The sequence below is a fragment of the Netta rufina genome, assembly GCF_964035555.1.
Source record: "Netta rufina genome assembly, chromosome: Z".
Classification (NCBI taxonomy): domain Eukaryota; kingdom Metazoa; phylum Chordata; class Aves; order Anseriformes; family Anatidae; genus Netta; species Netta rufina.
Genome location: NC_140126.1, coordinates 39,203,834 through 39,275,922, shown reverse-complemented (window position 1 = coordinate 39,275,922; position 72,089 = coordinate 39,203,834). Strand labels below are relative to the sequence as shown.

At 38.7% G+C, this 72,089-nt stretch overlaps 1 protein-coding gene across 1 annotated transcript; it reads left to right on the top strand.

Annotated features, from left to right (window-relative positions):
• Positions 1–18,651: 18,651 nt before the first annotated feature.
• SLC28A3 (solute carrier family 28 member 3) lies at positions 18,652–61,539 on the top strand (the record flags this gene model as incomplete). The annotated part of the gene is made up of 19 exons (XM_084305569.1): positions 18,652–18,708; positions 24,778–24,927; positions 25,760–25,861; positions 30,071–30,153; positions 34,506–34,597; positions 35,706–35,895; positions 37,816–37,960; positions 39,640–39,753; positions 41,290–41,367; positions 46,683–46,763; positions 47,807–47,887; positions 48,964–49,089; positions 50,460–50,590; positions 51,914–52,082; positions 53,857–54,054; positions 56,767–56,848; positions 57,681–57,779; positions 59,533–59,656; positions 61,425–61,539. 19 exons carry the CDS (start codon positions 18,652–18,654, stop codon positions 61,537–61,539), a joined length of 2,217 nt encoding a protein of 738 aa, XP_084161695.1.
• Positions 61,540–72,089: the final 10,550 nt, after the last annotated feature.

Sequence of the window (72,089 nt, the reverse complement as noted above, 5' to 3'; positions counted from 1 at the left end):
TTGGGCAATTTTCCAGTCAGATACATCTACAGTCTTCATTGCTGAAGTTCAGTGGTATCTAAAAATTTACACCATGTTCAGAGAATATAAAATGACTGTAGGAAATCTCATGCTGAAGAAAATAAAAATGGGGCTACCTGACTAGGATTGTTTGCAGAGCCTTGTGTCACTTATTTTATCCAAGCTTACAGCTGAATGATATCATGTGCTTGCTATAAACAACGTTGTTCCTTATATTTTGGTGTATTTTGGTGGCACAAAGCACCTGCTAATATCCCACTTAGAGCCATTACAAAATAATCAGAGGGGCAAATAGGATATTGCCTGTAGCACTGCCTGGCATTGTGCAATGGCCCAGGTAATGGGGTTGTGTTCTTCTGTGTTCTCCCAGCTCTTACCTTCAATATTCATGTGAAGAGGGTAAGCCACCTCACCTGGTTGCTCCCATCCCTCTTCCCCACACTAGCCTTCTTGTTTTCATCCCAGCTCTGCCTGTTGTGCTCTTCCAGCACAAGCAACTGTGTGGCAAACCAGATCAGGCAATCAACTTGACAGAAAAATAACTTCTTATTCTAACAGAGTTAATTTTTAGTTTACCACACCACCAAACACTACACTGAGATGGCAACAAGCAGCCAAGTAAACATAGAATCATAGACTCATTAAGGTTGGAAAAGACCTCTAAGATCATCTGGTCCAACCATTGCCCTACTACCAATGTTACCCACTAAACCATGTCCCTAAGCACCACATCCAACCTTTCCTTAAACAACCCCAGCAATGGTGATGCCCCCAAGCCCCTTGCCAACCCCTTCCAATGCCTGACTACGCTTTCTGAGAAGAAATGTCTCCTAATTTCCAACCTAAACCTCCCCTGGAGCAACTTGAGGCCATTCCCTCTAGTCCTATGACTAGTTATCTGTGAGAAGAGGCCAACCCCCAGCTTCCCACAACCTCCTTTCAGGTAGCTGTAGAGAGGAATAAGGTCTCCTCCGAGCTTCCTCTTCTCCAGACCTGACCCAGCCCTGAGTTATTCAGCCACTGCCGCAAGAGAAGCTGCATACAACCACTTTCCTCAGCCCCTGAGGTGCCAGCTGGGAAGGACATAGGTTGCCAGAAACTTTCCATACAACTGTTGCAGGCTGTTCAGTGAGCTATCCATTAGACCACCTCCTTCTTGGAAATTCTGTTGTTAATGCTTCAGGAAGCACAACACGTGATTTAATACTCACATGCACCAGTAGGGAAGTTCACCACTAGTACATATTTCTTATCTTTGACATGTCAGAGCAATCAAAGACAGCCGGTATTACACAAACCTATACAAAGAAAGAAACTAATTTGTTCAGAAAATCCACTCTATTTTCCATAAACAATAACATCTCATGCTCTGCACAACTCACTTCCAAGCTCCCATTGCTCTGTCATGTGTAACTTTTATCCTGCAGTCATGTTTATGCCAAAACTGTCATCATTTCTACTGTCATCACACAACACACAGGTACACCAAGCATTTACAGAGGTGACATATCTTCATCATAACTTCATCTTCACCCCAGCTGAATACATTCCCATACAGTGTATGTATTCAGCTATCAGCTTATAGGCTGGTATTACCTTGTAAGGTGAAATCTGTGTCATCTTGACTTGACCCCAAAAAAAAGAAAAGGGTGTGTGTGTGTGTGGAATTAATCTGAGGTGGTTTGGGATTTCTTTTTTGTTAAGGTCACACAAACCAGTGAATGAAAACAATTCAGAAACTCACAGTCAGTTTATCTGTTTGGTTAGAAGAATATGGTGCTATAGTCTCTGAGCTTGCAAGTGTTTTTACTTCCATGTTTTATGTTTGCTCTCCTGAGCCTCCATAAATACGACTCTAGAAGCCCATTTGCTTCATTTGAGACATTTTAACAGAATATTGAACAAAGCATTAGCTCCTCAAAGAGAACTACTACATAATACATTTATGGATTTAAAAACTGGTATATGCTCAGATTGTAAAGATTTATGTGCTTGAGGAAAGAAGGATCTAATGGATGTAATTTATATTAAGCATGTGAGATTGATACCCTTGTTTATTGATGGCAATAATCTATTAATAATTGAAATACAGTTCCATCCCTATTATTTATACATACTCTATGACATTATTCATATTTATTTTGCAGTGGTTTATCAGTATCATCTGAACATTTCTAGTAATTACGTTTTTGTAAAGATATATTTTTAGGGCTGTAATGAATTTGCCTCCAACTTTGAAAACTAATGGCTAACATAAATTTAGAAGTTTAAGGCAATGTTGTTGTTTTTTTCTGAAGAGACCAGAAATGGTGTAGATATGGACACTATACAATTATAAAAAATACAAATAAATATAAACCAGTGGACGAAAAATCAAACCAGAGAGGCCCATGTGAAGACAAAAAAAAAAAAAAAGCAAGTCTATCTTTGGGACAAGATACCCACACACTAGAATAAGGTGACATTAAACTCCTTGCTGGGCTATCTGTCTTATAGATATGCTTAAGCACGATTTGTATCCAGGATCTGGAGTGAATATATTCAGCTTGGAGATGGCAAAAATGAGATGAAGAAAGGTATATCAACCAGTCATCTCCTGTTTGACCTGAGACTTTGCAAAACACCAGAAGTTCTGTTTCTGAACATGATCAGAAATATTTAGACTGAATAGACAGGTGTTTAATTCCCCTAAAGGGATAGAAGAAGTGGAGCAATGTTTAAGTTCTTTTACGATCCCCACCCAATAGGATCTAGCTGCTTTCTTCCAAAATGCAACCAAAAGAGGCCCCTTCATATTATGTAATATTCCAGTAAATAAAGCAGTCACATAGGTGGGACAGCCTGAGTTTCTAGCTCTCCTTAGTCTGAGAAGGTTCAAACCACAAAAACACTAACCACCACGTCAGCAGAAAACATAGAAGCCTAAAAGCTAAAAGACCCTTCTACTATTTTAACAAGTTGTCTCTTTCTGACCCAAGAAATTTTATACTTTTCTACTCAGTCACAAACTGTGATCAGGGGACAAGAACTCCTTGCATGTAGACAGCCATGTAGTCTAGGTACACATGCTAAGGACCTATGCAACACAAGCTTTCCATGTTGAAGAGTCTTTAAACAGTACTGGGTAAAGTCTAAGTAAGGTGGCTTTCAGCAATTCCTCCAACAACAGGAAAAAAAGATTGCAGCACACTCCTGTTTTTAGGTATTTCCTATCGGCTACTAGGTATACAAACTTTCTGGAGCACAGCTCTGAAGCACAAATTGTCCTTATGGACTACAAAAGAAAACGGGAGCTTCAGCTCTGGGTTTGATATTCCACTCGTGCACTATGACTTCCAGGTGTTTATGTTTATTGATTTGAATTCTCAGTCTTAAGAGGCATCAGATCAGCTCTTCAACATACTCCTATATACTACGCCAAGAAGAGCACTAAAAAAAAAATGTTCTTCAAGAACAATTTGATGTGAACATTGCAGTAATTACTCTACTACCTCATTTCAGACTTAACTCAGTTTTAGCTCACTTACAACATGATTTTAATGAGGTGCTAAGTCTTTCAATTAAAGACAATGGCTGTGGGGAGACCTTTGCTCTTCACAGATGTGCTACTTGAATATTTCCCCTTCTCTACTCCCCAGCTGTTAGCAACTGCTTGTCTGCTGGAGGTTGCCACCCTGGCAGAAAAATGTGTGTGTGACTGATGCTTAATCCACTCCCCACAAACCCAGCTGCACTAATTTAAACAGTTCATACAATGGTTTGAATTAACTTAGTTTATTTTGCATGATACGCATTAGGGGGTGTTCCAGCATCCCTTTAACTAACCACGACTGTGGGAGGTGGAAATTTCAAACCAGCCAAGACACCCAGAGAGAGCAAGCAATATCTTCAGCTGATGCTGATGCACACAAAAGTGATCATCTCTTCATAAAATCAAATGAAGTTTCAGAGGCAGTAAAACCGAAGATTTTCACTACTGAATTACCAGATATTATGAATTTGATTTGAATCAGGTGTGAACATGTAATCACGTTTTTATCAGATTAATGATGATAAGCAATCTTTGATCCAACAGAAAGTTAGAGAAGTATGACAAATTATACTTGATCCAAAATAAAATTGGTCCTTAGCACCCCAGACAAAACACGTTAAAATCACTTTGTACAAGGTAAGTGAATTTATACTGTTTAAGTGCTTTGTATTAAAAAAAAAAAAAAAAAAAAAAAAAAAAAAAGCATTTTTTTTAACATGTGTATAAGAATTCAAAGTCTTATTTTCCAGTTTATGGAACCACAGCTGGACAGAAGCTTATTCTGGGGGTATTGTTATTTTTTCACAATTTGTTGTAGAAGAATCCATGCTTCTTATGTTTTTGAAGAGTTCAGAGAACCTCTTCTACAAGAACAAGGGCAACTCCGTAGAACCAACAGGGATGAAACAGCCCCTCTTTTACAGTGAAGCTATGGAAACAGTAAAGCAGATTATGGCCCCAACTGCAGGCAAATCTGGAACAATCTTGCTTGTATGAAACAGCCTTACCTAATAAGTAAACCCATGATAACTAAACACGTTAAGATCACTGAGACCTCAACTGGAATAAGAAGCACCTCATATTAGGCAAAGGAACCGAAACCTGACACAACACTCATATTTCAATACAATTAGCAATTTACCCTGTATAGAAAGACTTTAACATTTATTTGATTTTAATATCTGAAATATTCTGTTTTACTATCTGTAGCTCCTCCCCCTCAAGTCTAAGCCAAGAGTAAACATTTTTATTGTTGATGTCTTTATGAGCTCCATTATTGATCATATGTATATATAAACTGGTGGATTGAGTACAGATTCAATAACCTGTTTTTAAAATTACTTATTGAAGATTAAAAATTTCAAATCTTTCGTCATCAAAAATAATGCTGCTTGGGGCAGATGATGGCAGGGAAGACTTGAATTTACCTTAAGTATTGCTTACCTTAACTATTACCATTGGACTAAAATACACAACCAGAGCCAAAAAACAACTTACAGAGCCAATCATTCTTGACCTGGAATAGAAATAAAATCCATATCCAAATTTTAAAATGATCACTGTAAAGTTCAAAAAAGCAAACAAAAAACAAAAGAAAAAAAAAAACATCTGGTAAGGAAGTCTCTTGAACTATGTAGGATTCATCTTTAGTCCTGTTTCAGATCCAAATTTTACAGTTTAGAAACATCTTTTAGGAACATTTTGGGGCAGACTTTCAACCACACTACAGCTCTTTTAAACACCTAATATTAAAGAAAATCTACAAAACTCAAATTTATAGTATTATTTGTGTATTTCTTTGAGGTACTACAGAGAAACTGAGCATAAATCAAGTTATTCAAATACACAGGAAGACACAACCCCATCCCCCCAAATATTTGAAAAGTTGCAGTCAACGAGCTTCCCTTTTGATGCCTGAGTTTTGCAGCTTTAGATTAAATTAACAGGAACTCCATATCATGAACATCTTTGCAACTCAAATCATCATCTTTGTACTCGGAAGATAATGGGACGCTCCCTCTAAGAATCTATTCCTAATATGTAAAAGTGAAAGATCGTTCTGCTCTAGCAAGCTGAAAATATCTTTGCATACTTTGGAGCACCACCTACTGGTCTGTCCTCTAGCTACTAGAACAGTGCTTTTTTTCTTCATTGAGGAGGTTTGGATTTTCTTTGATCAGAATTTTTTTTTATTTATTTATTTATTTATTTATTTATTTATTTGTTAGTTAGTTAGTTAAATAAACAGATTGATGCTTTAAGAGAAATGAAAAAGTTGAATAAATTTTTTAAATTACTAAAATATTCACAGAATTTATAGCCACCCTCAACATACACATTATCCAGCTATCCCTATCACCCCTTCCCTCCCCCCCTTTTTTTTCTCAGATCCATACAATGTACCTGTATCTCAGGATCTGCAGGACAGCTCAGAAGTTGTAGTAGCACACAACTGAGCTTTAAACATAGCCTACTACAACAGAAGTTTGGTTTATCACTTGGAAGGATAGCAAGAAAAGATTGAATGAGATACCAAAGAATAAATGTGGAATGGGTTCTTAGTAAACTACAGAGATTTGTCTCGCAATGACCACTGTCATTAAAGCTCCAGTATGAAGCAATAATCCACTCTCCAAAAACAGTGTGCAGGGAAACAATGGGGGCTGCTGTTATTATATTGTCCTTCCAGTGCCTCCAATATTTGATGTGCCTATTGAACACAGTTGTTTAGAAGCTTCTATTTGAAATGGATCTTCATAAAATATTTTAAAATGTAACTTGTGAAAACTGAAATATTCCATGATCACAATCCAACAAAAGAGACAGGGTTTTATACTTCCCAGGCTATTGCCACCTAGATCAGGGGACAGCCTGATATGCTGGAGCTGCCATGAGCTGCAGTTCTGGGGTTGCATACCATTATTTTTCTAGGTAATGGGAGATAGACAATCACAGGTTTTGAGAAGAACAGCTAACCTTATTCCTGGTAGAGACATAGACAAGCCGAGAGCTTCAGAACTTAGATTCCAAAGGGAAAATAAAAATTAAAGAAACAAAGGAAGGAAGGAAAGAAGGAAGAAAGAGAGAAGGAAAGCAGAAAAGAAGGAAAGAAAGTAAACTATATCCTAAATAAATTACTTCTCTTCTAAATAAAGGTCCTCAAATTCTTTATCCCAGTGGAAATGCTGGAAAGTCTATGTACCTTTTCCAAGCACAGAGAACAGTGTTAGACATTTCCTTGGAGGAGAATTTCAATTTCCAAAGGGTTCTGCTGCAGTCCAAGACTACTCTGTGCATTGTTGTCTTCCTAAATCCTGTCATTGCTAGTCACTCCTTTGGGAAAGTAAAAGGGGCTAAAGCTCTTCTCTCTCTCCCCAAACACACACACATGCACGCACATCTTAATATCTCCTGGAGCCATAGTGATTTCAGAAAATGTTTTCAATAGGGCCCACAACTTCTGAATTTTGATTAGTTCAACTCTAAACTCCCAGGAGTATTACTTCACTTAGCATAAATTATTAATTTATTACAGACCATTTCAAGGGAACGGAGGAATAACTCAGCTGGATAAAGGCATCAACTGCAACAAGGAGAGGGAGCCTCCCACAGAGTGAAAGAGGGAAAGCTCTGTTCTCAGCTTTTCAAATGAAAACAGTTGGAAAGATGGATCGACTGGACATGAATGATCCTTAGCTTCATTCTTACAGTAAGTACTCAGTGGATCAGACCACAGTCACTAAAAATAAGCAATGTCACAGCTACACTGATTTACACTATTTTAGGAACTCTTTTAGCATTTGACTTGGATTAAGCTTTTTCTTGTGTGATTTTACTCCAGTTTCTAACTATTTTAGGAAAAAAAAAAATAATAATTATGAGCAACATGAGGGAAGCCATGCTATAACATGATACCATTGCACACTTAAGGCTGTGAAAATGATCTCATGAAACCAAAGAATGAGTTTCAACAAAACAAACAGGACAGAAGCAAAATTTTGAGGAAAAATAAAACATGACCATGATTGTTGTTCCTATCCTAACTCACTGAAGCAAAGTTGCATTAAGAAAGCAAATATTTTCCCCAAATAAATTCTTGGCATTGCACATTTTTACCAGACCACCAAAATGTGTATTTTGCTATTTGCACCACAAACATTTGCATCTGCTGCTCAAATTTATTTAAAATATACATATTATATATATACATTTATAAGTAAAGTAATTCCACCAGTCTTATTTGATATTAGGGTAGGACTGAAAATATGCCACAGCCTACAGGTTTCAGAACATAGAAGGGATTGAATATAGATATTGTTATATGTATGCTATAATGTACATAGTCTTCATGGTCTCAGTCCTTAGTTCTGAGCCAGGGTGCATCTGCAACCCTTCAAATGGCTCATTGCCACATTTATATCTCTGCCATGTGCAGTATTAGCAAGGGATTATTTCAATCATCTGAACAGGCCTGGCATCCCCAGGAAACCATCTCCAAAGGTATCACCAGCAGCAGGTCAGCTGTACAGGAGGCTGCCCCTCACTGCACTTGGGGGCCACTCCCACCTATTCATCTGCTCAGAGATATTTTGCAGCACCAGCAAGCAGCCAAACATTCCAGATGCTGCTGAAGCACTGTACCACCTGGAAGGCAATCATTATTGGAGGATAATGCTGTCAAAAGAACCCTATGTTATTTCATAATCAATATAACCCCAAACAATATTATCAGCTGCACTATGACAGATTTCAAATAACAGTTCGCATAATTTATGTCTTGAGATTTAGCAGAAAGGGTCAATAAGAGTTCCTGAGACAGCAAGTCAACAAAAGGAACCAAAAAAAAAAAAAAAAAAAAAAAAAAAGACTATTTAAAATAAATGTGTGTATGAAGACAATGGCAGTAGGAAAAATAATAAATTATATCTACTGTCCTTCCCCTCCTTTTCTGTAATTCTCTCCTTTCCTTCCCTTTCCCTCACTCACTCAAAAATGCCCACAGCTCTTCCGAGGCTGCAGTGGAAACTGAATGGCTAATGGAGTTACTGGCGCAAGAACCAAATGCAAATACTGCCACCAAGTGCCCATATCCGTTCGCAGTGCGGACTCCTGTCTGCAGCTGCAAGCAGAGATGTGCACATTAATGTACATCAGTCATAGATGCTCACATACGAGTCTCTCTGGCACAGTGTCAAAATGTTAAAGAATCTGAGTGCACAGGCAAATGCAGCTATCCTCCCGGTAATATCAGAGCTGCATGAGATATAAACAAGTACCCCCAGGATGGGAGTAGCATCCTCCTCATGCTGTTGCTTGTGTGACTGTAAGGCCTATTCCATTTCCTGGCATGCCCCAAAATTAAATCCAAACCCTCTCTCTTTATTCAGCACTTAGTTGTGCTGGCAAGGGCTTCAGGAGAAAGCACATTTAAATGTGTGGGGACATTTCCAGTAGCCCACGAGGGCTGGCATTAATTTGGATAATGCTCCGACTACAGTGCAACATGGTCCTACAACACGTGGAGTGTGGAGGAGCTCCCTATTTGCCAGCGACCACTCTAAGGCAGGACCATCTCCCGGTGCTTAGGACTTCCTTCCTCTGTGCTTGCCATGGGAGTGAGACTCTGCTGCTTGCCTGGCCCTCCAGCTCACTGGCACCAAACACCTTTCCCCTCAGCTTTTGGGCTCACAGGCCAGTTTCAACTAGCTCTAACTGAACCCATATTTTTTACTCAAAAATCTGTGATTTTCAGTGAAGAAAATCCTTCAATCAGACAGCTGGCTTTTTTATTTTTATTTTTTCTGCTACCCTTCTGACCTGACCTATCTGATACATAATAAGGACCCAGAATGGATGTCTTCTCATTTTCAGTATTTCTACTTGCATTTTCACTGTGTTATATTAAGCAGTTAAAGAAGAGTAAGTAAAAATAAAATAAAATAAAAAGTAAAATAATAAAATAAAATAAAATAAAATAAAATAAAATAAAATAAAATAAAATAAAATAAAATAAAATAAAATAAAATAAAATAAAATAAAATAAAATAAAATAAAATAAAATAAAATAAAATAAAATAAAATAAAATAGGCGCATCCTCTAGCTATGTTAAATGTTATACTGTAAATGACTGTATCAGCAGCATAAATAAATATCATGAGAGAACTGAGGGCAAATGATTGTCAGCAAGAAAAAAAGGTGCAGGAAAGTTTTCTGTCCAAACAGTCAAAGACTCATCAGAGAGATTTGAAGGGAAATGCTTGTGGAGAGAAACAGTGTGATTTTTGGAAGCTTAGAAGGTATCAGGGCAGGTTATAGGAAGTTGAGAGGCAGAGGAAGAGATGAAAGAAAGGACTAAAGAAAAGCATTAGTAAAACCAAAGGAATGTAGGGGAAAATTATACTAAATTAAATTGGAGATTAAAGAAGACACTCAGACATAGTAAAGATGAGTTCATAAAATAAAGAGCTTGAATACTATGTGAGGCTTAAAGGTGAAAACTAAAAGCCTCGGTATAGTGTAGAAGTTAATGAATGAGTGATTGAAGACACTAAACAAGGAGATAATTTTATAGGTTGGTGTGGGTTAGATTATTCAGTGTGTGTAAAATACTAGTATTACAGCAATTGGCATTACTGGCCTTGGTTGAGCTTGCTGGTCCTTATACTGCCAAAGACAGAAAATCCTTACTTGGGAAGACTAGACATATAAACAAGCTAAGGAGTAGTTTATTATAAGTGCTGGGAAGGGGACAATTACAGTTATCCCAACTAGGAGATGCCAGGACCTCGCAGCAGGGGCATTTCAGTGCCAGCAATACAGGAGGTGGTCAGGGAGTTGGCTCCTACTGTGTCTTGGCAGAGGCATCAGGACCAGGGATGACCTCTCCATCTGGGTGCCCTCCTAGGCAGCAGAAAAAGCCAGCACTGTCAAAGCCAGCAAGTCAGATTTTGATTCTTGGCAGGAAAGCTGATTTAAATGTGCACTAACCATTATATCTATTCGTATGCATGGACAAGATATTTTTGTTCTGTTACTTCGTTAGAGTGATGGCATATGTATGAGTAATGGCATACAAGTAATAGTAAGGATAATGCTTATATTCATTTTTCAAACCCCAAAGACAGCTCGAAAGATCAGTGCTTACTAACAATGTCACTTTAGGATAAACTATCAGAGGCTTCCTGCTCTGATAGTCTCTGGTGTGTGGCCTCTCTGGTGTGCACCAAACATATACTGTATTTCTGCTACCAGCAAATGTTACTCCACTTCTTAGAATGAGATAATTTATTGGAGTTTTTTTTCCCTTCCAAGAAAGAAAAGGGGACAGAAGGGACACCTGACCTTTCATAGTTCTTTACATCAGTCACTGCAGGGACTGTAATACAATTCCCACACACTGTGGTCTGGTGCTGCCTAACAATTAATCTCGTGTACAGCTGGTGCAGGGCAGCTCTGAAAGGTAATTTGCTTCCAGTGGAATTTTCAAATATGCTTTAAAGTACTTAAGTGTAAAGCTTTGTAAAATGAATAATCCATCACAAATAATTAGAGCTGCCCCTAGAGGAGTTAGACAGAAAGTCAGAAACAGATGTGTCATGCATTTAGCTTACTGGTTATGTGTGGCCAGAATAGTTAGCTTTTCCGATGAAGGCATTGACTTAGATAGTAGTTAGCTATGCCAGAGGGTGTCAATTGGCAATTAGCTCATGTGAAGAAAGGCCAAAAATGAAAGAAAGTATTGAAAAGAAATCAACAAGTACTTTTACAGTATTTCTAGCGTGGAGCCAGGACTTGGTGATCCTTGTGGGTCTCTTCCAACTCAGGATATAATGTGATTCTGTGATTTTCTTCATGATTTTTGTTGTTGTTGTTGTTGTTGCATGCAATATCCAAGTATAATTTGATACTCTTTTGGCACAAAATATATTTTATTTCATTATGTTCTACACCCAATTCCATAAGAGCATTTTGAGAGCACCCACCACAAGAGCATTTTGCTCAGCTGCATGGTTATAATTCCTTCACACTTTTAAATTATTCCTTTATTTTTAGTCCAATGGAAAATAATTCCATTTTTCCCTCAATACTTATTTTAAGCACCATGTTACTCCAAAATATTCCCCCAACCTTCTCCTCTGTGGTATGATTGGATACAAGATTCAGGCTTGGAAATAGTGCATGCAAGGATTTGAGCCTGACTTTCTTTCCAGTACTCTCCTTCCTCTCTCAATTCTTCAAAATCATCAGTAATCCTCAAGGATACCAGTAGATTTATACAGCCCAAAACACTGAATTTAAAGACATGCAAAGAAACTGCAAGGAGACATGCCAATGTTAAAAGTAACTATATGAGGATGTGGGATCAGAAGACTAAAACAAACAGGAGATTTTTCTATCTAGAGGTTTTGTGCAACATGTATCAGCAAATTACAAAAGTGCTTCCTGTGTTAAGTCAGATCAGAAAGGACTAGCTAATTCTTGTGCAGTAATAGTGTCATGCACCATCAATCCTTGAATCTAGGTAGCATAAATCAGCTAGAGGGAGCTCTGTGGTTGAAAAAGCTGGCAGAAAAATCACGTAATATGGTGAAGTGGAAGAGATGATGGTTTTGTCTGTCAGGACCATAAGGAAAAGTTGTCAGGCTATGTTGTGTCCATTTTATGAAATAGATTTCTTAAATATACTGCTAGCAAAAGCAATTCAAAAAAATCACTAGGTTAGCAAATATTTAGTTGAAGGGGTACTAATGGACCATCAGTACATACACCCTGCAGTATTGAAACATTACAATAAACATGGAAGGCAAAAGCTTTGGATATTTTTTGAAACAGAGTAAAACAAAATCTGAAAATAAAAGGGACTTCAAATCTAAAATACCCATGAACAGATTAGCTGTGGTAACACAGGATCTGTTGCCAGAAAGAGGAATCCTCTGGGTGATTGTCCAAATGCACTTATGTTCTGCTAAATCCTTTGCCTTGACAGGCAAGCTGTAGTTTTGTGTCTCTTGGAGCTTAAAGATATATATCCTGAAATACTTAACAGAGAGGTGGTTTCAACTCCTTATAGTAAGCTATGCTTGGAATAGATACACTTTTATTCTTAGGCTTAATTCCAGATTTGGTGTCTTGGAAGACAGGCTTATCTATTTCCCAGACAAAAAGGGGAGATAGGTGAAAGTGTCCTGCAGGGATAATGTAGGGCATGCACAGCCTCCAGTCTCCAACAAAAGTTTCATCTCAGCTGGCAGAACTGGTCTAGGCAGCAGTGCTGTGACTCTAGGGCAACCTGCAGCTGCCCAAACTGTGCTCTAGGCCAAACCCTTCCCAAAAAGCTGAACCCATCCTATTATCTGGTTGATAACAGCTTCAGCTGTGTTAACAGCAGTATGTTAACAGTGGTGTTTAGCTGGTCTTTTTATCTCAGATATGGCAAAGGTCTGAACTTCAAAATATCCATTAAAAATTCAAAAGAACATTTTAAGTGGTGCCTCTCTCCCCCTAGCCTAGTTTTTTAAAAAATATTCCCTGGAGTTCAAACTGAGTGCGCATGTTGCCCTTGGCCGGTGTAGTTATTCCACAACCCAGGGAATTATTTTCTTTCTAAAAGATATTTCACTTCATGCTCTGCATCTGGTCAAAAAAAAAAAAAATAAAAAAAAAATAAAAGTAAAATATACAGATATAGAAAATACTAAAGGATGTTTAATCATATGTAATAACTTCAGTGAATCAACTTCCTGACATTCAAAGGGGAGGGTTCTTTCTTTTAAAAGGTTTTGATTTTTTCTGTTCCTTTAAAGTTGCCTTCAGCATTCAGGAGATGACGTTGAATAGAATCACACTTTGTGATTCCATTGCATCAAGCAGAGAGACACTACATCATCCCTGGTTCGCAACATGGGGCACAGATTTAGACCAGTCACTTCAAGCAAATAGGTGATATTCAACACCATTTGTCTTCAAGACTTGATGTCCACACAAGGCTCATTTTTGAAGTTTTGTTCTTGCTGTAGACCTACAGAATATTTATTCAAAACCACAGCATATGCTTGTTCTGTTTCAAAGTAATTCATTCCACCAAGTCTGGTACATAATTAAAGCAGAATTGCTTAATGAAAATCTATGGGGAGGAAAATAAAAACCAAAACAACAACAAAAAACCCTCAACAACAACAAAACAACACACACAGCTAGTGGGTAATTTGCCCCAAAAGAGCTTGCATTATTGTGGCCCCTCAGCCTGATTATGCCCAAAGTCTTTCTCTACTTGCTCTTGAAAGCACACACGCACCATTCCTGTCCTTGTATAGGCCTAGTTATATGCACTAGATGAAAATTATTTATCATAGCAGTACAGTAGATTAAAAATACTTAGGGTATAATGCATCCCAACCCCCTTTTCCTACCACATTTGTTATGCTAGAAAGGAGGCTCTGAGGCTGGAGGAATGGAGGCTGGGCATCCTGGTCTGAGCAGCAAATTAGGGCACAATCCAGAGCTTTGATGTTTTGAAAACGTAAGCCTGTTGAACTGAGAGTAAGAAACAATAGGCGGACCAATACATGGATAAAAAAAGCTTCACCAACAGAGTGCTAATTAAAAATACATATATCAGAATCTTTTACATAGTATATTGCTCATGTGGGGATCTAAATCTCTCAAAAAGGGCTGTCAGTAACTGTACAGATGATGCAGGACTCTACACTGCAAGTGTTGCAATAACATTGTCACTGGATCAGATGAGAGTGCCCATAAGGTAGCTCAGGTGGGATCTTACAGCTCTAGTAATCCTTCTAGGATTGTAAGTGTCATGCTAGGGCCTGCTAACAGGATGACTACTTCAGCAAGTGCATGATCCTTTAGTATTAGTTACTTTAAACTATCTACAAAGCATAGCCTATCTTAATCGTGCACAAAATACTATCTTACATTACCATTCCTGTAGTTACCATTCCTGCAAATGCAAGTACAGTTTCTACTGATTTAACATTCTTTTATCTATGCAAATTTCAGTCAGCTCCTTCCTCTGCAGCAGGAACTGCCTGGGGGAAGCCCACAGAATCACTCAGTTTCTCCAGTCAGAGGGTTGGCTAATGCACTCCAACAGACTGATAGTGCTTATCCACTGGTCTCTGCCCAACAGGATCTGCCAGAAGTCCTGACCCAAATGGGAACCCAGCATATGGATAGCAGCAGGACCAATTAGGCAGGTGCTTTGTAAGAAATCAAAGTAGGAGTTCAGTCAAGTAATTTGTTGCAAACAATTCACCATCTGTTTTATCCAAAGACAATCTGGGGAGTTCCCCTGACTAAGCATGCCAGGTATGCAAAAAGGCACAGCCCTTGCATTCACAGCCCTTGCACATCCCAGCTACATCACAACTGTTACTACGAGAAAAAAAAAAAAAACTTCCTTATATCACAATTATAAATTATTTCCATGGGTTTTGCCACTCCTACCTTCACAAAGAGTGCAACATGCTTGCATTACTTGCCTTTAATACACTTTCTGCCTCAGAGGTCTAATTTTCATAACAGCAGTGACTGCCCCATTCATCAATTCTCTGCAGCGTTTTATTTCACTGAACACAAAACCTAAATTATTACAAAGCAAATATAGACCAGTGAGTCTGCACACATGCCTATTTGAAAATATAGTGTTTCTTATTTAAGTGCACAGATTTTTCTTTTCCTCTCCTCTCCTCTCCTCTCCTCTCCTCTCCTCTCCTCTCCTCTCCTCTCCTCTCCTCTCCTCTCCTCTCCTCTCCTCTCCTCTCCTCTCCTCTCCTCTCCTCTCCTCTCCTCTCCTCTCCTCTCCTCTCCTCTCCTCTCCCCTTTTTTCTTTTCTTTGCCTTTTGTAATGGGGAGTTTTAGGACAAATAGGAAACATGAAGATGTCGCATTTCTACTTTTAGGGTTTTAGAAACCCTAAACCTAGGAATTAAATCATTTTCTCAATAGTTATTCTGCCCAAGTATTCACACCATTCAAAAATATCTCAAAGGGAGAGGTGAGAGATGGACCTGGAGTGGAGAATTATATGCCATGAGGCTGTGACTAGTGTGGGCCAAAGGCTGATCTCTCAGCACAACCTGGGAGAGGAGAAGGTGTCACCTGGCCACCCAGCCACTTTGCAACTGTGGGAGTAGCATATTTTCATAAAGTCCATCCAACAAAAAGTTAAAATTATTCTGAAAAAGCTGGTGATTTTACCCTCCCATTTATCTACCAAGCAAACACATTCAAAGTATTGCAGACAGTCTAGGTGTCATGTTTCAGAAGTTAGACACTCAGAACTGTCCAGTCTTTGTCTTGTGTTTTTCCTCATTCTTCTGTTTTCCAGGACAGAACGGTAAATTTGATACTTTTCCTGGGTCAAAAAGTTCACAGTCTCTAGATCAAAAATTCACTTTTCCCCACCTAAATTCAGATTTCAGAAATATGTTCTGTCATTTTCCAAAAAGTTTAGTAATTTCTTTTCTTCTTTAGCAAAAGATACATTTCCATCAATACCAATTCTTTCTAAGGTATGTATAATGTACACTTATACAGAATTGGCTGCAAAAAAAATCCAGTGTTTTTTTCAATACCACGTATTGCCACTTCGTGTAGATGTAAAAGATATTTTTTTTTAAATGCCTTTTCTTTAGTGTAAACACTTCAATAAACTTGACACTGTTCTGATTTTTTGAAAGCTATCTTTATATTGGAAAATGCTTTTTACTTTCTAACTTTCCCCAAAGAATGCAGGACCACTAGCTGGTAATTTTTAAAGGAATGCTCCCCTTAAAGGAATGTCCCAAAGTCAGATGGTCCAGGAAAAGAGAAATAGAGTGTTGAATGGAAACTATGTTAGAATGTATTTCTGTTGACTGTAATCTACAAAGAAGTATGGGGTCTGAACTTGAAGGTTCTTAGTGCTGGTTTTAAAAAGCAGTTCCTCAGATGTAAATGTTTCTATTACTAGTGGGTATAATTTTGGCAACATGCATTACAAAGATAGTGCTGTTAATCTAATGTTGTATAACACCCTACAATTTAAGAATTCAGGTCTTCAATGCCATCTTTTATGTGTAGGAATCATGAGTTTGGAAAACAGATGTTCAATCTTGTTATCTGTTGAAATGGCAGGATGTGACAGTTCTTCAGACAGTTCTTGTAAATCCCTATCTTCATTTAAGTATTTAAACTAACCAGAAATGGGAAAAAGGTTGCTATAAACTTAATATTTAGTAGACTGCATGCTGATCTTGACAAAAAGTGCCCATCAGTTCCCACCTTGTATTTAAGACACAGTCCTTTGTCTACAGGAACACTGCTTTCAGTATCCTGTGAGTCCGCTAATATAAAATATATTTCAGAGGAGGAAACTTTGCACTGAAATGATCAAGTCAGTTTTATTCTGGGATTCTTTCAATGGTAAAAAACAGTTACAGACAGTTGAATGTGTTGTCAGAAGAAGAGGAACAACAGCAGAAAGCACTTGTTCCTTGGTATAGATACTTCTGTAGAACTTTCTTCCAATCATGCAAGTGCAGAATAAAAATTCTAGGACTGAAGGGTCTGGATCTGAAAATGACTCAATGTCATGTTTCCTCCGGCATTTTCCCTCTGACAGTAAAAGCACTTCCAAAACTGGCAGGAAGATCGAAGGCAGAAAGGAAGAGAGAAACAGCTGAGGTACACAGTAATCAGCAAGCAATTATACCAAACTTGTTAAAGATATTTGCAGCTATTTTTGCTGGCAGATAGTGTGCAAACAGAGAGGCAATTAGTTACAGAAATTGCTGTATTCACAGAGTAAATACAAATAGGAACAAACATGATGATTTCAAAATCTGAGACATCAGAAAAAAATCTTAATTATATATTCTGTTTTTCAGTGTTCAAAGTTATGCATTTCATAGTGAAGCACAGGAAAAAAAAAAAAAAAAAAAAAAGTCCTCTTTTTAAGCAATACTTAGATTCAGAGACCATATACTGCAAGTGTATGATACACAATGTAATTAAAACATGATTAGATGATTCCTCAGAAAGATGCGTCACCTTATTTTTCAGACAACTGCTCTTTCCTAAAAATATATTTAGTCATGCTAGTCAATTGTGTCTTTATTCATAAAGCAGGACATCTTTTTTTTTTTTTTTTTTTTTTTTTTTCCCCACAAGAAAGAGAAAAACTCAACATTTTCAATCCCCATGTAGAAAGTTACGAATTCAGGAACCTAATGATTATGTAAATATATGTTGCTGCATTTCAAAGAAACAATTTTTGTTTTTCTTAAATTTTTGTCAGAGATTAGTGTCAGTAAGAGCTCTACTATTTTCAGTCAACTTGTAGAGAATGAGCTGTTGAGAAGCCCATAGTGACTAAAAACATGTTTAGAAGACCCATCTAGCAGTTCTAAGAATGGAACTTTTCCATACTGGAACTAACAGTCCTGAAAACCAAACTTCAGTTAAAGGTGAGTTATGTCAGGACAGATAACCAAATGACCCTGTGTCATAAGATTTTGTCATGCAAACTAAAAGTGCATAACAGATATTTGTTGAAGGTCCTGGAGTTGCTGCTCCTTTTCTCATGTTTTCTGTTGCTAGATGAAATACCTAACCACTATGAAAACATAGCCATGATAACATCAAAAAAAAATTGACTTGAAAATAGCTCTTTAAAAAAAAAAAAAAAAGAGAGAGAGAGAAAAAAAAAAAAACTGTGCTGACATCTCAAAGACCTGGGTGGAGAAAATTTTCCATTCACTTTTTGCTCCCCCAAGCAAACGAGGAAAGCCAGAAGTCATGTAAATACATATGTTTGCTTTGGGGAATCACACAGAAAGATAACAGCTTTTGGGGGCATGCAGAAATCCTCCCTTCTGATCCCAAGAAACTTTGAATTGAGTTTCTCACACAGGTCAGAAGGGGCAGTCCAAGGGAGTGAGAAGGTGGAGCTAGCAACCTGAGAGTCCCTCCAGTCAACCAGGCTTCGAGTGGCAGTCAGACACCTCGTGGATGGATTAACCGGATGGTGGCTCATGTTGCCCTGTGCCACAAGTAGCTTTCAGCACACACCTTGAATTCTCCTGTCCATGCTAGGCACATGGAGCTGAAGGAGACCACCCGTGATCACACAGGAGTGCGCAATTTGGCCTTCCAGGTAAGCGTGGTTTCTTTTGCTTTGTGGGGAAGAGAAAAGACTTAAAAACAATGAACAAGGCTTACCTCAGTCCCTAAACAAAGAAAGCGCAATTTCTGCTGTCTGCAGATAGTTTACAACACCTTATATGCTTTGTGCTGATATCCTGCCAAAGTACAATGTTCTTATACAAAAAGCCACAACTGACACATTCAGGAATAAGCTCATCTCACTCCCTTCATCTGCTATCTGGAATACTGATATCTCTGAAAAGTGTCTCACTCCCTTCATCTGCTATCTGGTATACTGGTATCTCTGAATAGTCTCCTGTCTCAGTAATATTTGGTAAGCTGACAGATCTCACAACTACACATCCTGTTTTCCTACCTGTTGTATCAATTGCTGCTTTTTCATGAGGATACTGTTGAAGTTCTGTTGAAGACGAGATCAAAAATTATGCTGCAGACATACATCTCATCAAAGCAATATGTATTAATAACATGAAAACAACAACAACAACAACAAACATACAATCAGAGTAGGGCATATCTTCTTTCTTCCACACATAAAATAAGTATAACTGCATGTTCTGCTCTGGAGAAGAACACAGAGAGGAGGTAAGGAGTCAACACAGAAGGTTCTTCATATTAAGTGCATGAGGGAATGTTAATGAATATTTTAAAAATGCAGATTTCAAAAGCTGAAGCACCAAAAACCAACCAAACAAACAAAAACCTATTAACCAGTCAGTTATCGTTTCTCAGTGCTATTGGCACCCCTGCATTTTCAAAGGAATCAGAGTAGGAATAAACAACATAAATCCACAGCCAAGCCAGTTTGCGGTGCTTTGTTAGTGAAAGTAGGGTGGGCAGGGGAAGGCCTGGTGCTCTGATGCATGCTCCAGTGGTAATGTATCCCTTAATGTCATCCTGCAGCCTTCAATCCTTATGCTGTCACAGAGCTCAGCTAACAGGAAGGACAGCACGTAGTGGGTATGAATATCAGTCAACGCTATTCAAATAATACAGAAAAATGTTTGCAGAAGCTAAGCGTGCAGAATATTTTGTAACGCCAATAAATATACAAGCGCTCTGTCCTAATAATTAAATATTCATTGGGCTATAAAGACACACATACAAGAGACTGATTTGATAATCTGCCAGCTGGGGAATATTTGCGGAATGTAAAGGAGCTAGGGTCAAGTCCCTACTCCAGTCAATAGTTAATAATTCACGCTAAGTGGGACAGCTTCAAGAGGAGACAGAGTGATAACTCTCTTAAAACACGATAGCCCAGTGGTTAGGGCATTCTCCTGGGTAATCACAGTGCCCTCACTGCATCTCTGATTCAGAGCAGGTATCCAAGCAATATGAACTTGTGTCTCTTTCAGTCCAAATGATTGAGTTAAGTGAGAACTTCATCCTGGCTTTGCTTGCACAAGAAACAGGTGCTTAGGTCAGCTTCCAAAATCTGTGCATACAGAGTCACAGAGGAAAGAAGCATCCCCTCTAGCTGCAGAAGCTCAGTTCCAAATGCTGTTGAATAGCCCAAACTGGAAAATATCTAATTTCTCAGCAGTCTCTGTGGAGTACAGAACTGTGACTTGTTAATTCCCTGCCTTGGACAGCTGCTTCACCTGGGCAATGTGCAGAGACCTCAGTAGTTCCTTGCCCACTTGCAGCAGAGGTTTGCAAGAGCATGGACATACCATCTGATTTAAGTAATCTAAATGTAAAATTACTGAGACTAGTCATTAATGAAATCTGTGACTTGAATCAGGTTTTCTGGTTATTTTTTATTTTTTTCTTGGAATATTAGAAGAAGTTAACGTTTACATTTATGCTATTTCTGACTCAGCATATAAATCACTCTCTCGGCAATGTAAGCACAGAAGAAAATAGGTAAGTTTCTGCATAAAGAAAAACAAAAGCAAGCAAACAAACAAAGAAAAACCACTTCATGGTAGAAGCCACTGTGTAGAAGAAACACATCTATTTTTTTCCTATTTTCTTGTATTTGATTTTTTCTTTGACAAGCAGTACTTTTCTTCCTCTGTGATATGGTATTTTCTAGTATATATCTAGTACACTATCTTCAAAACCAAAAAGTGTTCTCAAATTCATTTAAGCCATTTTTAAGTACCAATGGGGGATTGCACTCCAAAAGTACCTTCAGATGTACCTGAGCTGTTTAATGATTAACTTGAAAAGTGACAGAAAAAATCAGGGACAAAGTAAACCCCAGTTAGGTAGTTTGTTTTATAAAGTAAATATGTTAAGAAAACAGCTCTTGATGTTATTACAAAGCAGTTAAATACTAACAAGTGCTGTTGAATGGATTATATCTGAGCTTTATTATGCCAAGAATGATTGGCCTTTTGCCTGATGATGTACAGGGACTCTTAATGGAATGAAGAGGTCGTTAACATAAAGTAACGTGTCTTTCAACTAGTCATGCAAATGTTTAAAGGGGATAACTATTTGAGCTCTTTTAAATTTTACATTGGCTATTGATATTTAAACATAAATCCTTTAATGTTATTATTGAATTTCCACTACATTATAGGAGTGTAAAATTTTTTCAACCAAATTATAGTATACTTTAAAAATCAGTTATCCAATGTTAACCTTCAGAGATGCATCCATGTAGTGTAAAGTTCTACTAATGCCATCAATTACATTTATTGTAATGCTTGATCCTGCAAAATATCAGCTAATACTTGGGAGACTCAGAAGCAACTTTCTTTTCTCATTCAAGTGAAAAAGTAAGTTGTGTTTTTGCAGTAGAGAACTAATTTTCTGTATTCCAAGATAGTTGTGTAGACATAATAAGGAGAAATGCTAACTAGATAAGTGGACAGTAGAAGGCTTCACTCTTCCAAAATAAAGTGGAAGCTTGAGAAAAAGAGGATGAGCAGTGTGGGAACAGTAAAACAAAGACCACAGGTTCTCAGAACATAAGAAAGGGAAAAAAATAAAGGGTGGGGGGGGGGGAGGGGAGGGGAGGGAGAAATTAAAGGGTTGAAAAAAAAATAAATAAACATATATGCGTCAAGTAGCTTGTGAACCTGTAGTACTCAGCCAATGAGGAAACAGGGGAGGTGATCAGGTGTTGGGTAATAGGGAATAAAAGGTTATGATTTATTTATTATAATGTACTCCTAATTGACAGGACACCCATCCATTGTAATCGTGAATAAAATAGCTTCACAGAAGATCCTGTCTGAAGAAAATTATTTGACATTTTTCTCACATTCACAACGTGTAATGGTCTCAAAGGAAAACAGACAGCAAATCCCAAATGTACAGCTGCACTGTATCTCTCACTGATTTTAGGGCTCAGTTACTAGCTGCCATTTGGGTGCATTACAATGTGTAAGTTTCTTGTATTGATTTTAAGACACATAACTCTATCCACACCATCAGTCTGCCCAAACACTTCAAGGCAATGTACCCAGGACAAAACCCCAATGCAAACATTAGGCCTACATGGAAAAGTTACCTGCTTTGGATGCAAACTCATAGCTAGAATAAACACCTTGCTGCATTGTTTAAACCATCAGATTCAGGTTTTTAATTGTTTTGTTCCCTTAAATATGTCATGCAATTTAAGGAACCTGAATCATCAGCAGATACATTATCCTCATAGTCTCATCATTATCCGGAAGACATTCCATGCTAAGTGTGTACACGTCGATGTAATATATTGTGTCTATATCTACAATAATGTCATAATGTACATAGATGCTACAGTATCTCTTGCTTCCAATCTGATTCAGTTAACTTCTCTCTGAGGGTGCTGGCTGGAGGTTCACTGCAGCTTCCCACTGGATTTCCTGCTCACAAATCCAGCTACACTGACAGTAATGCTAACACTCAGATGTTAGCATTTTCCTAGCTTGTGTTCAGCTTCCATTTAAGATGCAATGGTTTTACTTATTTAATTCTGATGATTCAGATATCTGCTAATAATGACATTAAACAAGAAGTCACACAACCGTCAAGGGATGAAAAGAGATGGCTCATAAAGGAGTGGTAATCGGAAGCGGTACCAAAAAAAATGCCCTGACTCAGGGAGGAACTGGGAGTTAGAAAATAAACTAAATACAATGCAAAGGGCAGATAACAGGTAGTAAATATTTATTGTTCACTAGCCTCTGACTGACAGTGTTATGATGCATTAAGCAGTTAGAACCAGTTTTTGTAGCCTAGCACACCATGCTGTTAAGGTGCTTACCTGAGGAAGGATCTCAGATATAACTCTGCCTTTTATGCATGCTGCATAAGGTGCTGCCCTAACAAATGCAGCTTTAATACTCCATTCCATTCAAACAATATATCTATAAAAATGACGTTTATTTCTTGTAGCATTTATCAGCATTCTCCACAGTATCCTAGATACTTAAGTCTGGTTGCCTAACAAAGAGTATATGCGCTGTGAAGAATTTCCTATTTTATGGGCATCACTGTTACAATTTGCCTTGAAAATTATGAAGACATTGCACTATATAACACCATCAGACACAGGCAGGAAACTATGTGGTCCTTTCTCCCATTTTCCAAATTTGCTTTCCAAAAAAAAAAAAAAGTGTTTTCATACTAAGACATACCACTCTGTCTCTTGTAAGAAATAGTAAAAGCCAATCATACCTCTACGTTTTTTTGTATTCAGGCTATGTAAATATTTTTAAGATTCTTGTCTGTGTCAGCCTCTGTGTTCCTGCTTGCCATCAACAGATGTTTTGAATGCCACAACTACAGGGGTCATGTACACTTTGTTATCTTCACTCTTTCAGTTATTCTGAATGTTGCTTTCTGGTCCTCATACACTTACTTGTTCTGTTTCTTTTGTACAGCCAGCTTATGCCAGTCTATCATTAAAACTTTTTTATCCTGCATTTCAAATACCATCCAACTGTCCTACTGGTAGAAGACAGACAACTTAAGCTTTTAAAGAAAACTCTAACATACTTAGGGGTCGGTGAGCCTAATTTACAGTCCATTTCAAAATGTTTCATGAAAATTTAGGCAGCTGAATTTAAATCTGGCACTACACATTTTTTATTTTATCTTTTATTTATCTTATCTCCTGTCTTTGTGATTTGTTTAACCTCACTTTAAGGCAAGGATAATGCCTTATTCATCATTCTGGGACAACACTTGATCCTGCATGCTGAATTTCACAATCTGACAGAAAATTATGAAAACTATGATTACGGATCAAAAATTTTCCCTTTTATTTCAGTATTTAACATTCATTAAAGCTTCTTCAGAATGATGACACTGGTTAATCAGACAGTAGATGTTGGAACACCTCAGATTAATGGTCTTAAGATGCATTGGATATTAAAAGAATAAAAAAGTTTTGAACTATAAATCATGTGACTTCATTTCAATTGACTTAAAGCAATCCACAAAATCCACCTAATCCAACATGCTACATTAAAATGTTTGCTTTTGAAGCATCTGTTTTTCACTGAGTTACTTAAACACAATGTTTCTAGTCTCCAGAGCTGAGGCAATGATCCCCTCTTAAATGTAAAACAGTTAAAGCATCTGTTTGGATTCTCTGACATCCAATTTGTTTAAATCACTACCTGGAAGGGGTGGGAAACAATCTACTCTTGAGTGGATGCTGTTGTTAAAAGTGCAACCAAAAGCAAGTACTAGAAGTACCCTCTATAAAACCAATTATCTTTCAAAACCCCAGGAGGAGATAGGAGGGAAGCTCAAAGAATGTAGTTATTCAAAAAGACTGGTCAAGTAAACAGCTTGTCTACAGGGAAGCAAACAGACATTGAAGGAGCGCAAGTACAAGATGCCTTTGCCATTTAATCAAATATTTTGCAAGGAGGAAACTCTAATCAGTAAAGTACAACAGAATGTGCTAGTTGTATAACACTGTTCATATATGCCAACATTCAAAGTAAATGGATCAAGTCAGTAACCTTTTCAGCATAGCCTGGAGGGAAGAGGGTCTGCCCATCTAACTTGTTCTAATTTGTTTTTAACTTCCTTCTTCCTTACGTCAATGCAGATTGGCTAAGTTCAGAATTGACTTGGCATGTTCCTGGATCTGTGGTCATAACAGGCCACTGGAGATGTGGCCTGTGGCCATGAATACAAAGGTCGGGAGCACCTCTTACAAACACAGGCTGAGAGAGTTGGGGTCATTCTGTCTGGAGAAGAAAAGGCTCCAGGAACACCTGGAGATCTTCTAGTACCTCAAAGAGGCCTTCCAGTACTTAAAAGGGGCCTGCAGGAAAGCTGGGGAGGGACTCTTTGTCAGAGAGCACAGTGTCAGGACAAGGAATAGTGGTTTTAAACTTTTAAAAAAAAAAAAAAAAAAAAAAAAAAGGTAGATTTAGATTAGATATTGGGAAGAAGTTCTTTACTCTGGGGCTGGTGAGGAACAGGTTGCCCAGGGAAGCTCTGGATGCCCCATCCCTGGAGGTATAGCCTGGTCTGGTGGGAGGTGTCCCCTGCCCATGTGCCCATGGTAGGGGGATGGAACTGGGTGATCTTTAAGGTCCCTTCCAACACAAACCATTCTGTGATCTTATAAAAGGCATACCACAGAGAACTTATGTAGTAAATCTAACTGCTGTCTATAAAGACACTCTGAGAGTTTATTTCAGAAGCAATAGAAGTACATGTTGAAACAATGCATTTACTACATATGCATTAATAGATGGCATTGTCTTGAACAAAGGTACTAACATCAGGGGGAGGCCCAAATAGGCCATTTTAGAATTGGTGGGAAGAAGGGACACATCTTTGTAAGCCTTCTAAACCACTCCTAGGGCAAAGGGCAGCACTGCCAGAAGATGTTAGTTTCAATCAAGAAAACAGCAGATTCACATTAGCCAAGCTCCACCCATGACCAAAAAAGCTTTATGCAGCAGTGCAAGGACTTGAACACATTCGTTTTGCACACTGAGTTTTGGGCTCTTCTGTAAGACTAAAGTAAAACACAGAAATGCAAGCATCAGAATAAATCAGTTCTCACTCTACACAGGAAAGGCTTTCAGCTTTTGATGTGAACTGATATAATTTCTGCTCTTGTATCTCAGAATAACACTGAAGACATGGACATTATCCATCAGGACAGTATTGGCGACAGTTCACAGAGAATTAAGAATTCACAAAATGACAAAACTGTACTTAATAATAAGGTATGTTTTTTAATTTTTTCTTCTTTTTCCTTTGGGAGGTAAAATAAATACAGGTATTAAAATAACCTTATGTAAATTCATAAACCACAAATTCAATGTGAGTTGCTGTGATAGCACATCCAATACAGATATTTTAACAAAACATAAATTTGATTTAAAATTCATAAACTTGAAGGGAAGCCAGTTCTGTTCTCAGAAATAAATTAACAACAGATATACAAACAAAACAGAAAATTGATAAGGATACGTAGGATCCAGGAAAAAAAAAATAAAATGTTTTCTAATGCCAAAATGGCTTCGTGCAAGATATAAAACAGGCATCAGAAATGGTAGTCAGAGGGAATACTGGAGACAAGATGTTGAACTATAAGTATTTTCTCCTGTGATGTTGGAAAGAGTCTACCTGGAAACACTGTTTTTAGTGATACTGTCTTTCAGTTATACAGGGTGTCATAGATATTGTTAAATACCTACTCATCCAAAATAAGGGAGATTTCAGAAAAAGGGGAAATATCAAAAAAAAAAACTCAAGCTAGAGGCAACAGCTCTGACTTGTGATAGACCAAAGAAAATAAACCAACCAACCAAACAAAAAGATGAGAATACAATACAAATGACTTCAAAAACATGTTTATTTTGACTTCTTTTAACAGTAGTTTTGTCTAAGCCCACATTGTATGTGGGCCACACTATAAAGGCTGGAGTAACGTTTAAAAAAAAAAAAAAAAACAACATAGAACAGGTATTTTTTTCTAGTGTCATATACTAATATTTCCACATCCACACTTTCCACTGAAAAGGTTCAGCTGAAAACATTCAGCCAGTATTTTGTACAGATATACTACAGATACACTTATCCTCACTGACGTTCTCAGACACACCATGCCTTGAGGCAGAAGACTTTATCTGGGGACTCTGAAGCAGACTGACTTTGCTATACCCTGGTGGTTGAAGTCTATATCCTCCATACAGCGCTTTGGTGACTCATCAAGGACCAAAACCTCCCCAGGAGCCAGTTCTGGCTTTATGTTTGGCCAAAGAAAAAGAGAGAAAATGGTTTGGATCCATTCTCCTTTTCCCTCGTGCAACTGCATGGAGTTAGATACAAAGTGGTTTGATTTCAAATTTTCTAAACACTTTGATTTTTTTGAAATTTCTTTGATTTCAGATTTTCTTTACTCTTTTTAACGTAGACTTAAGAAATAATTTGTGACAGTAAAGTAATAACATAATAATATTCTAGACCAATCTAAATACCTTGTAAACAACATGAAAAGATATGTACTGATGCTTTTTACAATGAAACAAAATTTAAAAATAGTGAATCAATAGTAGAAAAAAATAGGTGACATTCTCAAGACCAATATTCTTTCCCAGCTTTCATCACCCGGAAACTTTATGGCATCCGTGTATTTCACAGAGTCAGGGTGCTGGTAATAGGTGATCCTCCTTCCCTGGGAAGGACAACACATCATGGGGAAAAGGGACAAGGGAGCCTGGTCTGGATAACACAAAACAGGTGGGTTGGTGATGGTGGTAGAGATGGAGGAGGGATGTGTGATCAGCATCATGCTACAGCTTGGAGAGAGGACAAGGTGCCATGGGGAGTGCAGTCGTCTGCAAAACTGGATGCACAGCTCCTCAACCAAAAGGACAACTAACTCCTGATCTATAATACAGGCCTGAGCTTTTTCTATCTACAAAATCAAAAATATGTGATAAGCATTGGCATAACTTGAAGCCCAGGGAAAAAATCAATCAATCAATACCCTTTTCACTCACTGCATCTCAGGTGAGAAGTCCATCTTCTATAGCTACCAGGAGGAGTGCTCCCAACTACCAAAATAATAGCAATTCAGCAGGCAGCAACATCTGTATTTTCAGATTTGCTCTATTTCATAGTTGATACCAAAGAGAGAAAGAAATTAATGTAACATGGAGTGAAGCTCCATGAGTCCCACCCATCCTGCCCTGGAAATTTCAGTTAAGAGGACTGAGAGATTCCTATCTGTGTTTCAGTGGGATTTGTTGTAAGGGAATGAATAGCAATTTCAACGTACATACTCCTACATACCATTTAAATTAGAGGCCATGCATCTGTCCTTTGTCTCTTGCCTCTGAGCTGTTTTGTTTCAGGTTTCTTGCTAGAAACAGTGGGCTTGCCAGGACTGTAAGTGGAGGCCTCAGCTTGGGCAGAAAAGCCAGGCCAAAGGCAGGGTCATGCTCCACGGCATGCTCTGGTATAGAAAAAACAGCCTGGGGAACAGGGCTGGCATAAATAATTGTGACATAGGAAAGGTAAATTCCCACTTCGCCTTCCACTGCAGCAAGCTGCACTGGTTTTTTTCCTCCCTAGAGGTTAGCACATCACCCAGCATGGAAGGAAAGCACTGCTTGCTTTTGTGGCAGTCTCCAGCATGGAGCACGACTGGTCATGCTGCTCCAACTGGGTGTTAAAACCAGAAAGCAGGACAGCAGCAAGGCACACAACAGTGGAGTTGCTGTGCTGCCTTCAGTTGCCAAAGAGCCCCATGGCTCATCAGCCCCTGGGTCCCCGTCGACCACAGGCCCTGCCACAGAGCCTGCACATGGCATGAGCACTGAGGTACACACGGGTGGGACAGGCACGATTGGGCCTCTGAGCAGGATAGTGCCACTGCCCAGCAGTGTCAGGGGAACCATGTGGCTTCCATATGCCATGAGGATGGCCACCAAGCATGACAGAGAGAGCCTGATGCTTGGTGCAGCATTGGAACAAAATTCACAGTGGTTTTGGCAGAGAAATGAGAACTACCCAGAAGATGTAAGTGTTCAGAATGAGAGATTAAGAGAAGAATTTTGTGGTATTCCTGATAAGAAACTGCCACGTTAGACTACAAATATATACTTCAAGGTAAGATTAGTAACCTAAAGTTACTAATTAAGGATAGGAAGAAAAATGGGTGTTTTCCTACAAAGGGAGAACCAGGTACAAAACAGCAATACATTTTGGAATTTGCTAGTATGTAGTGAAATAAGCTTTTGGGCAAAGGCAAGGTATCAGTACAAGTGCCTGTTTTTGAAAGCCATGTGAATCCAGATTGCCACAAACACCCTGCTTGCCTGCCCATGGGCCTGGAGACAGCAGGCCCCCAGCATCCCAGGCCTTGCCAGGACACAGAGGCCCAGTCTGCCCTGCATGCAAAAGCTGTGGAGACATACCTCCCCCTCCCCCCCCCCCCACCTCCAACCTGCCCCATGCACAGCATAGCCAGCGGAAAGCAAAATGTGCAAGTTTTAATGAATTTGTAGCTGAGATCACACTGTGCTTGTTCAAAATATGGATGTATTAGGAGACAGACTTATGTGGAGCAAAAAGATATATCTCTGATGAGAATGTGCTGTCAGGACAAATTTCAAATTTCTGTTGCTTTTTTAAGAAGTAAATTAATTGACTTAGCTAATTGTTTAAAATACAACCCCCCTAAAATTTAACCATTCTCCATAAATAAAATTTCCATTCAACCATATTAAGGTTTGGCAAACAGAGAAGCAACAAAACCAGGCAGCCACTAATATGAAATATTGAGCGATCTCAGCACTTGAGGGTGACAGAGCACTAGCACAGGTTGTCCAGAGAAGTTGTGGCGTCACCTTCTCTGAAGATATCCAAAACCCTCCTGGGTGCCATCCTGAAAAATATGCTGTAGGTCATCCTGCTTGGCAGGAGGAATGGACTAAATGATTTTCAGAGGTCCCTTCTCCCTTCCAGCCTCAGCCATGTTGTGATTCTGTGATCTGGTCAGTAGGCAACCATACTAGCATTCACTCTTCTAGCATATACTAGCACTTATACTAGCATAGTAGCAACCCTTAGCATTCGCTCTTCAGTAGGTATGCAATGCTAATTTGTACAGGAGCCTCTTTAACTCCAAGTAACACTAGAGGGTTTTTGTCCTTTATTTTCTCTTCCAAAATTGTGTGAAAGTCTTGGAAAAGTTTGTAACTCACAACACTGGTGAGTTGGAAGTCATGGTCTAACATGATAACTAGCATTTGCCTGCTAGTTATCACAGCACTGACAGCAGAAAGGAGAGTTAGAGCTGTGCTCACAATGCAGAAGGAAGTCTTGTGACTGCTTCAGCCACCTGCCTGTGGGGATTTCTGTTTTTCACATTACTTAACAAGCGTGCACCCTTCTCACAGCATTGGTACTGATCTGTTTTCCAGGAGGATGAATATGTCAATATTGAGAGTGATCTGCATGAAGACAAACACGACTCAGCAGCTGAGGAACAACCACACTTAAAAGGGTAATGTCATTTGGATGAGTAAGTGTTCTATTCACTTTATTCCAGCCTAAGCAATCAGCAGCCGGTGTTTCTGCATCTGGAGCAACAGCTCAAAAGTTTACAGCTGTGTCCCTGTGCAACACAGACTTTTGTATCACAATTTGGGTAATACAGAAACGCATTGTATTTTAAAATATTATACCTTTCAGCTGACATATGATTATGGAACACTTCTAAAACATTGCAAATTAAAGGAGCAATTTTACTTCTTTTTAAAATTAGCTATATGTTCAATATTTCTGTAAGGGCATTTTTAAAAGAGGCCTTAAACAGTATGCTCTTGCAGGAAGTGCAAGATTCACTATTGTCAGATTCACTACTTCAGTTTACATAGCTAATTAACCTATTTACCCCCCTGCAAATTATGAGATTAATAGATGTAAAAAAAAAAAAAAAAAAAAAAAAAAAGATATTTTGATCTGTTAGAAATTTTACATTTCATTAGCAGTAGCAGTAAACGACTACACAGTGAAAGTACACATTTTACTTGGGGATTGGTATTTTCTCAAAAACTACAAACCCTGTATAAGAAATTCAAGAATATGAGATAGAATACATCAAATTTTATTTTCATCAAATTTTATTTTATGTTATAACATATTATTACTAATTATTATAATTATTAATTATTATTATTTTATAGTAACATTAATTAATGATATTATATATTAATTATTTGTAATTAATATAATTATTATTCATATTGCATTTTTATTTTCATCAATTTTTATTTTAATGTCTTTAATGTCTAAAATATTTTTCTGTCATATTGAAACTTCATATAAATCCCCATAGAAGTCATACTTAATTTTTCTGCTGATTTCTATTTTTGCACTCTATTATGCCATTTCAGCTTTGAACCTACATTTCTACTATATGATTCTAGGAACTGACTTGCTCCTAAATAGGAGTTTCTCTAACTCAAACTGAACTACTTGAAATGATCTCATGCCTGTAGAAATGATACACTTATAAACAGAAACAGTAATTTTGGTGACGTCATTTATGCTTCTGAGTTGCACTGAGAGAACTTTAAAGACTCCTTAATATGATCAGATTTGCTGTTGACATCATATTACTAAGATACTGTTTCAAAGTTTAGATATCACCAGAATTTTCTCTTGTTTCTATTCTGTGTTCTTTGGCAATTTTGTCATTCCTGTAGCAGTATGTAACATGAAACGATTTCTTGTTTAAACACTTTGGGTCCTCTCTACCAAAACAAAAGGTTATATTTGATAGATCAAACACCAGAACAACTTACTAAGAGTCACCAGTGGCAAGTGACACCACTTCTGGGTGTCTACTGGGTGTCTACCCAGAAGTAAATTGATAGCACAGGCAAATGTTGGCACAGAAGTGCATGTACAAAGTCTTCCCCCTTCAGACCTTGGCCTCTGCCCTGAGAGAGGCAGAGCTGGATCAGAGATGAAATAGTCATTTTCATAGAATGGCTCAGGTTGGAATGGTTTTTGACCATCAAGTTCCAATTCCCCTGCCATGGGCCAAGGTGCCACACAGTAGATCACGGTGCCCAGGGCCTCATCCAAGGTCTTGAACACTTACAGGGATGGGGCATCCACAGCTTCTCTGGGCAACCTTTTCCACTGCCTCACCACCCTCTGAGTGAAAATTTTCCTCCTAACCTCTAATCTAAATCTCCCCTCTTTTAGTCTAAAACCATTTAAAACCTTGTCCTGTCATTATCTGACTAAGCAAAAAGTTCCTCTCCATCTTTTTTATAAGCACCCTTTCATTATTGAAAAGCTGCAATAAGGTCACCTCAGAGCCTTCTATTCTTCAGACTGAACACCCCCAGATCTCTCAGCCTTTTTCATAGCAGAGGTGCTCCGGCCCTCTGACAAATACTGTATGTTTGTCATTTATTTTGTTTTATTTGTACTTCTGTGGAGACCCAAGGCCTAACAGAGTTAGCCCTCAAAGGGCTTTACCTTTTTCCTATGTCCCCTTGTTCTTCCAACAGTAGAAGGTATTATGGCCTTGAGCTGCAAAAGCTTTTTGCAGACTGGAAGCTGAAGACCACTTTGCTCTATTTTAATTATATTCAAGCTACTGCTTGTCCTGTGTTGTTGGATTTGTTCTTGGGGTCTAAGTTTATTTTTATGTTGAGCACTTGACAAGGCAACAGTAGCTCTAAAAGCATGCCCTAATGTGATTTAATGTATTCCTTGTGTCTGGTTAAAAGAAGTATTCACAAAGTGCCCCTTAATTTCAAATGCATCGTTGATTTCTTTCAACTGAACAGCTTGTGATCCGAGACACAAAACCTTTGAAAGATCAGTCTGGATAACAATGATATGCAATATGCACAAGGTGGTAGCATTCACTTGGAGAGTACATGCAGACCAGAACAAGGATTTCTGAGATGCAAAATGAAAGGGAAAATAGTTTTGGTATACAAATATGTTTCACATTAAAGTTCTCTTTTAAATGTACTTAAATAAGTGTGTTTTTGTGCTTTTTCAACATCTATTAAGTAAAAGCCATCAGCAGTGTGCTGCACTTTAAGCCCCTAGCCTTTAACAAACAGTGTTTATTTAGTAAAGTAACTGGACTTCATTAGGAAGATGATTTTTTCTGCCACCTTTCAGAACAGAGCTGTACATTTATAACATATTATGCCTGAATTTTTAAGATATGCTGATATCAACATGATAACCACTAAAAAAAAAAAAAGGAAGATATTAGATTAAATAAGAAATTATAAAGAATTGTAATCTTAAAATAATGATTTAAAATCCCAAAGAACTCAAAAGACATAGTAATGGATAATAGCAACTATTTTCTCCTTTTTTTCTCTCTTTTTTTTTTTTCTTGGTGGAAGAACAATAAACTTGATAAAGTCACTCTGGCTTATTCATGCCAGTGTCTTTCATTTCTACATTTTTTTTTTCTTTTCCTGTTATATCTGAGATTGAGTGGCTAACCTAATGTTCTAAAAAGTAAAAGCAAAGAATTATTATTTGTGAAGTAAAAGGAATTCCTAGGAAAACAAATAAAAAATAAACAAAGAAAACCTGAAATATAAAAAGCAATTAAGATTTCTCAGAGATCCTGTTACTCTTTGAACTGAACAAGTGTTTTTGTTCTCTGCTGAGTGCTAATATAAATTAATATTTCTCTTTTTTTTTTTTAAGTGCAGAAAAGTAGAGTATTCACGCTGAATTTCAGCATGCATCTGACCCCAGCTACAGCTAGTTTCCCAACAAATACAGTCTGGATAATTACCTACTCTAAACCTATCACAGTCTTTGTAGACATTAAGGCTATGAGGCACCACTTTACAGAGACATAAGCTATAGCCGTGATTTCTTTTTCAGCTTGAATACTGAGGCACTTATTTAGCTAAAGCTTGTGTAACTAAAATACACCCACATCATCAGTATATTTAACATCGGAAATCTGTGCTGAATTAACTTTCTATTTCCCTAAATCTCAGGCTTCTTCATGAAATCACTATGTGTTACCCTTGGTGAGATTAGAAAAGAACAAAAATTAAGTATTTTGTAAGTGGAAGAATAGACACTAGGAAAGGACATGCAAATATTAAAAATCATTTCATCTTCCATGAAGTGATGAGTCTTTGACTAAAGGTTAGTGTAAATAACAAATAAATTTTCAAATCCAGAAGCATCTGTTAACACTATAATGTTTTAGATTGATACTGGTTATTTTGCATCCACAAGTGCCGATGGAAGCTACATGCTGTAAGACACACAAACCCTTTAAAATTATTTTTTTTTCTAGGAATGTTATATTTTCATAGGAATGTCACACAACTATTTTTTCAGCCTTCCTTCAAACCTTCTCTAACCTACTCCCTTGGGCCTTTGCAACTATAGCAACACTACTCCACACAGCAAAGCTGTGTTGGCTGTACTAACAACCTTTGTGATCTAGTAATGGACACAGAATCTTTATCTACCTATCTAGTCTGCACTAACCTTGTAAAACAGGCCTCGTTGTGGAAGAACTGTATTGTGGAGGCTGGCATAACTGGCCTACTAGCTTCAGCCCTCCAGATTCTTGACAGACTGGCCCATTAGATAGCTGGCAGATTTTCCTTTTTACTTGTTTAACATCAAACAAGAGAATTCCCGCCCCCCCAAAAAAAGTTTTGAAGATATCAAAATGATTTTCTTTGGCACTTAGGGTTCCAAATTTATCTCTTACTGTGGTGAAGAATACTCCAGGGAGAAATTTTTGTCAATTTAACCTGATGTTCCTGGGGAAACTACCTTTTTTATCTATAGCTCAAGTTTGTGTTCTGTTTGTTTTTCACATTTTCCTAGGTCTTTAGAAAAGAAATATGATAAAGCCTGTGATTTTTGCAAGAAACATAAAACCAGAATTAACTACGTGATCTATGGAATATTAATAACAGGTACAGTATATTACATTTAGTGTTGCTGAAGCCTTACTTACATACCTATACAAGGTTGTAGATTATATTTTTCTTGTATCAGATACAAAAACTCTTGACTGTCTTAAAAAACGCATTTGAAAGGAGGTAAAAGTGAATTTAGTCCCAGAGAAAGTTCCAGATTGCAAACCTCCACTCATTCCCAAATATAACAAAACCAAAATTTTGCTACACTGCTCCTCTAGCATGTTTTAACTCTGACTAACTGTTTTTCAGGGGAAAAAAGGGTAGTTCAGTCTCTATGTCTACTCAATTACTAGCCCTCTTCAAGAAGCTAGTTAAATTACAGTGTTAGGAACTTGCTCAAATCGATGAAATCACTCTAAAAAGAATCAGGGACCAACCTGGATGGAGTGTAAGTCAGCAGGCTAGAAATTAAAGCTTTCTGCTCTGACCCATATCACTCAACACCTACAGCAAATGTCTGCTTTAAGCAATGCTGTGTTGTATGTCAGCATGTAGTGCAAAGTCATTCAATTATTCTTGTTTGTTACTTTCCTAATTATTCAGTAGGCTGGTTTGAAACTGCCAAATGACAAATGATTAATAACTACTTTATGAAATAAATACATAAACTGCTTTTAAGCTTCCCAGTTACTTCAGAGAGCCATCAAATCAGGCAATAGGCAAATGCTTTTAAATGTTTCTTCAAATTTTATTGGATAAAATCATCCTCTTGTGAAAGAAGAAACAAGATCTATTTTCTTTAATTCACTACTTTTACACAGGAAAAAAGCAGCTATATAGATGTGCAAAGTGATTGATGTAATTTATATGAACTTGACCTGGCCAAAGTATATATATTCTGCTTCTACAAAAGAAAGTCACCAAAGAACAGTTCACCATTTTCCAGCAATGCAGTTTCATATCAATGAACATAAATAACAACACTATTTATGAAAGCCGAATTTCTCAATAGTTAGGCCAAGAGTCAGTAAAGCACTCAAGGCACTCAAAAGATAAGCACAGGCCTGACTTTAACCACATCCTTAACTCTGAATTTAAGATTTGATTCCGTTTTCAAAGAGACCAGACCTAACTGACATACGTGTTTTTGTTTCTGTGGCAGCTTACGTGGCAGTAGTTATTGCGGCCTGCAGCTTGAATTTTCAGAGGGCCTTTCCTCTCCTCATCATTACTGTCCTAGCTGTCTTCTTCATCTGCTGGGATTTTTTAGTAGTGAAGTATGAAGACAGAATTGCTGCATTTTTTTCTCCTGGAGAAAGATATTTGGAGAAACAGTGGTTTTGGCTGAAATGGTAAATATGAATGACTACGTACTTATACAACAGAATAAAGTGTTAGGTCAATTTACCTTTAAATCTTTCTTTAAACTTATGGCCCATAAGCACCAGAAGATAGATCAATCATAAAGAAAATGCAATAAAACCAAACGATATTTGAAGAACAATTATTTTTTTTTCCAGTTTGGAGATGTCAGGCACACCCTTAATATTTTAATGCAGTAGTCAGACGTCAAGAATATTTACAGGAAGAAAATGCCTGCTGTATTCATTCTACAAGCCAAAATGTGTTATTGTTGGTTGTTCAGAGAACTGAAGTTTGTTATCTAAGCACTACTTGTTCACATACCCCCACAGCAATGATCTCTAAGCTTTTTTACTTCAATCTTCTGGAGTCAAAACATACCAGCTACATTTGGTGTCATACAATCTTATTTGGGATGGTAGGCATTTATCCAGCATAAAAATGGTAGATATTTAGATATGGTTGCTTTTTATTCCAAATATTCCTTAGCAGTTAGTTATCAGGAATATTTAACACATAACTGGAGTGTGAAAGGAGGCTCACAGAGGTTCCAAAGGCCAAAAAAAAAAAAATCCTTAAAAAGAAAATGAAAGTGGTCAGTCACCTTTGCTCTCAGTTACATCACCTTCTCTCAGAGGAAGAAAAAGCTGTAAGGAAGAGTCATTCTGGGTTCAGGCAAATGAACACGAATCTTTTTTTTTTTATTTAAGATTTTTATATGGTTTTACCCCAGGAGCAGGAATTTCAAAGAAAGATGCTATAAAGGTTGTAGTCCTTCTGCTTCTGAGTCACGTTAGAGAGCGATTGCACACGAGTACCTATGTTAGACAATTTGGCAGCATCTCTAGGGGAGAGGAGGAGCACAAAGACCAGTAGACCTCTGATGGGCAGGTGGGACAAGTCAGGGTCCATAAGTGCTGTATTATGCAGGCTGCAATCTGTAAATGGTGTGTGTCAGATTAAATGCTTAACTGTAGGTCACAGATTCCAGCAAGAGACAGAAAATCTCTCAGGTGCAGAAAGTGTTGTTTAGCATTGCAATGGACAAAACATTTTGTGGAGCTAGTTTGCAGTATTTTTGATCCAGGCCTAAAAACAAAATTTGGGTATCTAGGTACCACTGATATCACTGGAAGCTAAACAACAGTTAGACACAACTAACATGAAAGAACTGGGGCTGTGTTTAATCTTTCTCTCTGTAAATGGGATGATGTATTTCCTTGTCCCTCAGACTGTCATTGGGATAGTTACCCTAATAAGGAAACCAGACACAGTTCTATGTTAGCGGGGACCATAGAAACACTAAACACAGATGTGAACAGTGCTCTCGTTATTGTTTCTAAAATGGCTAAAATTGCTATGACTAAAAGATATTTTTTAAACAGATTACAGCCAGTTGCAAAGTAAGTCAGTTTCATAGGCCCACCAGTTAAACTACAGGATATAGTTGAAATGAAATGAAATGAAATGAAATGAAATGAAATGAAATGAAATGAAATGAAATGAAAACCACACGATTAGGCTGACCTGCCCAGATCTAAGAAATGAATCAAGAGAGATGACAGGAAGGGAAAAGGAGGATAGAGTGAGAAAAGATTTTCATTTCATTTAACAGAAATAATGCTCAGACAAAAGTCACTTGTGTTTTATTGTTTTTTTTTTTTTTCCCACACTTTGACTCTGGGGACGTGGTCAGAGAACAATTCTAGATGCCAGCACGGGATGTTGCTGTTAGAGTAGCATGAGTAGCACAAGTAAAAATGATTTCCTACTTATGTTCCTGCTAAACATTTCAGCTTAAAACGTGCTCAGAGCTCTCATTCATAGACATATGTAAATGTAGAGGTGACAGGGGGAGAAGGAATGTCTGGTCTCCTTCACAATGTTACGCCTGGCACTTTCTCTTGCAGGGTGCTGTGTGCAGCTCTTATCATAACTATCATCCTCTGGCTTGTCTTTGACACAGCAAAACAGGGATCCCGCCAGATGATCTCTTTTGGTGGGCTTGTGATGTATGTTGTCTTGATGTTTGTCTTCTCCAAATACCCAGCCAGAGTGAGTATCTAGTCTACTTTGGTTTTTGAGTTTAATGTCTCAAAACTATTTCCCTACGCTGGTGTTGAGTTCAGTAAGAGTAACTGAAAATCTATGAACAGCAAAACTTAAACTTGTCAGAGCACAGTGACACATTTCACTTCTGAAGAAAGCCATTCTGCTCTGACATCTTGGGAAGCAGACGTGGGGCTGTACTGGCAGCTGGCTCTCATTTTTCTGGGAGGCTACATCCTGTCCTATGTACTAGCACTTCTGTGGATGGGGATGTGTTTGGTCCCAGAGCATCATGGCAAGGCTAGGCAGTTTGCTCTGTGCCTCAACCACAACAGGCTCACCACAGCTCCCAAGATGTCACAGGTGCTTGTATGAATACATTATTGTCATATCAACACAGATTAAGTGGAACTGGAAATGGGTTCCTCTTCTGTGGTTCTTACTCCCTCTTAAGTTTGATTCATACTGCAGATGCCAAGCTCAGTCCTCAGATTTCATTTACATGTTCCCATAGTCTTGTTGATGCCATTTATTTTAATTTTCCAGCTGAGCTATCCACCTTAATGCCCTGCATTACTGTGATACTACAACGGAGTTAATTCAGCCACCACACCTCTCACCTCAGCTTTTATCCCTGTGTGTATGCCAACCACACAGTGTCTGCTTTTACCGGTTGTATATTAATCTACTAGGTCATCGAGTTTCACCAACATTTTTTCAACACTCCTACCTCTGTGCTGAGGATTTGCTTCACAGAAATACCTCCCTCAGCATGGACTGGTGGCCCTGCCACTCCCCACCCTTTACAACTGCTACTGCCTCCAGCTGAGGTGAAAACCTGTATGGTCCAAATGCTTTGTGCTCTCAAAGGGGTTCTCCTTACACCTAATTGGCTTGTGTTATTCAAATATCATCTGAGTAAATTAGCGAGTGCCATCTCAGCTCTTTGCCTTGTAAATTTTCAGATTTAGATTTGGTGTTCACAAAACAAAGATGTTTTCTGAGGCAACAGAGCAGAAATCTGCAGTATAGTAGAGGGACTGGTCACATGCTGCCACAGTTTTTCCTGCAACTGCATTCATATCATATGAATTGCAATAGCCAACACTAAGTAGCTCTCAACTAGCCAAGCTCTTTAAAGCTGCAGAAGATGAATGTAGTTGAAATTACTTTAAAAATAGCAAAGTTACCTTATTCCCAGTCCAGATATTTGAAGAGTCCCTATGGTTAGTTACTTTTTTCCAATGTTCCCATTTCAGTAAAAAAAAACAAAACAAAAAACAACCCTGTCAAAGTAACACTTGTTTGTTGCCATCATGTATGTTTATTTGTTTATTTAATCTTTAAGCTTTATCTTTATTAAGATGATATTTCATCGTTAACACAAGAAGAACAGTTTCTCCTGTTCTTTCTCCTTGTTTACCTGCGCCCTGTAATTGTGAAAAGAACATGTTCTTACTTACCTAGACAGCTTTTCAGCAACTAGCTCAGATAGAGGCAACCACATTGCAGACCCTTTGAGCCCCCTTGAACATGTTTTGACAGCTGCTGCTACCCTGCAGTAAGCCAGACAATCCCTACATTATTTTAACAAACATCTAAAGTATATTATTATGTATTCAAATAACAAATGGTTTCTCTCTTTTTTTTTTTTTTTAATTATTTTCATTTTTCTGTCCATCTAGGTTGCTTGGAGACCAGTATTTTCAGGAATAGCAATGCAGTTTGTTCTTGGGATTCTTATTCTGAGGACCAAAGTGGGGTTTGATGTATTTAATTGGCTAGGAATTCAGATCCAGGTAAGCTACTGGACAAAAACATTTACTTTTTATATCATTTTCGGTCTTAAGACTCTTACATAGCAGTCAGGCAATGCAGTGATCCATTTGCCCTGGGATGTTTCCCCAGCTGAGAAAAATTGAGATCTCAGAGTGGTAGTTAACAACCTGAATTCAATCTTGTCGTTTCTGTTTTGCCCAATTAGCACATTATCAACCTTGTGGGACAGGTTGATAAGTAATGACCAGAGTACTCTGTTTGTTAGTGACTCTACTTCCCTTAGATTAAAATCATAACTTGCATCCCTCCAAACACACAGAAAAACTAATGTTCCATGACACTTATAGAAACTCTTAGACTTGGTCCAACTCCAAAACATCCTTCTGATAATGCTGCTGTGATGAAAAGCCTTGGGATTTAGCAAGGCAGAACAATCATTATCCTCAGAATAGCCCAAGGTCGTGGTCACAGTGCCATTTCATAGTTCTCACAACACGTAAAAAACTAAATTCAAGTACAAGTGGCAAAATTCACAGTTGGGACCAGACAAAACAGCTTGCTGCAAGCAGTAAGGGATCTTTAGGGAGGAGACAGGATCCTGCCACAGGTGTCTCTACAGCAGTCTGCAGGTAAAATTTCTTTTTTAAAAAGGCAATTGCTGAAAGGTAATAATTAAGATAAATCCAAAAAGCAGATCAGAGAGTACCCACTGAAGGACATTCAGAGTTTCCACCCCAGGGATACTACTGACACAACTGTTCTTCACAGTACAGATAATTAAGTGCATTTAAATCAAGACAGTGCAGAATGTACCGTTTCCGTGAGGGAGTGAAGGCACAGGTCTGACGTCTGTCTGGCTGCTAATCTGCAAGCAGCAGGAGTCATCTGGGTTTTGTCACCAGATTCTCAGCCTCCCCTTCCAATTTTGACTGAAGTGGGTCTAGTGCCCCCTTTTGTTAGCTCCGTATAGTTTACAGCTACTCCTCTCACAACTCGTTACCCTGGCTATTACATTTCCGTTTTAAACAGAATCATTAATAGCATATGTTGTCAACAGGAGTATAAAACTGCACCACAATACCAGAAGTAAAAAGTAAAAGCTTCTTTTATGACAGCTTTTGGCTACTCTTTTCACAACTCACGAGTTCAACTGTTAAATTTAAACTGTAATTTATTGTACATATTAACATTAAGGGAGTATAGGAATACTCCATAATATCAAGATTAAAAAATTCAGTTTTATTTTATTATAGTTTATTGCCTTTATTTTTTTGGGTGCAACAGGAAAACTTGCACCGTGCTGTTCATCTACACAGTTTGAAATAATCTGCATTCATAGAAGAACAGAGCAGAGACCCCTGATTCAGCCAGACACAGTCAGTTAAGCCTGTACCCATAAAGAGCAGAGCACAAGCTCCTTGGACCTCACCTGATAGCTGCGGGAAGACCAGCAATATTTGCATAATTTTTATCTTGGACATGGACTAGCAATATTTGCATATTTTTTATCATGGACATGGAGCCTATGACTAATTTCATTTGCTTTCTCTTTGTAGACTTTTTTGGAGTACTCTGACACAGGTGCTAAGTTTGTGTTTGGTGAAAAGTATACAGATCATTTATTTGCTTTTAAGGTAAGGAAGCTTTTATATATACTGTATAGACAGGCAACAGAGAAAGGAAGCGTATGTTTGGGAAATATATATCTTCTGATACCAGTGCAGTAACCATACAGATCAGCTAAGAGGAAAACTCTTCCTTATTCTACTCTGAATAGATATTGTGGGAACCTTCCATATCAGGGATTGTAGTGATAGGACAAGGAGTAATGGTTTTAAACTAGGGTAGATTTAGAATAGATATGTGGAAGAAATTCTTTAATCTGAGGGTGGTGAGGCGCAGGAACAGGTTGCCCAGAGAAGCTGTGTATGTCCCACCCCTGCGAGTGTTTAAAGCCAGGTTAGAAGGGGCTTTGAGCAAGCTGGACTAGTGGGAGGTATCCCTGCCCATGGCAGGGGGGTTGGAACTGGATGATCTTTATGGTCCCTTCCAACCCAAACCACTCTGTGATTTTGTGATTCTATGATAAAGCCCTTCATTTATTGCCAGGCACTGAGTGAGATTACACGTGTTTAGTACAGTTACAGCAACTTATATTACAAGTATACAAGACTCTGGAACATGCTTCTACAAGGACTCCTCCCTGGTCCTGCTGAAACAAATATTATCTCAAGCCTATCTTTCCTCCCCCCTCCACAAGTAAAGTTGCTATACTATGTTATGTTGTTATGTTGTACTATCCTAAAGTGCTGTGTAGACCACTGCCTCACAGACCTCGCTCCTGTAGAAGTGGAGAGCCTCCTTGTATCCATATACTAAGTAGAAGTGGCCCATGCATAAGCACAAAGAATTGCATTGAGTCATGTCTGGCATTCATGTGATCCCATGGAGATTCCCCTGCTCTCCCTTAGAATTTGTAGGGAAAATGCTGTAAAACATCTCTATGTTCTTCACCATGTAACGGGATGATGTCTGGTTTTGTTCCCACATAGAGTCCATGCCATGACACTTACTAGTCTGGAATCAAGAACATTTATATGTTCAAAATAACATCAACAACAACAAAAACAATGCAGAATGTATAAGGACTCTACTAGGGACCATTCCTCTGATCAGACAGAGACTGCTGTCATGAACTTCAGATGTCTGACCATGGGCTTACAAAATTACCTCTTTCTTGCCTGAATGTGGTACTCCAAACTAGATATAGACTTAGCACTATCACTTCTTAAGAATAATAATAATTTTTAAAATGTTATCTATAAAATATGCTGTTATTAAGAATACTCATAATAATTTAACAGGAAAAAAAAAAAAAAAAGAAGCATTTCAGCAAGGAATAGAAATTACATTTTAATTACAGTATTTTCTCTTCCTTTTGTTTCACTTTTCAGTCTTTTCTCACCTGTACTCTATTAAGCAGTCAAATGGCAACTTGCATTCATGATTACATATTTTGGGTGTGAAATGATTTTATCCCTAACCCCAACCCAAATGCTATTGTCCTGTGTTTCTGCACAGTGCATTCTGAATATGATTTTTCAAGTTAATTTTATAATGTTTCTGAGATGATGCAAAACATTTTGCTGACTAAAGCCATAACTATCGACCAGACTGTCAAAAGTTTGCTTCCATGTATGCAAACATCCACTAGTTTTACTGTATGTGGAGTTTCTAGAAGATGATAACAAGCACAAAAAAAAAAAAAAAAAAAAAAAAAAGAGTTGATTTTCAGAGCTGCATATGTCTTGGTATAGGAATATGTACAGTAAACAGAGTGGCAGATAAACACATCGCATGACAAAACATCCTCCATCCTCTAATTCTGTAGGAAGAGATTTCTGTCTTTCTACAATGGTCATGATGGTCATGAGTGACAGCCAGCCTATTATCTCTTGAAACACTTGTCACTTTTTTAGACATTAAGATGGTCAAAAATACTTTTGTGTCTTTCAAATATTTTATCAAATCTGCATATAGTGCTGAGCTGACCAGATTTTGACCCATGATTATTCCAAAGTGTGTTCAAAAAATGAAACCTCTCAATCTTGGCTTAGCTCAGGAGAGGGAGTAAACAAGTAACAGTACCTCTTTGCAGAAAGCTATCAGAGCCCAATCACATCCATATTGCATCCTTAGAAATAAGCAGAGACACCTCAGTTTTCTGCTGTGTTAGATGCATGTGGCTTCCAGAGTAGACATATCCCCCACAGGCATTCTGGCAAGTCCCTCTACAGCCTTTGTGCCTTTTAGTCACAGAAACACTAATTAGTCATAGTCATTAGGGTTTTTCACATGCATGTTTGTGTATGCAGATGCAGAGTTTCAGAGTTCTGAAAAAACTTGCCCACATAAACAAGCTAATGCACATTGTTTTACTGTAAGAAAAAATACTCTGAACTAGCAGAAACACTCTTTTAGGTCTATTACTAAGTCTGGTGAGTGCGATCACACAAAGTTTCTCTTGCGTTTATCACACTTGAGTAGTCAAGTAGTTGGACAATACCTTAATATTGAGTCATCTCCTCTGTTGACTACAAAAGGCAAGGTTTGCTTCAAGAAGCAGGGAGTTAGGCTTCTAAGCCTAGATTTCTAGTGAGATTAGCAAGCCATATAAATGTAATTCTAAGGAGATCTTTCATATCAGTTCTCAATGGAAATATAATGGGATTTTTCACAGTGCTCATTAAATTTATTCATTATTACATTTTTCATTTAACCAACAAATGAAACACAGCTAATTACAAATAATATTGCACCACTACCTCCCCTTGCCATGCAGGTATTCTTACATACACAATGTATGTAGATGTCCCATAGTTAGAGAGGGAAGTTGTTCTTAGATTCCATGCCTAAGGCCATGAGAAGGAACCATCTGATGTTATTGATGCCATGACTCTTACTCTCCTCCTTTGGGCACTGCAACAAGGAGGAGGGGTTTGGCCTCCTCTCACAGATAACTTGCGAAGGATGAGGAATGGGCTCAAGTTGCTCCAGAGAAAGTTGAGGTTGGAAATTAGGAGACATTTCTTCTCAGAAAGGGTAGTCAGGCATTGGAGGCCAGGGAGGTGGTGGTGGCACCATCCCTGGGGGTGTTTAAGGAAAGGTTGGACATGGTGCTTAGGGATATGGTTTAATGGGTAATATTAGTGGTAGGTGGACAGTTGGACTAGATGATCGTGGAGGTTTTTTCCAACCTTAATGATTCTATGAGGGAGAGGATGGTGAGCAACACATGATGTTCCTTCCCCCTCTGTTCTCCAACTCTCATCCAATCTGCAATATGCAGTCCCACATAGGCCCAGACTGAAAGTGACATTTCTCCTTCTCTCACTCTCAGGGAGAGAGGAACCATACAGACATGGGACCAGAGGAGTTTTCTTGAGGTTGTTCTGTCCTTTCTCCCAAGTTTCAAAACCACTGACTTAACATTTCAGTGTATTAGTACAGCAGGGTGCCTTTCTGCAAAACAGTTCATGTGGTTTGGGTTTTTTTTTGTTGTTTGTTTTGTTTTCAGTTGTTAAGTTGTTAAGTGTTTTTCATTACATTTATGTCTGCAGGCAGTGCAATTGAAAACCCACTGCTATGCAACGGATTGCAAGTAGTTTATTTCCATTCTGCTTATTTTAGAGTAATGGTTTGCATATACTTTTTTCCCTGTCACTTTGTTATGACCTAGATAAATGCTAGCCTGGTTGTGACAGATCATTGCAACAATTATTTACCTGTTAAACGGTTGCTACTATTTTCTGATGAAGACATAACATAATAGATACCACATTAAGTCATTGGGAATTCAGGCAGGAGAGTTTACTTCCAAAGTAGTCCCCAGTTTCTTTATGCAGTGAAGGCAGATATTAAAAAAAAAAAAAAAAAAAAAAACTCCCTGTTTCATAAAGACTAATGCTACATCCAGAACTGCCTGCAACTCAAAAATGGAAAAGCATCTTTTAGAGTTATCTAAGCTATTTTCAGAGGAAAGTGCACAAGAAGTGAGGCAGAGGGATGCTGGCTGTCACCCAGCACAGGCAGAACATTGTCTCCTCACTCCTTCAGCTAGAAATGTACATACCATGGTAGCATCCATTCAGAGTGAAAGACACTTGACTTATGATTTTTACCATCCAATATATACAGCTGACCTTTGATCATCTAAACTGAGTCTCCAGAGTTTTATCAAAATTGTTGTTTGTATTAACTTTTCTCTAGAAAGGAACAGCATTAATTTACCAGCAAGTTCTGAACAAACAATGCATTTTGTTCTTTCTTGTTCTGTTCACTTCTTTTCTTTATGATGTATTATGACCTTGGTTGAACATACATAAAAGCTTATTATTTCTAATAGTGCTGTTTTAGCTATAACAAACTTGTCTGCCTAATTCTGGACCTTTCTGGGGGATATTTCTTCCTGTTACATACAAAATGCTGAGCTCCTACACGTTTAACATACTTGAAAACCAAGTGATACCAGTTTTATTCAGTATGAAAAACTAACACAGTTAATAACCTGTCACACAGTGGGTTAGGCATTGTTGGAATTATTTTAAGTCATATTTAAGGAAAATGTTCTTCCTTCAGTCTCAACTGAAGGAGAGATACTTAGAGACTCCTTGTATTTAAAAAGTGTACACCTGTGAATTTGTTTTTATGTAGACTGTGTCTGCATTCACAATTACAGAGTTCTTGAATGTACCCCATTGTCATTACACTGTCATATAATGTTATTAATAGCACTGAATAACAAAGGAAAGAGGATTTTGATATAGTGTGTTATTAGGAAGCAGCTACACTGTTTGAGCTTTCTAAGGAAGCTGTCCTTGATTCTGGGAAATAAGTCAGTTACAGTCTCCATCAGAATCTCCCCATCTTCTGATGGATTTGTCTCCCAATGTTTATATAGCACTCTAAAAAGTTTTATGTTTTTTGTTTGTTTGTTTGTTTGTTTGTTTGTTTGTTTTTTAACACACACACGGAAGCTGACTTCTGAATTCTATGCTACAGTCCCACTGTACATATTTCGTGGTTTTCAAAGTCTACAGATGTACATATCCAAGTCTTTGTAGATGCCAGTGCCCAGTAGTTGTTTGAGCTGTCTCAAACATAGCTATCAACAAATGTGTATCATATTAAACCAGACTGTTTCAAAACTATTGCTGTCCTATCAGAGAACTAAACAGATACATAAAAAACAATTCCAGCACAAACACACACAAAAAGTCTAGAAAGTTAAAAGTTTTACAGCATAAGTGTAAGCTTAATGATCAGTTTTCAAGACCTCTAAGTGTATCTTAAAAAACATGAACATCTTTTTCAAAAATTAAGTAACCTACAGAATCAAGGACAGAAAAAACACTCTCGAAGTGTTAATGATTTTGTGTTTCTAAATCAGGTCCTGCCAATTGTGGTTTTCTTCAGCACAGTAATGTCTATGCTGTATCACCTCGGAATCATGCAATGGCTCGTTGGAAAGGTAGGAATAGTCACCAGTAGATTCTCATTTGCCTACTACAGGACACCTCTTAAACACATGTAACACTGGCCCAGTCCAAGCTGTTCTGGGATGGACATGTGGGAGGTAGTTTATTTTTAACCTAGAAATAGTTTTGAATGTTACAGCCACAAAATCCTAACTGACATCATCTAGAATGCTTTCTTCCACCAGCATGGTCTTATTGTTAATATCACAGTAGTTGTTAGGTTTTAAATCTTCCTTCCATCCTTCCATCCATCTGCCCCATGTCCATTCCCCAAAATGTATGATTGAAGTTAGACCACAGCCAGTGGATTGTTGCCAACTGCTAAGCACTGCAGAAGCAATTGCAAGCACTTCCCTGTCACAGATCCCCAGAGAACTTGTGTCTCTGACTAAGATCAGCAGATGTTTCCTCACCTCATTCTTTAAGTGTTCATTTCAGTCAGGTCCTAGGTCCAGTGTCAGTGTCCAACAGCATAATAGCAAGTCTACAAATAGTCTTTCTGCCCTGTCTGCCCAAAGAACTTAGCAGATGAGGGAAAAGATCTTTTTGTATGGTAGTGGTTAAAGCATATTTCTAGATAAACTTCAAAAGTCCTTTGACCTTCTCATTCCAAGGATTGTTACATTATCACCACAAACCTAACCTAGCTGAAATACCATGTGCTAAAATTTCTAATATGTATTTTGAGCCTTAATAAAATTTTACATTTTCTCCCTGTATATGATCAAAGTCCATATGGACAGGCATATAAATAATAAGGACACATTAAAATATCTGCTTCTAGTAACTCAGTTCCATGTTCAGGAGGAGCCTGGGGTCTTTCAGAATTGTACTCTCAATTCTTTTAAATCATTATTCCTCTGTCTTATTTAAGCATGCTACTATTATATGAATGGACAATATCTTGGTGTTGGAATCATTAACTCGGGAAATATTTTAAGGCGTCTCAGAACTCTGACATTGACGTGATTAATTCAAGAAGTACATTTATTAGGCAGACCAATGTCTCCTTTTTTTTCTTTTTTAATAACTTTAGGTTGGCTGGATAATGCACATTTTTATGGGGACAACTCCTGTTGAGTCTTTTGTAGCTGCTGGTAACATATTTGTGGGACAGGTGAGTTGAAGCATAGAAAAACATACTAGTATAGGATTCCTGATTATTGTGAAAGATGGCTGCTCAGCAAGCATCTGTGTATAAAAACAATAATCCTCATTTCATATGAAGTAAGGACTACAGTACAGAGTGACTGGTGGTTGATTTCCAGAAAGACTGAATTCTGCTAAGTGTTGGCGGTGATACAAAATGGGGCAGGTTTTGGGAACCGTATCTCTTCTCAACAGAAATTTAAGCATAAATATAGGTGATAGATCTCCCTTAAAATGACTACAAGACTACTCCAAGGCTATGAAAAAAATATATTTTTTTTTTCAAATAAGAAGGAAAAGGCAAATAGGAAGAAAAGAACTTTCATGAGGTAGGCAAGGGCAGAAAGACAGATAATTCAGAAAAAAATAAGATCCAGGCTTGGCTTTGCAAGGCCTTAGACAGGAAAGCATGAGACAGACTAATTTCCCAACTAATGGGAAAATCCAATAAAACAACACTACAGCAGTGTCTGTGCCCATCTTGAAAACACTGGGAAAAGATCACCAAGTAATGTCCAAACACAGAAACAATGCTAACACATGATAGTTATTTTGCAGCAGTGCCCCACTGTTTAGTACTTCTTACAGACTTAAACCAGTATGTCCATATTATACTACCCCCAGGATGTGCTCACACACATACCAGAGGACTCAGAGCTTTAACCTGAGTTCAACCTATAAATACTGGTTGGTATGCATGTTTCACATGACATACAGGTTTAACTGCAGCTCAGACCCATGGCTGTTTCTAACTCATTCAAAACTGGGTTGGGATTTCCTGACAATTCCACTAGGTTTGGGGTAGACTTTAAAACAACAAGAACTATCTACAGACGAGATGGATGTTGGTACAATTTTCCCTCTTGGGGAAAAAAAAAAAAAAACAAAAAAAATATTATATTCAGAGCATTCATTAGCACAAAGATTAACTAGTAAAAAACACCTAGGAATGTGCAATGCAGCCACTGATTTTCCTGACCTGTTAATAAACCTCTGAAGATTTATTAGGTGGTTCTTCATTTGTTGGTTGTTCTTCACTTCCAGACAGAGTCTCCTCTCCTGGTAAGGCCCTACTTACCATACATCACCAAATCTGAACTCCATGCAGTCATGACAGCAGGATTCTCCACTATTGCTGGAAGTGTCTTAGGTGCATATATTTCTTTTGGGGTAAGAAAAGGAAGAAGAACTGAAAAATACATTTTCTGTCTTAAATCATGCAAGTACAGAAGCCTAGGTAAAATGCTGGCAGGTATCCACACGTCATTCCTTTTATTTTTATTTTTATTTTTATTTTATTTTTTGTTTAATTTTTTAGTTTTGTTTTATTTTATATTCCTGGATTTATATATATATATATATATATATATATATATATATATATATATATATATAATAATTTATATATATAATTTTTATATATATAATTTATATGTATATATATATATATATATATTATATATTTTTTATATATATATATATGTTGGTTTTTTTTTTAAGGAATTAACCACAAAAAATTCCCTGTCTCCTGACGGTAAAAAAAGACATCAAGACCTGATCTTAAGTATCATGAACTTCTACCTAAGTAGTACAGAGTCTTCTTGCCATAGCTGCAATGAAGTTACTAATTTGTGTACTTTACTACAGTCCAGATGAACTAACATGGAATGTGCTAATGGAGCAATGCCTGCAGCAGTGATATTGATTATGTCCTTCAGGAATGGATGCTAGGCATACAAGCCTAAAGAGTCCACTTGTGACTGAGGTTCCAGTAATGCTGTGCAAACACAAGTAGGAAATGTCTTGTCTGCCAAGGGGCTGATAGCACAACATTAGACAGAAAAAACAGAGTTGAAGATATGATTTATGATCAGAATCATCAGGGGATGGTTAATGAACATTCAATATCTGGATAAAATACAGTGGAGAGGCAGAGGCAAGAAGGCAGGGTTGTCTGAAAAGACAAAGTAAAACAAGAAGAGGAGAGATGGAAATACTGCAAAAGTTAGCAAAGAGGAAGTTTTATGTAGAAATTTGTGGAAAAAGGGTGAAAGGGTAATAGAGGAAATTATGTTAGGCCCTGTATTTTTTATAAAACACAACTTCAAGTGACAAAAACAATTTTCTGCCAGTGAGGGGCATAGTTTAGGGGAAGGCTGGCTCTCACTCATCCACTCCACTATTGCTACACCCCAGACCTGGCTTTTTTTTTTTGGTCTCCTCCATGGATCTTGCTTTCTTGTTTCTTTGTTTCTTTATTTTGATCTTTGCTTTGCCACTAGATGAGGGAGAAGCAGCTTACCTCATGGAGCAATTACTCTTTTAACATCTTAGATTCTTCCTGTCTCCAATTAGCTCTGTCCTATATTGCTCATTTTATTTTTTTCCCTATGAGTAATGTGATCTTTTTAATGACCCCTTGTAGAAAATTATCCAAACTTTTAAAGATTTTTCTTGTTTTTTACATGTTGTTTACATGTTTGCTTATGATGTTCATGATGCAGTTATTACAGCATGTTTTCTGTCACCTGAAATTCTAGATTTCTGCCTCTCACCTACTGACTGCTTCTGTCATGTCAGCACCAGCATCATTAGCCACCTCCAAACTATTCTGGCCAGAAACTGAAAAGCCTCAAGTAACTTTGAAGAGTGACCTTAAAATGGCAAAAAGGTAAGCTGAAATAGACTAGTTAATAGTGATACTCATGCAAAAATGAGATTTAGAAGAATAACTAAGGTTTGGGGGCAGCACATGGTAGGTGTGAAGGTAATTAATTACACTGTACACTAAGCTAATAGTTTCTGTATTCAAGTGCAGCATGCCCTGCTACACCTGTGTGAAGGGACCACCATTCACTGGGGCAGGCATAGAGCTGTCATGGAAGAGGGCTGGACAATAAACTCTTCAAAGAGCAAAAGAAATTCCTGCCCAACGTGAACCACCAAAAGATGTTCCTAGTTGCTCTTTGCTTTGCAACAAATCTGTAAATACAAGCAAACAAAAACAAAGGTGGAGAAACTGATGCTTTCAGTAATGGCAGCAGCAAATATTGCTCATCTGCAGGGAGACTTGCTTGCCTCAGAGCTGACAAAGTAGAAAGGCTTGTGAGAAGCTGCTCTTTATCAGCCTGGGGCATCTCTGCAAGGGCTGCCTCAAGAAGAGTAGTGCCCACTCCCCCATCCCAGCAGTGCCTCAGGCAGTTGCAGCACACTGGTCTGATCCAGAGCCTGCCCGACGGCTGCATCCCTGCCCCAACTGTGCCAGAATTTGTCCTCAAGGAACTAAAGGCACACCCTCCTAGTGGCTCCCAAGAGTATACAGGCCAGAATCTACTCCCCCTAGTCATTAAAGAGTAGGTTTAGATTAGATATTCAAAAGAAGTTCTTTACTATGGGAGTGGTAATATGGGAGAGGCACTGGAACAGTTTGCCCAGAGAAGTAGTGATTCCCCATCCTTTGAAGTGTTTAAAGCCAGGTTGGATGGGGCTTTTAGCAACCTGGTCTAGTGGAAGGTGTCCCTGAAGGGGAGTTGGAACTGGATGGGTCCCATCCAACCCAAACCATTCTGTGATTCTATGGTTACGGAATTTAATTTCTAATCACATCAACGTTACTTTTAGTTCCATTATTTGATCTTGAATTACAAACTGTCCATATTTTGTTACAAAATGCCGCAAAACAAATGTTTTTAGGACAAGAGGGAATGGCCCCAAGTTGTGCCAGGCCAAGAGAGGTTTAGGTTGGATATTAGGAGAAATTTCTTCTCAGAAAGAGCAGTCACTCATTGGAATGGGTTGCCCAGGTTAGTGGTGGCATCACCATCCCTGGGGGTGGTTAAAGAAAAGTTGGATGTAGTGCTTAGGGACGTGGTTTAGTGGGTGATATTGGTGGCTGGGGGACGGTTGGACCAGATGATCTTGGAGGTCTTTGGTCTTGGAGGTCAACCTTAATGATTCTATGATTCACACACTGGTTTTGTTTTCACTGATAAAGTGAATCAAAGAACCTGCTTGAGGCAGCCAGTCAAGGTGCATCTAGCTCCATTCTGCTGGTGGCAAACATCGCTGTGAACCTGATCTCCTTCCTTGCCCTGCTGGCTTTCATTGACTCAGCTCTCTCTTGGGTGGGCAACCTGTTTGACTATCCACAGCTGAATTTCGAGGTATGGTCTTCAGGTCCTTAATTCAGCCTATATACATACATAACTTGCCTTTCTCAAATTAAGTGTCTGCATGGTTTGCTGTTGTTGTTTGTTTGTTTGTTTTAATTTTATTTGTAATATGATCTAAAACTTTATATTTTTGTGTGCATGTTCTTTAAAAAAATGTCTTTACAGCCATTTACAGCCAAAGGAGAAAATTGTTGCCATGTATGTATTTCTGTATCCATTAGTCCACGTAGTTTCCCTCTGGGTTGTTCTTGATAACCAGCAGAGTACTTTTACCAAGCATTGTATGCTAATGCCCACCCCCTCTGACTTGGCAACATCTCAGATTTGACACTTGCTAAGCCACTAACATCTCTTTCTGCTAAACATTAAAGTGTCTTTAGCTTCAGATAGCCACATCAAGTCCTTAATGCTCACTGACTTCATCTAGATAAGGACAATGGGACAAGGCTGAACTTGTCTGAACCCATGCTTACTCAATATTGCTCAGTTTTCAGTGTAATTATATTGTAAAACTGCACCCAAATCAGTCAGCTGAGCAAACAGCTTTAAACAGAACTTGTTTTTTAACTTAGGTTAATACATCTTTTTGACCCAATCAAACTATCTTGTTTCAGTGGATTTGAGCTATTTGTTTTGCAACCTCCTGATAAAAGGGCAGTGTGAAACATGGATATAGCACTGTAATGCAAGTGTTGGAGAAGTCTATAGACACTCACAGCAGATATGGATTCAGCAATATTAAGATGCTACCCTACTCAGCTGCCACCACACTAGGCACCCACAGCAGAGGAGAGACACATTTATGCATACCTCAGCCATATTCATTGAAAGGGTGGTATTTTAATAACTGCTGGATGGAGCAGGATTTGGATGAATTGGTAACCCACAAGGAGATGCAACCCAAAGACATGTTGCGTTCAGCCATCCCTTCAGAGACACACTAACATTTGTTATGTTCAGTTCCATTGCTGGATTAGGTCTAGCTGGGGACCTTAAGTTTAGGCTGATTTTGTGGGACTATGTTGTGGACATACTGACTTGCTGAGTATTTCTGTCCTTAACAGGAAAGGAAGAAGTTTGTGTGGGATCATTCTTTCTGGGGGCAGAGAAAACAATGAGAAATAGTAATTGCTCAAACACTTCAGTTAAATTCACAAGAGACCATCTGACCAAACCTTTTCACCACTGGATGTATTTTCTTTCATATATAAAAAAAGCCTATAGTGGGATATGCTATTTATTTCTCTTGCATAGGTTTTATGGTAGGAAAAAAACCCATATACCTCTAATTATCTTAGGAATACAGCTTTTCTGCCGAGTCAAGCCCTTTGTGTACACCAGTTGAAGTCCAATAACATGATTATTAAAGCCTGTTCATTGATAGACTTGATTTAATTAGCACATGAACTGGATTTCTCTTTTCTCATATTGCTCTTTTAACTCAGTCCTCAGTTTGCTTCAAACAGTGTCCAATCTGAAAGAAAAAAAGGCAAGAAAACTTCTGTTTTATTTCAAGTGTAAAATTAAGGATATACCGGATTACTTTGTTAGATCTAGATTTTCTGTTTGTTTTCAAATTGCTCAAACATACCTGCTTATTAAAAATTCCCAGTCTCATGGATGTGTTGGCAGTAAGAGATCAATACCAATGTTCCTGTGCTGAAATAAAACCATCCTTATTTTAAATTTCAAGAATTTATCATTGGCCATTGTTCATTGACCAATCATGCCTTTTGACCATCCCTTTGTCTTATATATTTTTCAGAACATTTGTTCATATATCTTCATGCCATTCTCCTTCATGATGGGAGTAGATTGGGAAGACAGCTTTATTGTTGGTGGACTCCTAGGTTACAAAACTTTCTTCAATGAATTTGTGGCATACGAACGCCTCTCAAAACTGATTAACAACAGAGAAAAGGGTGGGAGCATGTACATTAATGGTGTGAAACAGTATATGACTGTAAGTAACATTTTTTATTCTGGAGATTTATTGGATCTAATTATTTTCTGCTGTGAGTCAACTGGCATTATAATAAGGTCACAGAGGGATAATGGCAGCATATTAAAATGTATCTTTCAGCAACAGTTTTCAGCAAAAGTTTAATTATTAAAATACAGCATTGCCCTGTGAGGCTGCCATGACTGTCGTCACCCTAGATATCTCTAACAAACATAGCAAAGAAAGATACAGACTTTGGTAAGGGGAGTTTTGAGGAATGTTCACTGTCCCACAGAACAGTGCACTAATGACCAAGTCTGTCTTCAAGGTTTCTTTTTAACTCATTCTTAACTAGAACTTCCCTATGAGATACTCTCCTATGAAAATCCTGGGCAAGAACTAGAGGATATTGCTGTCCACAGAGGTTTACCCAAGCCTCATGTTTCAGGAAAGGCATCCAGATAGCTCTAGCTTTTAAGATATTATTTAAGATATCTTTTAAGATATTATTGACACTCCGTGGTCCATGGCACACCTGTGATTGAAGTTATTGTCCTCTGTGCAGAAGGCAGTAGTACAAAACGTGTATTACATGGTGTACACCTCCCCTGCCACACTGAGCCCAGCCAGTTTGTTTCAATTGCCAATGAAGGTTAGTATGCACAAGGACTTCCAGCTGAAGCCTGAGCCCAGGTGTCCTTCACACGTCCACCTGGATTCACCCAACAGGATACCTAATTTCTACTACAATTCACTGAAGAAGAAACCTCACTGAGGATGGCAACACAAGGGGTATCTCAGGTGTGTGCATGAGGGCAAAGAACACATGGGGATCAAGGCTGACTTTGTCAGCTGTGACTCTTACATCTCCACTTGGCAGTTCTAGCTGCTACCCCATCTGGCCTCACCATGCAGACTCTGTGCCAAATCTGTTCTTGCTCTAAGCACTATGATACTTAGATTTGCAACTGGATTGGCCTTTGCTATTCAAATCAAGGTAAGTTGTGGCTATAGAGAACCCCTGCTTAGGAAGCATCCTTATGTACAACCTTTAATCTTCATTTTATCTAGTATGGTGATGTGGATACCTGCCCTATGTACAAACCAAAACCGTGTTCCTGACCACTTGCATTCCTTATTACTGGAATGTATTTTACAAATGGAGGTAGAAAGCCAGGAAGTTCAAATACACTTTTGCAAAAGTACCCATTGCCAATGGTAGGACCCTGAGCTAGACAGACCTTTGATCAGCTTCAATATAGTCATGTCATGTTCTACAAGGGGAATATAGCTCTCAACTAAATAAATGCTTAGAGTTTTTTTTTTCTTTTTAATCTTGAAGTCAGCTTTTTCTGAGTCAGATCCCACCACCTGTATTTTAATTTTTTTTTTCCTCAGTGAAATACCTACAAAGAGCTGTGTTAGCTTCTGTGGTAAAAAGCTCTGACATGCAAAAATAATTTTGATTCATAACACTTGTAAAAATTGCGAAATAACCACTTTAGCTATGGCACAAGAGTCCATCTGAGAGTAGCTTGGCTTCCAGTTTTAATGTCTGTTCAGTTTCAGAACTCCCTAATACATCCAGTCACAGATATTCCATCAGAGAAAGCGAACAATCAGTATTCTCAACTACCTCACCTGAGTCAGTAATAACAAGTCTTCTTGTTTTCTGAGCTAGGAGAATGCAAGTGAAAGCAGAGAAATCATCAAACACAAAGCCTTTTCTAGGAAAAGCAGGTAGAGTGTGCACTTGAAAAGCATTTTCCTGCATATATGCAGACTGATTGAAAATGTCTGCAAATTGGTTTTCATAAAACAGGAAGGGAAACAGAGAAATTGATAAATAGGAAACCTACTAGAACACTCACTCAGCTGTCTTTAGCTTGCACTTAAAATACAGAAAATAGGAGTTCAAAGCTGCCTGGGGGCAAAAATCCATTTGCTGAGAGATGTTGCATCTCTTCCCAAAATGTCTGAACTATGTTTGTCTATATGTTTGTAACCTGATTTCACCCAAAGTCATTCTGCGTCCTGTGGGGGGTAGGAATGTGGGGGGAAGACGAAGGGTAACCTATATTGTGCCCTGAGGTCCAGAATAAGCTGGTGTTGCCTAAGGGAAAGAAAGTGGCTGAAATCAGGAACCAAATAAACTGCTACTGGGCATTCCAAAATCATAAAGTCCCTCTGCCTGTTATCACATCAAAGCACCCACTCCAGAGGAGACACATTTCCCTTTTCTTTTTCCATGTACAGAGTGGAGCATGTACAGAGTAGCTGGGCACATGGAACCCTCTGCTTGTTCCAGGGACAAGGAAGTCAGGCAATGCATACTGAAACTTGAGGTTTGAACAGAGTTTTATAAAGGCAGACCAGCTATGAACTGCAAACTGAGTTAAAGTTCTGGCTCACACCCTGAAAAAACAATAGCTGAATTGCCACTAGTGAGATAAGAAATTTTTTTGTCTTTAATTACTATTACTGAATTCAGGAAGGCACAGCAATATACATGAAAAATAAAACAGTCACACAGTCTGAGTCCTCAGGTAGGAAAGCCTGCACACCCTCAAGAGGAGAATGAGCTTACTTTGCTCAAAGCCACACACTCAGGTAGCAACCAAGCGAAACAAAGTGATTTCAGAATTCAGGGCACTGGGCCACAATGCCATGTTTTCAGACCTCTAAAACAATGGGTTGTCTCAGTTCACTCAGCCATGTGTGTTTGTTTTTCAGGTCCACTCTGAAATAATTGCCACCTATGCACTTTGTGGATTTGCCAACTTCGGCTCCCTGGGACTGGTAATAGGAAGTCTGAGTAAGAACACCTCTCACAAATAATTTATTTAGCAAGCAAATTCCAAAGAAAACACCCAGAAGGACAGGTGAAGCTTTGCCTGTCTGAGCAGCTGCTTTGCCAAAGCTCAGCACTTAGTATGGGAGGGCTCCACAGGGGATGCAGGCATTGGGGCACAGGTACTGGGAGATGGGCTGAGAGCAAGGGGAGGGGACCAAGCCCTGACCATAGGTCTTCGTGTCCATATCTCATGCTGCCAACTGTTGCAGCTATGGCAAATCTTGGGCTTTGGGGTAAGCAAACTATCTCTAATCTGAAAGATAAAATAAGCTATTTTCTCTAAAGATGTTACATGTATTAAAAAAAAAAAAAAAAAAAAAAAAAAAAAAAAAAACACCTTTTTAGAACAAACTTTTTGGATCTCTAGAAAAATTGGAAAGTCATCTAAGTTTCTCAACAGACAGACAGAATTGGTGTCAGATCCCTTTACCCTGGGAGACCAGGTGGGTTCTGCAGTGCCAGCAGCAGTGCCAGGCAGTGTGGAAGAGCCACGAGGCCAGACCCCAGTGCCATGCCTGGGATTCATTTCTGAAAGCTGCTTAGAGCTGGCACAGACTTGTGAATTGACAAAACAAACATAAATTACTTTTTGGCACAAGCCATCTTAATGGAGCAAGCAAACCTTGCCATGAGGCTTTCAAATGCCCCACTGAAATGTCTCGTTTTCCATCCTTGTTTCTCATGGTTAGAGCTACAGGTTGGGGCTTTCCTCTCATGAAGGGAGAATTGTCAGGTTCATTTTCTTTACACCTACATGTATTTATGGCTTATACACACTTTATTCTCTTCCTAGCAAGCCTTGCTCCCTCAAAAAGAAAGGAGATAGCCGGTGGTGCTTTCAGGGCTATGATTGCTGGAACTGTTGCCTGTTTCATGACAGCCTGTATTGCAGGTACTGTACTGTTTAGCATGTCATAGTGTGAGTGTCCACAGGGTGGCAGTGCATCTTTGTGATAAATGCAGCAGAGAAAATCCTGTTACATAAAACTAGTATTTTTGGTTTGGACACGATTAAAAGCCAATATTCTAAAAGTTGCTGAAAACTGGAATAGATATTAAAAATATGTTGTTTCTTCCTTTCTATCTTTTTTGTTCGTCTATGTATAACACCTGTCATGCAAAAAAGAGATAATTGCAAGTTATAGATGAGACACCTCATACACACCACTGGCTACAGAAATATTGAAGTAATTACAAAGCAGAAATAGAGCAGTAAAATGAAAATAGAATGCAAGAGAGAAGGAGTGAGGTGGAAAAGGAACAGCTTTTGGCCTTAGTGATGAAAGGAAATTTTGTGCTGACGGTATTCCCACAGTGCATTTAAGTTAATGAAACCATCTTAAGGTGGAACTCAGCAGCATATCCGTGTTTTCAAAGTCTCACCTTCAAGCTGAATGAAGAAGTACAAGGAAACAGCCAGTTTAAGGAGGAAATTAAAATGAACATACTAGAAGTCATCCAGGAGATATGCCCAGATATGATTCAGCAGGCAAAATTTATCCCCAGTATTTAACTTTCCCAGCTTTCTTTTTGAAGCACGTGATATGCAGAATTGTATGGCAAAAGTTCAAGCACTGATATTCCTTCAGTGAAGAATGAACTTGGTACTTTATGTAGCTGAAAAAAATGTGTCTGTATGAACCCCAGCTTCCCTATCAATTTGTGTTCACTGCAGCAACAAAACATACATGTTGTAATGATAATCCTGCACTATTTTCTCAAGGTTATAGATCTAGCACACTTGAAAGTTTATTAGTAACACAACCCTCCATAATATTTTAATGCATGACACCATTCTGTATAACTGAAGAATCAGGAAGTCTTCCTAAAAGGTATCATTTCACAACATTGGTCTTAAGAATAAAATCATGAAGAGCCACTGGGAAATCTTTACAAAACAATAAAATTTGCCATGAGAAGACAATCACATTCCACCCACTCCTGGCATGGTAAATCCTTTCATCTTACCCAGAAGAAGTTACAAGAGCAAAGCAATCCACTAAAAATCTACTATCACATTTAAGATACAAACATATTTAAAATGTGGCCAAATTTGCCAACACTAAGTACAAGAAGAACCTGTCATTTTCATGTGTTTGTGTCTCCATCCCTATAACAAATAGTGATATTAGAATTTGTAGGAGATTTTGGAGAACATCTAGGGAAAGAGAGATAAGACCTTAACTATATCCATTTAAAACAGAAGAAAAGTTCATGTGTTTACTTGCACTACTATAAATGTACCATAGTTCCATCTTACTTATTGAAGGCATAGTGGCCCAGAAGTGAGAAAGGCATTAGCATACCTTTTTAGAAGCATTAAAAGAGGTAAGAAGTCAAAATTGTAAGAGTGTAGTAGATTTATTACCACAATTTAATTTCTATAGGGAAAAAAAAAAAAAAAGTGATAATTCCTTAATCCAATTCTATAAAATGATTCAGATTTTTTTTTTTAAAGCCCACATTTCAAGGATTTTAATTTTGTACCATTTAACAGAACCATCTCAGAGGGTGATGGGTGATTTCAAATTTCAACCCAAAATTAAACATTTTCAGAATGTTTAATCCAACCTTGCCCCAGCAACTGATATCCGAAACCTTATCTTATTCACTGCTCATTAGAAAAATTGTTACTTACTCCACAGGAATGCTGACTGTCCCTGCTGTCCCTGTTCACTGCCACATTTTATTACCAAATGCTTTCAATTCCACAAGTTTCCCTGCCAACAGCACAGAAGCAGTCAAATGCTGCCAGCAGCTCTTCGCCAGGTAATGAGTGTCCTGAGTCCCACAAGCATGGCAGGCAGTGCTGCAGGTGGTTGTCAGCCCTGCTCCTGTCCTGTACCACTGCCCCCTGCCAATACCCCCCTTCCATTCCCATCTCCCAGCCACGAGCCCAGTGGGGCTGGGAAAAAGGGGGGCAGAGGAGTTGAGACCCCTCTGTCCCACTGCCAAGGGGAGGTAATGAGGAACTCTTTCCCTTTTTCAGCCTAATTCTAAAAGCCTTTTTTTTTTTTAAAAAATCTCTAGCAGGTATTTTCTGTGACCTTACACCTTTTAAAGAGAGAAATATTTTAATGCTGTTAGAAAAGTTTTTGTTTTCTTTGGCATTTCTCTCTGTTACATGGAAAATGCAAACAGAACCAACCGAGAACTCAAAATATCTTTCTCCAAATCTGCTAAATCCAGCTAAAGCTAGTAACAATGGTGACTGTTTATGCAGAAAACTTCATACACATTTGAAGTAGGAAGATACTCAAATTTGATAATTGTCTATCCAGATATATGGAGAAGAAAGAAATAAGAGTGTTAAATAAGGAATACATTCAAACATACTTTACACTGTCTGACAAAGAAGCAAATGTCTGTGTGTTTAGTTTATGGCAAGAACCTTTTAAATTTCTGGTGATATGTGTTTGTTTGTTTGTTTTCCACAAATAACTGCTTTAGAAAAAATATATTTGATCTCTTTTCCATTCTACTGAAAATCAAAGTATTTCATCCTTCATTTCACATTTTTTGAGCAAAGACAATGCACTAAGATTTAACATTTATCTACGATAAAAATGTATAATGTAAACATGATAGTGATGTTAATGCAATCTAGCCTACAAGAATTCTCTAAACAAAATTTTCCAATGGGGCAATTTCACTAGATCTTCCTCACTACCCACAGTGGCAACTTTAAATTCCTTATAATGTTAAATACAATAGGAATCAAAATTACAATTCTAACTGCAGGTGGTATTTTTCCTGTATTATTTTTTTGAAACATATTTCTTCCTTCACATAAAATGTAGCTTTGAATATAGGTATATACATTATTAGGGTGCCCTTATTTCTGTGGAAACATTTTAGATTTCAAATATTCATAAAAAGTCAATTAACAAAAATTGTTCATATTGGTATCAATATTACCACCTTATGTCTGAACATCAGCACATGCCTATCATAGCAAGGAAATGTATATTCTTGCAACTTGATGTTTCAAATGAGTTTAACTTAACATATACTACAGTGACACAAACTTTTCTGCAGAGTGAACATCATGCATGATACTGGGTACATACCTTCATTCAGGTTTCTTCATTCTTTTTTCCAGTCTTCTGGAAAAAGATTCACCCTTTTTTCCAATCATCCAGACTTTTTCTCATCACACACATTTTAACATTTCCAGGGTACAATGAAGATTATAGCTTGCTCTGCTTTCACCAGAATCAGTGTCGAGCAAATGCTTTGAAAATACAAAAATCTTGAGTAGTGAAATGAAGCCCTCAATCATTTCAGTTATCTAGGAAGATACACCTGAGGCACAAGGACTTCACACAGAAAACCAAATATCAGTCCAGTAAAATCAGAGAACACTTGGTGATGCCATTTGGCTGGCGTTCATAAAGGTGTCTCTAAGTTTCACTTCTCATGATAGTTTTAACGCATTTACAGTTGCTTTGAAAAAAATGTTATGTTCTTATGTATATACCCACAGACAAAAGAGAAAAGGAGTAAATCTGTTTTCTGCTTTTCCCTTTCTTTCCAGTGCAAACAATACTCAAGAGAGCTTCCTTGGAGGAACCTACAGCTTGAGTTCCTGGCAAGGATGTTGTGAAATACTGAATCAACCTGCTTTTAATTGCACTTGGATTAAACCTTGACATGGGATGGGATAAATCATAATAAACATAAAACATAACAGCTTTGTTTCTTGACAGAAAGGCAATTAAAAACTTCCTTTTCCACAACAAGTACAAAAAAAAAACAACTGACCTTTGTTTCTTGTCTCTTGCTATTCCCATGACGTGTATGAAATTCAAACTGAAACTGGGATAAAAGCAAGAGACCTCTTGCTGCAGATCTCTTCTCCTGTTAGAGATCAGAAGAGACGGAGAAAATTTCTGAACCTGCATCTTCTGCTTTCATTTTCACCTTGAAACAGATGAATCCATAGGATAAAACCACTCTAGGCAAGAAGGAAATCAGACTCAGGATTTGACTTCCAATTACAGAAAGTTTTGAAGTGGAAATAATGTTTAGAATTGCCATCCTACTAGTATTTCTGCTCTTTTTGATACCTAAGAAACGATTTTACAGCACCAAGATAAATGACTGTTCTCAGAAATCTCTGTATATTTCTTCTGGTAACTATGGCTACATGTGAACTGAGCTGCTAACATGCAGTGAACCTCACCACCTTGGTCACCAAAGTACACAGATCAGGGACTGGAGCCTCCATGTGCTCTAGTCCCCCTCTTTCCACACTTAGGCAGAGAGAAGAACTAATGCATACTCAGAGGGTAGGAGGTATCCACTCCGTACCAGGATTCAGGGTGTCGGTCCCTGTTGAGAGGTAACTCATCAGAATCAAAACATCCAAATTCAAAGGAAAGTTTCCCATGTCAACTCATCTCAGTCTTTGTTGCTAACAATTCTGAAGGTTGATCCTAGAGCCACCAAGTGGGTACTTGTCGTGGTTCCGGTCGAGTGGGCAGCCGAGCTCCACCACAGCCGCTCTCTCACTCCCCCTCCTCAAAGAGAAATGGGGAGAAAATATGTGAAAAGGGCTCAAGGGTTGAGATAAGGACAAGAAAATCACGCAATAATTATTGTAATGGGCAAAACAGACTCAGCATAAGAAGATAGTAAGATTTATTGCTCATTACTAACAAGCTAGAGAAGTGAGAAACAAAGGAAAGAAACCAAAAGCACCTTCCCCCCCATCCACCCTCTTCCACCTCCTCCCCCCGAGCGGCACAGGGGAATGGGGAAATGGGGGTTATGGTCAGTCTACAGCACTTCTTCTCTGCCGCTCCTTCTCGGTCACTCTCGTCCCCTGTGCTGTGGGGTCCCACCCACGGGATGCAGTCCTTGATGAACTGATCCAGCGTGGCTTCCCACAGGCAGCAGCTCTTCCAGAACTGCTCCAGATATGGGTCCGTACCACGGGGTCCATCCCTCAGAAGAAAACTGCTCCAACCTGGCTCCCCCACGGGCAGCAGCTCCTGCCAGGTCACCTGCTCCACCGTGGTCTCCTCCACGGGCTGCAGCATGGAACCCTGCTCCACCGTGGTACTCCATGGGCTGCAGGGGGACATCCTGCTTCACCATGGTCCTCACCACAGGCCGCAGGGGACTTCTGCTCCAGCACCTGGAGCACCTCTCCCCCTCCTTCTACACTGACCTTGGCACCTGCAAGGCTGTTCCTCACTCCTCTCACTCTCCCAGCTGCTGTGTGGCACAGCGTTTTTTCCCCTGTCTTAAATATGCTCTCACAGAGGCACAAAACAACATCGCTTATTGACTCAGCTATGGAAAACAATGGGGCCCTTCCCAAACATGGGGCAGCTTCTAGATCTTTCTCACAGAAACCACCCCTATGGCCCCCTGCTACCAAAACCTTGCCACATAAACCCACTACAGTACTCACTGCAGTATTCCTACCGGGAACAACAGAGCTGCGCTGCTAACTGAACATGGCTAAAATCTGGTCAGAATCTGACTGCTCCCTGTGAAAGCAACATTTGTGGATCATGAATACCAGACCATGAATAGGAGGATGTCCTATCAAACAAAATAAGTCTGTTGAACAGTGTCTTATTTTTTGTCATCCAGTTACATTATCTACAACAGGGTGGAGAATACAGGTTTGTTTCCAAATCTCAGTAAGATAGGTCCTGCAACAAATTGCATAATAGAACAGCTGTTTTAATAATATAGGGAAACAAACAAACAGGTAGAGTAAATCATACACTGAGAATCCTGGTTTCATACAGCACTGGATGGACCCAGGTGAGTTTTCCCATAGCAGGCTGCATGGTTCCCATCCATGGAGAGATTCACCTGGGGTCTTTATGTAAGATTTACACATTATGTTCCTTATTACTATTATAATTATTATGATAGAACATAAGATTTACTTGGTATATCCCTCGTTTTTCTGTTGTTCTGTCTTCAAACAGCTGAACTACCCTCTTCACTTCTCTCCATGCAGAACATTGTGTTTTTGTGTGCAAATATCATTAAAAAAAAATAAAATAAATAAAAAATAGCTATATGTAGGTAAAAAAAAATAGGTTTTGAATTTTCATAATAAATTAATGTGTTTTGGGGATCCATCTGATGAATGAAGTGTTAATTGGTCCCACATGAAGAAATTCTATTAAGAAGGAAAGTCTGTTAATTTTTTAAGCTCTAATCCTTTCATGGACTTCAAATCTGAAAAGTTTTATGTAGATTGTTTTGCAAAATATTGTGATATGTATTGCTATCCCATAACATTGTTAGTGACAAAGGCTTGGAAAAAAAAAGCTAAGAACTAAAGTACAGGAATGTCAGAAAGTCCTGACATACACTCCAGAGTAAAACTGGTATAGATTAAGACAAACCAATCTATTCTGACAAAACAATAACTACTTTCTCATCCTTCCATTAATTATTGCAGAGTCTGTTCTGAGAAAACCCGACTAATAAACTTAGACATCTGCCAATGTAGCTATTTTCAGTGGGCATTTGTTTGGATTTATCATTAAAGATGTTTGTTTCCTGTAAAACTTGTTTTATTAATTTAATCATCCAAAAATTATAAATGCCAGTGCAACTACTTCTAAATTTTAATACAGGTTTCATATTGTTAGATGTTTTTCTTTGACTTCGTTAGGAGACTGCACAACAACTTCATTTTTCAATGCTTTTATAGAAAATTTCCAGTCCTGATTATTGCAGATTTTGCTCAAATATTTGATAAAAGCCTGTCGTAAAGAAACCACATGGTTTTGGTCCTCTTTTAATGAACATCATTAATATAGCAGGGCACAGCTTTCAAATCAGTTTAGAGCTATCTGATGTGAAATACAGAAATATATTCTTTCAAGAGAAATCAATCAGAAATATTAACTCTCACTGTTGGGCAGAATTCCCCCCTGTTTATGAGACATCACTGGCAGTCTCCCGCCTTGCTTCTCCCCGGCATGCTCTGTTTCATATTAGCCTTTTGAAATAGCTGCTATTCCTATTCTTGGAACTGTAAGCTGTTTAAAAGGGGTTCTCTCAGGAGTAAAGGTGACCATGCATGAAATTCTAAAAAAGTCTCTCATGGCTTGGGGCATCAGCCTTCCTACTACAGGACAGATGTGGTGTGTTTCTGTTCTTTTTTATGACTCGTCTGTAGTAGCATTACATGGGAGGTAATTTCAGCAGTAGATGTGTGACATTGCTCTACCTACATCTGGTCAAACAGATTGCCTACTTGTTTTGATGATGGCTTAGTCAGAAGAAGATACAGATGGCATGTTGCATCCTAAATGCAGCAAAGGAAGCAGAGAGAGCAGAGAAGGACTCCCAAGCACCACCAGGCTTTCAGGTGGCTATTTTCCCTCTATCCTTGTGATGGTGTAGGAATTCAGCCTCTCTCATCACAAAAAGAGAGCTATACATTTCACTGGTTCTGGGTTAACCTGACACCTTGGACCCTGGGCTATCAGTGCCCAGGAATATATTTCCAACAACAAAATCTGCTAGCACTGTATGCTTGTATAGATACAAAGACCTTCATGAACTTTCAGGAAACGTTAGATTAAGCAATGCACAGAGCCTATGTAGTGGCATGCCTGTTTCAAAAGTCTTGCAGAAAAAGGAGAGCTTAACCTGCTTTGCGGTTACTCACAAGGCAGCGTACAATTCCCTGTAGCTAATGCAGATGACAAGCCAAAGAAGCAGAGGTGATGTGACTCAATCTGTCTTTCTCAGAAGCTCCCCACTGGATGTCACTGTGTATCCAAAAGCCTTTGTACAGAACTTTGTACTGAAGCATTCACAGGGTGTTAGCTAGTCACTAAAAATTACAGGTAATAATTCCAGGAAATGTTTTATGCAGTTCAGTGTGCAGTAATTCTGGGAAACACCATGTAGCCATTAAAATGCTCAGAGCATGTACAATCAAAGAAAGCTTGTTTATTAAAAGACAAGTTTTCCCTGGCCTTAAACTAGGAAAGCATTGAAATATGTAAATGGGGCAAGGCTGCTGTGGAACAGGAGTATTTCTATCTTCATTGTTTGAAAGGCTGTTGGGAAAAACAAGAACCATTTTAGAAACAAAAGCTTTCTCAAACTCTAACGTCACAACAGCACTTGCAACCTACATGTGTTTGTGAACATGTGAATAATTGTGTCAAAGAGGCAAATCACAGGGCAGCAAACAATGGAAACTAGCAAGTGTTCTCCAGAGGAGGTCCAGCATTATCACCACCTCTTTCTGAGAAAAGGTAGGAGTGGAGAAAGAGAAGTTTCATAAAGAGGCAGAATATTAATTCTAGATCTTTTTTTCTCAGCAGAATGAGTGCACCCTCAGCAAGTTTGTGGATAACACCAATAGTCTAGCTAGATAGACCAGAGTATCTAGCTGACAGTCTGGAAGGAAAGTACAGACTGGGTGATGGATGGATTGAGTGCAACCCTGCAGAGAAGGATTTGGAAGTGCTGGTGGTTGAAAAACTCTGCTTCAGCTGACAGTGAATGAATGCAGCCCAAAAAGCCAGTTGTATCCTGGGCTGCATCAAAAGACGTGTAGCTAGCAGGCTGAGGGAGGTGATTGTCCTCATCTCTTCCATTCTCATGAGACCAGCCGTGGAGTGCTGCATTCAGTGCTGGGGCCCCAGCATAAGAAAGACATGGACCTGCTGGAATGAGTTCGTCGTAGGTCCAGGAAGGTGATCAGAGGGCTGGAGCTGTTCTCCTATGAAGACAGGCTGAGGGAGTTGGGGTTGTTCAGCCTGAAGAAGAGAAGGCTCTGGCAGCCTTCCAGTACCTAAAGGTCTTAAAGCAGCCTTCCAGTACCTAAAGGGGACCTACACGAAAGCTGGGGAGGGACTCTTCATCAGGATGTGTATTGACAGGATAAGAGGTAATGGTTTTAATATAAAAGAGGGTAGATTCAGATTAGATGTGATCTATGAGGGTGACAAAGCACTGGCACAGGCTGCCCAGAGAGGTTTTTGGTGTCCCATCCCTGGGGGTGTTCAAGGCCAGGCTGGATGGGGCTTTGGGCAGCCTGGTCTGGTGGGAAGTGTCCCCTGCCCATGGCAGGGGGATGGAACTGGGTGATCTTTAAGGTCCCTTCCAACCCAAACCACTCTGTGATTCTATGAAAGAGAATTTGCTATACAGATTAGACTGCTTCCCACTAAGTAGAGGTATAAATCCATGGTTCCCACATTTTGGGAATGGATCACCTCCAAATCTGGCACAGACACAGGTAACTTTAAAACCAAATAAGTAAGATGTACTGTTTAGCACGTGCATGTAGCCAGTGGCAACTCTGAACCTTAGCCCCATCAGCAATGTTAGAAGACAAACCCATGTCCAAGGCAAGAGGAGCTCCCTACTCTGGCATGGGCAGCACAGAACCCTCCCTACCTGGCAGCTGGCGGCACAGGTGGGTGTGCTTAGGAGAAGCTGGAGTGAGGCCCCAGCCTCACAGAGGGTTTGGGAGAACTGTTAATCCATGTAGCACTGCTCCTGCTTTGCAAGCAGATGCACGGAATAAATAAGCCTGCTAGCATTCTCAGCTGTTACCCGATATCAAACATAAAAACAAATGGCAGATTACAAATCCTTAACATTTGAGATGCTGACTCAAATTCTTCTCTCATTTATATCAGTCTAAGCTTGGGGGATCTTCTCTGAAATTTGCTATACATTTATACCAATGTAAACAAGGCAATAATTTGCTTCCTGGGATTTGATTCTGATTTCAAGCTAGTTTCAAAGTTGTATCCGTTCACAGGCTGATGGAAGCACTTCAATTATGACAGCATTGTGATAGTGGTCAGTGCATCTGTACCCATGTTTCTGTTTGCTTCATGGAGCTCTGATTCTGAAACCTGAGAAAATTCAGGAAAACAAACTGGGGAAAACCTTCTTACTCTTTAGTTCAAAACTACTTCATGATCAACTTACAGAAAAAAAAAAAAAAAAAAAAGAAAAAGAAAAAGAAAATCAAAACATTTTCTCGTTGCTATGGCATAGGGATTCACTATAGCAACCAGTGTACTAGCTCAAAAGGCATTGATCAGAATGGATGGGTTGCCATAGTGAAAACAGATATTTTCTTTTTGTTGTATTCATTACTGCCTTTGGTTTCAGGTGGCTAAAAATGTCAGGGAGGGTTGAGAACCCTTCACGAGATTGCTGTATGTTCCCTGGTGGCAAGTGAGGGCTGGAGTTCAGGACCAGGTTGGTCCAGGCGAAATGAGAAAATCTTGTGCATTTTCTTGCATAAACTTGCCTCTTGCCAGGGTTAACTCTATTTAAGAAATATTATACCTGTGTCCTGTTGCTTGTTTTCTAAATCCTAGGAAAGTGTTCCTACCTCAGCAGCGTAACAACATCTGGAGTCAACAGACCTGTGCTTAAGGGAATAAATGTGGATTTGTGTCCAGCTGCCAGTTCTGCCACAAGCCCCACGTGTCCTAGGGAAAGTTTCCCAACTCTGTGATGTCTCTGCTCCTGATCTGCAAAATGAAACGGCAGCCTTGGGCTGTTCTTAGCAAACACTACAGGAAAAATGGTCAGATAGCAGAAAAGGGAGAGCAGAACCTTTGCAGCTGTGGGACAACACACCCAGGATCTCTCTACAGTGTTTCTGTACTGGAAACTATACACTACTTGACTGGTTTCTGTTAGAGGTTCTTACATATGGATCGAAACAATTACAACTCTAACAATCTGATGCTTTTCCTAAACAGAACTGCTCCAGTTAAAGTAAATGAGGAAGACTGTGGATAAGTCCACACTAATGTCATTTTCCCCTTCTAAAGAAACGTTAAAGCTCATATAGCAGGAATGCAAACAAATTGGTGCCCATACCAACTGACTGTTCTTACATCTCACTGTGCTAGCTAACATCCCTAGCTGCTTTATTATATCTGTAATCCCCATTATTCCAAGTATCTGTAAGTGCTGACCTGAATTTTCCTAAAAAACTCCCACTGGACTCCCAATAGCCAATTCATTCTAATTGGCTATTTTACACTAACTATTATACATGAAAAACTCAAAAGCCTCTTTTTATCTTGTGTGATTTATATGTTTCATGTACTTCCCCATGAATTAAGAAGAATTTGTCAATGCAGTTAAACACTATTCTTGTGAACAACTCAAGCTGGGGTCAAATGAGGTACTCTCTGTACTATATATGTACCTCATGTAACTCACTGCATATCTGGCTTAACCTGAAGTCACCTAGGAAAACTTGCAGAACTGCCTGAGAGCAAAACCAGCACTATCAGCTTTCTCCTTGTGCTAACTTAGCTACTAAGATAAAACCATGGCAGAGCCCAGACTGAGATTTCAGGTCAAACTGCTTACATGTTCATCCAGCTATTTTGTATTGCCAAGCCTCTTGCTTCTTTCCTTTCATTCTTTCTTCTCTGACTTCTCCATGGCTTTACAATAATGCCTTTCACCTAGTGCTTTGTGCACCTGCTGGTTTCACTCCTGGTCACCTTTCTTTTTTTTTCCACCAACACCACAGAGGACACTTGAATTTTTCACTTCTCGTATCACTAGGTGGCAGAAAGCAATCAGTGAAAGCCCTTCACAAAAACAAAACAAAACAAAACAAAAACCACCCACCATGTGAGAGTACAAGTATCTAGCATTTTCATTTGGACATACAGGGTGCAATTGTTGGTTCTTGCTCAAAATGGCAGAATAAATATTTTTAATAGCTGAACATCATTTTGGGTAATATAAAAATATGGTGCATTTTGGCTGAGGTAGTTTGTTTTTAGGGGGCCACTGCAGGCACCTTGAATAGCTCTCTGAAAATTATCTTTTCCTAAAATGCTGCTTGCTGATCCCCTCAAATCTCTTGCTACCTTTGTAGTTGTGGTGGAAGGTGTTAATGACTGTTGATAGTAACCTTAATGAAACTAGCAGAATGAATTACAGAATAAGTAAATAAATAGATGCTCCTAAAACTGGCTACTGATGACATTGTGGGGAGGTTAGTTGTGCACCCTTCTCCAATATCCCCATGCTACTTAGCTGCAGAAAATATGGAGGCTAAAGATTTCTGTCTACACGGCTCATGTGTAACCCAGAATAGTAGTACCAGTAACTCTACCACCAGCACTGCTCCTTTGCCACCAGCCTAGCTCTCAGCATGTCATCTGCCTTGGGACTTGCTGAACTGTTCTCATAAGAAGGCTTTTCACACACTCCATGAGGTGGAGTTTTCCTTAGATGCAGTGTAGGGGTCAGGAGGAACAGAAGGAGTCAGCTCACTGCTGTGAGGTGGGTTAAGGAAGAAAGGCATGAACACAGTAAGTATGCTGCATGACTAGTGGACCTAGAAAATGGTGCCCTTTGAAAGGAGAGGGTAATGATGTACTGTGGAGAAAGCAATGACAAGATGTGTTCTTATGAGATGTAACTCAAGTGAACGGCTGCTTCTGGAGTGCCATTGCTTGAAACGCCCGGCACATTCTTATTTACAGGGAAGAAGGAAGCACAAAGAGCCTTCCTTGCCTTCCAGAGATACTAGAACCACTACTCAAGAGCTTAAAACTCACTGCTAAATACGGCAAAGTAAACCACTTTGTGGAAGAGTAGCCTGCTCGCAGTGAGTTGCAAGAGCTTGTACAGCATTTAAGAGTCTCCTTAAAAGAAACTAGATGGGTATAGTCTTCTCACAATCCACATCAGGAGGGCCTCTCCATTACTTTCACTCCAATTGAGAAATGTTTCATCAAAAAATATGAGACAGCAAAGCACTTGTTTCTTACTTTGGGCTGTTCTCATCTCTCAGAGCTGTGACAGTGTTAACAGGAACATTCAGGAAATGCAGGGGAATGTGGTCACACAGCCTTCAGAAACCTCAACTGAACCCTTCACAGAACACTCCTGAAAAAAATGAAAGGCTCAAACCCAGAAACAGCATGCTGTTGAGAAAAACTCAGTTTTTGGCTTTCTTACATCAGCTTATCTTCATCTACAGGCATTCTGTAAAATCTATAGTGTATGTTTATCAACACCATTAACTAAAGTCCTGTAGGGGCAGAAGGAAGTTCTTACCAGTGATGCCCTGCTTCAAAAAGGTTCTCTTTTCAGGAACATTTCTCATAAAAGCATCTCCACTTCAACATGAAAGGCAGTATATTCTCCACAGGTGCTTTCAGGTGGTTCCAAAAAGTGTCTTACGTCCTTCACGCTTTAGCTTCCTGTTTCCACTGAAAAAAAGTTGCTAAATAAAGTTGTGAAGTAAAGACAAAAAGGAAAACAACATATTATTGGTGTAAGTCACTATAGCATTTTCTTCCTTTATTTCCAGGGATACACAAGACAAAATAATTATACTTTTCCCTTCTGTGAAGCTTGCAGCCTAAATTTCCTTCAAAATATTAGCACCAAATGGAAGTGTTTTCTTCTCCCTGTTTGAGTCTATCTGAACAACTACAAAAATATAGGTCTTTTATTAGTCACCGATATTCTGTCTATAGAAATGTTCATTCTTTGTCAGTTCTGGGAGGATTCGGTAAACACTAAACAGTGGAGAACTTGTTACTGCATTAGAAGTCACCCTCATCCATTTCTTACTCTAAACAGTCCCTAAAATAGCAACAGGAAAGTGCTTTCAGCTACATCTAGATTTGTTTCTTTTCTAAGACAATGTCTTTGGTCTCTACAAACATTTTCAGTAATCCTACACCAGAAAAATCCTACAACACTGATAACAGGAAAAAGAAAAGGCTTCTGCTCTTTGTATATGTTTACTTACATGTGCTTAGTTAAGTGGCAAAAATATTTTCCAAAGTATCTGACTCCACTAAAGCTGTAAGAGGCAATGGCAGAGGGTGAACTGGATTCCTTTTGTGTCTTACACTTGTTCACGTATAGCTGTTCTAGTTATTTCTGTACAAATCCAGTCAGGTAATTACTCATTAGCCATCAAAGAGAGAACCAGCTTGACTCCTAGGACCTACATGACTTTTCACTGTGCAGTTTGCACAATGAAGAAAAAATTCTTATCCGACAGGCTTGAATCTACCAAAGAAATTTCCAGTTGTATCAGACCTGTAGAACTGCCCAAGGGCAGAGTGAATTGGCAATCCTTCCCCTTGCTTATTTTTCAGAGGGGACATTGAGGACACCATTTTTCAAATGACAAAAAGCCTTCCTTTTGCTGATTTCCTTTACCACTATAGACATT